The sequence below is a fragment of the Drosophila busckii genome, chromosome 2R (assembly GCF_011750605.1).
Source record: "Drosophila busckii strain San Diego stock center, stock number 13000-0081.31 chromosome 2R, ASM1175060v1, whole genome shotgun sequence".
Lineage (NCBI taxonomy): Eukaryota > Metazoa > Arthropoda > Insecta > Diptera > Drosophilidae > Drosophila > Drosophila busckii.
The window spans coordinates 18,166,619-18,238,707 of NC_046605.1; the positions used below are offsets into that span (position 1 = coordinate 18,166,619).

General features: G+C 37.1%; 3 protein-coding genes and 1 long non-coding RNA gene across 4 annotated transcripts; 2 read left to right on the plus strand and 2 right to left on the minus strand.

Moving 5' to 3' along the window:
- The first annotated feature begins 21,546 nt into the window (after positions 1–21,546).
- On the plus strand, positions 21,547–25,260 carry LOC108595381. The gene is made up of 3 exons (XR_001915008.2): positions 21,547–22,106; positions 23,277–23,396; positions 25,179–25,260. It is a non-coding gene; the product is annotated as an uncharacterized LOC108595381 (long non-coding RNA).
- A 10,825-nt stretch (positions 25,261–36,085) lies between these two features.
- Positions 36,086–36,914, minus strand: LOC108595945 (maker35). The gene is made up of 4 exons (XM_017981231.1): positions 36,792–36,914; positions 36,647–36,735; positions 36,426–36,588; positions 36,086–36,369 (listed from the first exon to the last, which is right to left on the minus strand). Exons 1-4 carry the CDS (start codon positions 36,832–36,834, stop codon positions 36,299–36,301), a joined length of 366 nt encoding a protein of 121 aa, XP_017836720.1. The 5' UTR covers positions 36,835–36,914; the 3' UTR covers positions 36,086–36,298.
- Positions 36,915–40,586: 3,672 nt separating this feature from the next.
- LOC117134656 (kinesin-like protein Klp10A) lies at positions 40,587–42,543 on the plus strand. The gene has a single exon (XM_033293021.1). It carries the CDS (start codon positions 40,756–40,758, stop codon positions 42,478–42,480), a length of 1,725 nt encoding a protein of 574 aa, XP_033148912.1. The 5' UTR covers positions 40,587–40,755; the 3' UTR covers positions 42,481–42,543.
- Positions 42,544–65,771: 23,228 nt separating this feature from the next.
- LOC108595417 (alanine and glycine-rich protein-like) lies at positions 65,772–66,639 on the minus strand. Its single transcript, XM_017980643.2, has 3 exons — positions 66,533–66,639; positions 66,313–66,432; positions 65,772–66,259 (listed from the first exon to the last, which is right to left on the minus strand). Exon 3 carries the CDS (start codon positions 66,239–66,241, stop codon positions 65,954–65,956), a length of 288 nt encoding a protein of 95 aa, XP_017836132.2. The 5' UTR covers positions 66,242–66,259; positions 66,313–66,432; positions 66,533–66,639; the 3' UTR covers positions 65,772–65,953.
- Between the last annotated feature and the right edge of the window lie 5,450 nt (positions 66,640–72,089).

Below are 72,089 nucleotides of genomic sequence, written 5' to 3' on the forward strand. Positions count from 1 at the left end.
GCGGCACAGCGAACAGGCCAGGCCAGGCCGCTAGCAAGACTTTGACTTTTGACTTCACATGCCACCCCAAAGCGAAATTCATTTGTTATGCAAGCAACATTTCCGTTTCCGGTTAAACGCAGCACGACACTGCTCGAAGGCTCGAAGGCTCGAATGCTCTTAAAGCAGCAGCAACGCGCGCTGCGGCGGGGCGGGGGGACATGGCAGCCAAACGTCAAATGCCGCAAGTAATTTGCATTTGTGTACCGCTGATTAATTGGCGAGGCACTCGCAGCTGAATACAACTTAATATTATCATGAAATTTTATTCGTTTAGAAATTTGCATGCGCCGAGTGTATCTCGCGCTTATTGAATTAGCGTGCCACTAATGCAAATGAATGACATAATAGGGTGAGATAATGGCGTCTAAATTATTCTAAATAAAACAAATTAGCAATTGCCTCAAGCAAGTGCAGCGTAGCCGCTTTACAAGCACTGAAATTATTGCCAGCTATTCAGAAATATTATTTGCAAGCCAGAGGAGCACAGGGTGCTTTAAGAAGACTCAGCCTGTCAAAAATTTATCGAGCATAAATGAAGTTGACAGTTTCATAAACATTTAAATTTGTTATGAACAGCGCATTGATTTCAAAAGTAATTGCTTGATCTTAATTTTTGTTTTATTAGAAAACTTTAGATACTCTTTTAAGATTGACAACTACGCAACGCTGTAATTAAATTTCCACTCTCTAGCTATAAAAATACTTTTAATTTTTAGTTTCGCTCGTTGTAATGGGCAATAAGCAATTACAAAACAAAATATATTAATGCATATTTGTGGTTTATTGTTAAATTTAAAACCGAAAGCTGCAGCTACGTTGAAGTGTGGGCCGGTTGGTTCAGCTGAGGGGCGTCACTGTCTCCAGCTGTTGCTTCTTGTTCAGCCATTAATTAATTATGTGCCTTTAATGAATGTAAATAATATAAATTAGTCAATAAATTAAAACTCACTGTAGCTTAAAATTAAAATAAATAAAGTCTGCAGCATTTATTTTTCTCTTATTACTTTAACAGAAAAATATTTGAATTGGTAATTCAAAAAGAAAACTTTTTTTAGAGTCTCCTGAGTCTTAAAAGGTACACAGCTTCTTTATCATGCATGTTTTGCTTTGTTACTTCTTAGCTAAATTAAAAGTTGGTCTTCACCACAGGATAATTTGTCTAAATCTCATCCAATTCCTAAATGATTTGCTGCTTTATGCTGATGTTGATGCTTAAAAAACAGTTGCATTATTAGTTTGAGATAAAACAACTTAAAATTTGTTGCACTTTTTAAATTTAAGCAACATTGTTAAGGGTAACATTGCATTGTTTTGTCAAAATATCGAAAATTTTAAAACTTCACAATTTGAATGAAATTTCATTTAGATTCATCGCACAAGGCCTGAAGTATTGAAATCGGACGATAATATAATAATATTTCACAGAAAGTTCTCTTATTTGCTTACATTTTTTCCTTATACAAAATGACATTGAACATCAACATCGGAGCTGAGTTACAGGCATTGAAAGTTTGCAATTAAAAAGTCACAGCTCGGTCAACAAGCGCTCGATTCATTAATCAACTTATACAAGTTAAAAGCTGTGTAGCTTTTCAAACTGATTGGAAATATATTTGGAATAATAACACATTTATTATCTTTTCATATCTTATATCATTTCCTTTTTTGCTTTTCACCGCGAAATAAACCAAGTGCATCGCAATGGCATTTGGCCATAATAAATATAAGCAAGAAAGATTCAAGCAACGAACTTGGACAATCCTGGATATTCTGGTATAGCAATCGATGGACCTTATAACTTGGAGTGCGAGTGCATCTCAATTGGAAGGACATCATATGATCAGGAGTTTAAAAGCAACTCTTTGTTGAACCACAACAAATGTAAATTTGTTATTAAAATGATTATTTTTTATTGTTATTATAATCTGGTTACTGTTGTAGCTTCAGTGGCCGCAGAACAAGAGCGCATATGCGATTGAGCTCTTATCAGAGCAAAGGGGATTGCTTCGCGGTCAGTAGAGGGGAGAGAATGGCGCAAGTACTTAGAGTGGACTAAGCCAGCTCTGCTAGTTCCTTCAATCGCTTTTGGCAGTTGAGAAAATACGCAGGGCTGAAATAAAACATCTTCTCTCTAACCATTAAAACTCCAAGAAGTTTCAGATTAATCCTTTTTATTCGTATGTGAACGAAATGAATATGAATCCCTTTATATTGTATGCATATCTTTAATTAAATTTAAAAATCAAGGTATTCAACTCATAGGCGTATTTGTCATTAACATCAATTTGTCAATACCCAATCCCTATCTGTGGCCAGCTGTTGCTGCTTAGCCAGACATTCGTGGCCTGCACTATGGTCCCAAAGTCGATTTTTGTTGGCAGTCTACTAATAAGGCTAGGGCCTTGAAATTTGGCATGAACTTTATTTTGAATATTTTAGAATTTGATATTTTTTTTTTCAAATTTCAATTTTTTTATATTTTTTTTGTCGGAAGACGCCAAGTCAGCGCGCACATAATACTAATTTTCAACAATTTTCGAATAAAAATTCACCTGCAACATGTGAGCTTTTCTCGAAAAGGGGAACAAACTATTACTGCGCGGTCAAATACGATACTTGAAAGAACAAACGTAAGTTATTAGTTTTTCTCAGTAAGCCTCAGCTTGTTAGTTACACGCTACGAAAAGTAAAGAACGAATTTTAATTTTTTACACAAATCCACATAAGCAATTCACGCATACACAACCAAAAAACTAGAACTTCACATAAAAGTACTATTCAAAATATATAATACATACCTTTCTCTTCATTTTACATTGTAAAATTATTTTAATTAACGCAAAAATATTTAATTGGAACAAAAATTAAAATCATGTCAAAAAAATTTTTTTTTTGTTTTAAGCATCTGATTGATTGCTGACTTTTAAGAGCTCACAAAAAAATTAACTATAAATTTCTTAAAAATTATACTGTATGTATGCCATGTATTTACTTTAAGATTGCATCAGCGAAAAGGCAAAATTCTTACATTGAAATTTCGACTTTATGCCAAAAAAATCGACATTGGGAATAGTGGCCTGTAAATAAATAAATTGTATAGTCAATTAATTGTGCATACCACGCTTGGAGGATTAAAACAAAATTTAGCGCCTTGTTTGTTATCTAGCTAAAAGCTTAAAAGCATTTTGTTGTGGTTAGCAAATAAACAATGCCTGACGATATAAAATGTCACGTTAATTTTTCAGCGCTGTCGCTTGCGCAAATTCCTTGAACATAAAAATACCAGAAACGCAATTTCTTGCCTGTGATCGCAATCACAGAAACAAGCTCACATATATTTAACTGTTTCGCTGTTTAGCTGTCAAGCGCTAAAGTGTGTCGCATAAAGTGTAGCGAGCGCTCTTCCTGTTGGGCCCAAAAATAAAACATTGCGTATACGTAATGGCATTTAGCGGAGCTAAACAAATAGTTGCTGCATTTATATGCAAATATTTAGTAGAGCGGACTTTTTTGTAAGACTAATTTGCATGTGCCACAGTTAAGCCTGTCGCATTGCAGTTGCCCTGCATGGCCAAACAGTTTCAGCTAATGAAAGCAAAAAGAAAACAGAATGAGCTTGGGAAAAAATTGCATTTTAATAACAGCATTAGCGAGTCGAGAGCGAAGCGCGCACGTAGTTGATACAAATTGCCACAGGTATGAGCCATAAGCTGCTTGAAGCAGTCACTTCATCATTACTCGCATTTGCCAGAGCTTTCAGGGCAATTAATAATTATGGCGCTGGCAAAGAGACAAAGGGCAGCGACTTGTTTGGCATTGTGCGCATAATCAAGTTGCCACAAACTGCAGCATGCAGCAGCAGCAGCCGTCAAGCTGCAAGTGCCGCAACACGTTGCACGTTGCACGTTTGCCTTGGCGCTTTTGATGATTTATCATCACTCATGAGTGCTTGATGATGAGCGTGATGATGTTGATAAACAACTGCCTCATGCCTCAACTGCATCACTTCTCTCTCTCTCTCTCTCTCTCGCTCTTTCTCTCGCTTGCACATCCTTGGAGCTAATGTCTATTGAGCTCTGCTTGGCTTGGCATTCAAGTTTTTACTAATTTATGCAGAGTGTGTTTGCACTTAGACCTTGCCTCTTGATTAACATTAGATGCGCTGCCTTTACACATGTGTGTCTGTGTTCGTGTATGTGTGTGTGTGGATCTGTTGTAGAGGTTGGCATTCAATTAACTGGAAACAACACTTAATGCCTTACAGGTGTCCCATGTTGACTCCAAGGTAAGCAAGCTTAGCGTTCGCCAATAAATACAAACGCCTCCATAGCTAAGCAGTAAAGAGCAATAAATTAAGTTAAGCACTGCTATGTTTTGATTCTAAGTTTTAAAACAATTTATATTTATATGCTCAACAGCCAGCAACAAATTTTTTTTTTTATTATAAATTAATTTATTAATTTGTTGTGCTTGAAGTTTTATTCTATAGAAAGTTAGTGAGCGTAATTTTTGATTTGAATTCCCATACTTTATTTTAAGAAAGCTTAATAGCTTTATATACAGTAAACGATGCTGTGCAATTGTTTTCTTTTACAGAAGTTCATTGATCTTAGTGTAATATAAAATGTTTTAGTGACTTTTTACCTTTTACATTAAATTAATAAATCTGTTGCTTTTCCACCTATTTTATTTAAATGATTTGAATAAATATAAAAAGCAGATTGGATCCAGTCAACATAATTATTTGAAAACGCTAATAATGTAGTCAAGAGACAATTTACATATTGGCTCTCTCGGCTCTGTGTTCCCTGGATGCAACTAGATATTTCTCAGACCTTAGAAAGTAAAAGACAAGTTAGTGTAAGTAAGTGCAAGAAAGTGTACATAACAAAAATAAATATATCTATTAAAATTCACAAAAAATTTTGTATTTATCTATGTTTCTTGTTTGGACTACAATAAAAAATCTTTATTTATATTTATTATGCCGTATCTATCCATTGCATGCAGACTGCGGTTTTGCTAGATTTGAGTAGAGAACAAACAAAAATGTTGACAAAAATTGCAAATATATTACAACTTTAAGCAGCTTTTACTTTATTCAAATTAAGTATATATTGCAAATCATTAAATGTCAAGCCTAAATATTTTTTTAGTTAAGAGCAAATCGTGGCCACACTTCAACATGAAGGAGAGCAGCCCACAGCTCGTAAAATCGTGGCATGAACAAATTCATATTTAACAGTGCCTTCAATATCATTAATATCATTGTGAAAATCTGCCAAGCATCATCCTGTGATCCATCTTTGGGAGCTTCTCCCGTAGAGTCTACAAGGTCCGCAAAGAAGTTCCCAATGTTAACATCCTCGAGAGCTTGAGGCTTTACATCTCAGATCAGATCACATCTAAGGATCTGCAATTCTGATTTTAACACCTAAAGGTAAAATACAAACACTTAATAGATTGTAAAGTGTGTTAACAAGAAAAGCTTTTAAACGAAGTGGGCTTTAGTAAATGTACTCAGGTTGCAGCAGGGAGAAAGAGAAGAGAACGAAGTAAGAAAGTAAATGCTTACTTCTTTTTGCTTAAGGTAGCCAACAGGTAGGTTAGAATATATTAAGCTGGTTTCTTATTCATTCTTATAAATCTATATATGTTATTAGCTTCATTATGTTCTGGTTTAATTAGCCGATTAATCCAGCTGTAGCTGCTGTGTTGAAATAAATTTCAATTTTGTTGCGCTTGCCAAATGAGCAAATCAAATTTACTTTGGTTAAGCAATCTACCTGTAGTCTCGTCGTCTAGTCCTGTTGGCATTTCATCAAACTGAGCAATAGCGAGACAAGCTCTTGCTTGTTTGCTCAAATTAAATACTCGAAAGCGAATGCTGCTGCGTTGTCATTTCGACCATCAGCCAATTACTTGGCGCAGCACTCAGGATATTAGTTAGCTGCAAATGTCTCAAATAAACAGGCAACACTTCAAGGCAACACGGATATACGTATAGAGCCAAATTAAAGCCAATGAGGCAGCAGCCAGCAGCAGCAGCAGCAGCAGCAGCAACAGCAGCAGCGTAATGAAGACATTTTGAATGGCAGAAAAAGAAGTAAACAAGCCAACGTTAGCCAACGCCTGCTGCTGTTGCTGTTGTCTCAGTCTCAGGTAAAAATAAATTGTAAATAATTCCGTTTATGCGGCATGCGACTGCGAAGACAAAACACATAAAACTGCCAAGCAGTTGAGCTCCAAGTCCAAAGCCCAAAGTCCAAAGTCCAAAGCTGAATGCTGAGGCTGGCGTTGGGTCATTTGTGGGGTTGCCGACCCAAGTGCTCTTAGAATTTAGTGCCACAGCCAAAGGGGCTTGCAGATGCTGCAGGTCATTTTCATGGCTGCCGTGGCATACGTAATTGAATAGCAGACAGCATGGCCCGCTCCCCACCAGCCCACTCTCCCCACCACTCTCCTCTGTACAAACACGAATGAGAGTAACATGGCAGCAACGCCAGCATTGGATTAATTTTTAATGAATTCCCACTCTACGCTCTGCCACTCGCTGTGGCACTCGCCTCGCTGTCTCGTTGAGCTGAACTGAGCTGAGCCATCGCCATCGCCATCGTCTTCGTCTTTATTTGTGGCAGCCAAGACAAATACACAATAAAAAGACGTGTGTGCACAAATACGAGCGTAAAAACTTAAGTGATGCCAACAGCAAATGCCAAAGGACAGAGTTGGGGCAACACCAAATGCTCTACTGCGATTTCGGTCACTTTAACTATTTCAGGCATTTGTTGCACTCGCCTCTCAGTTAGCTGCTGGCGCCAGCTTGACCATATGCAAATTGCTTCAAATTATGAGCAAAAATATGCCAGTTCACACTCCACATAGTTTGCTCTCCCTTTCTCGCTCACTCATGAGCAGTTGTGTGAGAGATTGGCCTGCATGCAAGCAGATTAACATTTAAATTAAAAAGCAAAACATATAAAAAAAAAAGAAAATATGCAGTAATTGCAGGCAACTGGAAAATTCTACTGCAGCAGCAAATATGGAAATCTAATTTGCTGGCTTAAAGTCTAATTTAAAGTGTAACTGACTTTGCAATATCTAGTTAACATATAACTGACAACTCAACTCAATTAACTGCCCATGTGCCGTATACGCAATGCCACAAAGCAAAAAGCTCGCTCACACTCTCTCTGCAACTGCAGCTCAACAGCTGTTGCTTATTATTCCTCAACTTATTCTTATTATTTTGTTGTTTTCTTGACAGTCATTCAGCTTTTGTCCGTCGACTTGTCACCCTCACTAAAAGTTATTGTAGTAATATTTTTAAACAATTGCCAATGCATTGAAATCAATACACAATAGCTAAAGTGTTATGTAAACTTTAATACTAGAAGACAATTTTAAGGAATGTTTTCTGTCCTGTATCTTAATAAATTAACTTGTAACATTGAAAGTTTACTACTTAGAATTAAATTTTAAGGAATAGTTTCTGTACTGACTTGCAACAGCTGTGAGGAGGGTAAGTAAAATCTAGTAAACTTTAAATGTCACAAGCAAATTTTTTTTTTTTTAGCATTTTTTAAGATATATAGCTGCGTTAATCTTTTAATATGTTTACAAGTTGAAAGCTTGAGTGAGCTTTTTATATTTCTTTAAGATTTTGTATTTATTGTACTGCTATCTTTTCAATGGTTCTGTATGTAATTTAAATAAATAGTTTATCTATCTGTGCAACTAAGTAAATATATATGTTATTATAATTGGCTGCCTGATACAATTGAATTGAAAACATTCAGAATGCATAATTATTAAACTAGTGCTCATTAATAAATATGAACAAAAGTTCGAAGCGAAAAATATATTGTTATAAATTATAGACAATAATATTTCTTAATAATTTTTTTTATTATTTATTTACAAAGTTAATTATTATAAATAAATGAAATAATATAATAATTAAGGCAAGAAGTTCCAGCTGCTAAGACCATTGACTCGATATTTAACTTATATCTTACTTAATATTTAATTAGCAATTTTGACACAAATAAATTTTTACAAGTTTGTCGCTTGGCGGAAATTTGTGCATTTTGGCAATTATTGTAACGTTTTAATACATGTTTACATTTGAAATAAAAGTTAATACTGCGCAACTGCATTGAAATAAAATTATTTTCTTTACTTTTTCCTTATATGAAATTGTTAAGGCTGTAATAATCCCATAGAAGTGCTGGAGACTTCAATTTGTGTTTATGTTTTTATGGCATTCAATGCAGGTTGGAATAGCTTTTAACGTTGTGTGCAGCAATTCAATGAATGGTGGAGTAAACACGTCTGGGGACGTGCTCATGGTCAATGCACAGTGGCTTAAGCTTAAGCAATAAGCCGAGAGTTGCCGCCAATGATGTTAATTCTATTTTGTTTATACAAATTGCAAAATACTTTTGTTTACGAATTTAAAAACGCAAGTGCCGACGAGTCAACTTTTTGCCATAAATAACTCAAATGGAATGCGAGTACACTGGGCGAAAACTTTGGCGCACTCGCTCATAAATTTGCAGACTATTTGCAATTGCAATATTCAATGCAAAACAGGCAATAGCATTTGAAACAAATTAGCATTTGTTGCTCGCCGATACCAGAGAGCAAACAAATGCATAAAAAAATACAATATATATGCGAATTGAGCGCACACACAAACACACACACACACACAGAGAGAAAATGGCGACTCGGCTCCTTGGTTGGCCGTAAACAAAATGTTGCAGCATTTAGAGTTTGTAGCCAGAGTGAGAAAAAAAAACAGAAACGAGCATTGGACTTCTTGCCTCCTCGCATTCGTTTGCAGATATTGCATAAATAAATTATGTAGTTATTTTTGTCTTTCGCTCTGGCCCAGGACCAAGGCACGGGGCACATTTAAACATGGCTTAAATTTTTTTCTTTTTTTTGGCTGCCTGCAATAGTTTTCAATGCGCCACTGTGGAGAGCTGCGAGTCGAGGCAGTTTTACGACTATTAAAAATTGCATATTTAAATCAAATAAAAGACGAGCAGTCGCAAAATTAAATGCTAAAAAATTTACAGAAAGCCCGAGCAACTTTTGGCTGACTGCAACATTTGGGGAGTCGTTAATTTTTATCACCAGTTGGTGTGTGTGTGTGTGTTGCATGTAAGCGTGTTGCATGCAACGTCATGCAGGTGTTCAGCACGCTGCTCAAGACATTTCTTATTAAAGTTTGTTTTTCGGCTGAGCCGCAGTCTCAAGCCCCCCGAAAGCCACAACACACAGCCAAAGGCAAATGCATTAAATCAGCCGCGAGAGAGACAAGAGATAGAGAGAGAGAGAAATAAAAATGCAAAGAATAATGTGTCTATAAAGGGCAGAGGCTGAGCATAAGCGAAAGATGAGTACAAGTTTTGCATTCAACTGAACTGCACTGAAACTTTAACTGAGCAGCTCACTTGTCGCACTTGGACTCTCTCTCTCTCTCTCTCTCGCTCTCTCTCTGTGCGGGCAGTGTATGGAGACTGCGGCGAGTTGCAACGCGCGTTGCATATCTAATTCGCTTGGCTCGTTGGCTTTCAAAAGTAATAAAGCGTAACCGGCAAGCGGGCAGTCAAAGTGAGTTTCTCGTCAGTCGAAGTAATAGAAAAAGGAATTGAAGTTCCATTGGCCAAAAAGCATCAGGCATTGCCTGCTTTCGGGCGCACGTCCCCTCTCTTTCGCTCTCTCTATCTGTGTGTGTGTGTGTGTGTGTGTGTGTGTGTGTTGGCTGATTATGAATACGCAATGTTGACCGCAGGGCCGCAGTGCAGTCGAGTTCAATGCACGCTCAATGCTCGTGTCGCATACATAAGCAGCAGCTGTAGCTTTAGCTTTAGCGGTGGCGACCCCAATGCCAATGCCACACACCATTTGAACACTTGAAGGCTACACACGTTGCACTTCTTTTGTTGTCAATTGGCAAATATGCAAATGAGCTCTCTGACGCGCTTGCAACGATCAACAGGACAGCGGACAAGGGCAGCATCATCATCAGCTGGCATTCATCTCTCTGTCTCAGCCTCAGCCTTAGCATCAGCCTCAGCTCTGTCTCGCCAACTTATTTTTCGGTCTAGATTTGTGGGCAATTTTTGTGGCGCGTGACCTGCAACAGCAACTTGCAACTTGCGAGTCACAGGCAAAACTTTAATTTAACAACTTTGGGCATTAAGTTGCTACAGCAGCTGAAAGTAAAATCCGCTAATCGCTGCTGCTGGCAGTTCAAGCACTTTATGTAATTCTAATTGTGAGCTTAAGTACGCAAACATCTTAAGTAATCACAAAAATATTTTAAAGCGTAAATTTATGCATCGAGCTGCATTTGAGGCAAGAATTTATCGATTTAAGTTATAGTTAGCATGATATAAAATAAATATACAAATAATTGAATGAAACGTAACAAATCTAAATTGTGTATAATAAAATTGTAATTGATCCATTTTCATTTTTTTTATAACAACAAATAAGAGATACATCAGCATCAGAGATGTAAGAAAGTGAAATCATTTTTGAATTTAATACTTGAATAAAGATATTTTTTAATGCATTAATTTTTTTCCAATCTGAATTTGAATTACGCGCATTCTTAAAATATTATTTTGATATTGCATTAAATGCGTTTTTTAAAATTTAATTTGAATTGTTATGTTGAATACATTAACCTTAATTAATTCAAACTGAATACATTCATTAAACTCAGCTGATACGGCATAAACCAAAGCATGTAGAGTAAGATGGCTGAACAGTTAAAAAAGTCACAATGGTAGAAAATGATAATTCTTAAATAAATAAATTGCTTGATATACTAAGATGACACCATTTTTAGCATTATACATATAAGTTGTTGTAATTGATGAATAAATAAATGAATAATAGTTAATATGCTAACTAATTTACTACATTTTAATTTTCTATATTATTGGAACTATTTTTAGTTCAGCATAATTATTTCTATTAATTTAAAGCTCTAACTAATTTTCGCATTTAACATTTTGGCTTTTTCTTTTCATTGACTTGCATAAGTAATTTTCATTTATGTATAAATTTAAAGCAAATGCTTATAAATATATTTATAGCAAATAAATATAAAAGTTTAAGGCTTTAAGTTAATATTATATAATCTAAAGAGCTTAATCCGATGCTGTTCGCTGATATTTCGCAAGTATTTCTCACCCAAAGACGCTCATTAGGGAAGTGCTGTGTAACTTTACTGCCTACTTAAGCCTTGGCAAGCAATGAGCCAACCAAAAAGAGAGAAAGAGAATGCACAGTCAACAATTTAAATGAAAAGGCTAAATATGCACTAACAAAAAACTCTGCACGTTGTAAAAATATATAAAAATTAAAAACTTTTAGCCCAAAAATGTCAGGGGCTGAGCCACTAGCAAGCAACCAATAAAGCAAAACAAATCCACTTAAATGTGCCAAGTGGCGACAGCTAGCCAGCCAAAGAGCGAGAGAGGTATAGAGCGGGAGAGAGAGAGAGAGAGAGAGAGAGAGAGAGGGGGAGAGTGAGAGAGGTATTAAGCAAGTGAGAAGGGGCAGCAAAAAGTGACAAAGTTAAATTCGAAACTCATAAATTGGCTTATCCACTTAACTGTTAACGGGTTTTTATTTTTACTTTTTTTTTTGGCTGTCCAGGACCAAGTTTTGTGGCACAAAAAAGAGAGAGAAAAAACAACAACAAGCACGTTTTGGGCTAATAATGGCGACGGCCCAAAAAAATGCTGCGGCAGCGGCCACAACTTGCATCGATCAGCGACTTTAGTCCTGGGCCAACAGCCAAGAGCCAACAGCATCCAGCATCGAGGACATGAACGTTGCTGGCCAAGAGTTTGTTCTGCGCTGCCCGCTTCATTTGGCAGCAAAGTTTACAGTTGCTTCTGTTGTTGTTGTTGTTGTTGTTGTTGCCGCTGTTTGTTTGAACTTTTCGCATCATAGCCTCAATCAGCGTTAGTCACTGACTCTCGCCTGTCCTTCAAGTTGGGCTGCAACGCAACGTCCTGTGTATCGCATATCCGTACTATTTGATGACTTTCTTACGCTCGGTCGCCTTTTGAGTCATGTCTGGGGCTCGGGCTCTGGCCTGGTCCGAGCTGCAGCGCGCACGTGGCGTATGCGCAATTTTAATGCATTGCGACACATACACAACGCTTCGTGGGCTGCCACTTTAACATTTCGCAGCAAATTGCAGCTCATTAGTTGCAACAATACAAAAGCAGCAGCAACATAAAAACTTGAGCACAAAAATTTAAAGCACAAGCGACAGACTAAACATTTTTACATTGCAAAGTGCAGTGCACTGTGGTTTGTGATTCGGGATACAAATGATAACTATGACTAAGCTATGCATTAAAAATAACTTACTCCATGCAAAAGAGTGCCAAAGTTGAATGCAACCAACTTTATATAAAGTTAAAGTTAACGCTAGGAGTATTTACATAGCTTTATCTCTTATAATCGCTGATGTCTTGTTGCTCATACAGTCGAACGGACGCATAGACGGACGTTGGGGTCGGCACAGCTTAAAGTTACCGTTTTTCATTGTTTATAAATAAATGCCAAAGTGTATAAAAATAGCTGTTGGATTAAAAAAGTAGCAATTATTTTAAAAAATGAAATATCTTTGACTTACATAATCATTGACTAAATAGTCAAGTCCATAAAAACATTCATTGTATTTGTTGTTAATGTGGGTCTAGAGCGGGAGCGGAAAAATCGCAAATAGCTCGACATTATCCACAATGCTGAGTTGTCGATTATCGCTGGCTATTTCCAATTTTTGAATTTAATAGCCAAATACCCGTTGGTCATCTTGAAAAAAAGAGGCAATAAGTTAGGTCCACGAAAGAAGCCGTTGGGAGTAAGTGTAAGAACCATCACCCAATGAAGATTTTCGTGGCCGCAGCTGATACACAGATTAGTAAAAAAATTATAAGATATTTTGTTTTACAACTGACTAAATATGTCGATAAACAAATGTGTTCAAATGAAAGTAATGATCAAACTCATGGCAAGAAATTACGCGTTGTATGATTCTTGTTTACTGATTGATTTTATTTCGACTCTATCAGAATTTTTTTATCACTGGCTGTTGCTGTGGCACTTTCAGTTGCTTTTCGCTTGATTAATTGTTTGATTTCACTTTCATTTTTACCTATAACATATGTACACATAAAAATTACTTTAATTATCTTGATGGTTAATTTAAATGACAAATATTTAATTATATATGTATTGAAAAATATTTAAAACCTTTTTGTTTTAGAACGTATTAAGTCAAACATAAACCTGCTTCGATTCTTATATAAAAGTTCCACTCTACTCTGACTTAATATTTTTTTGGCAGTTTTGCAAATAATTTGTGTACCACTGTGCATACAGTGACGCCCAAATCTGTTGCCAGCTGCAACTTATGCGATTTTTTTGCAAAAATTTTTAAAACAAAAGAGTTGAGAAAAGTGCGCTCGGCAATAAATATAAATTGCACCTGTCGCCGTTCACAAATGCTCCAGATGCCAGAGAGAGACACACACACACACACACACACACACACGCATATGTAGTAATCTGCTCTTTTATATATACTATGCTTACCTTATGTTTAGCTATAGTAATGAGCGTCTGTGCTGTGACCACAATAAGCGTCATTTGTGGCATAATTAATTAGAAATTACAAGTGTGGAGTATTGGGCAAACGCAATTTGCATAAGCGTCGATTGCCACAGATGTCACTGAATTATATTTACAGACTACAAAGAATACAAACTAGCAACAGTCTTATGAGTGAAATAAGATTGGGTAGAAATAAGTTTGGCTGGCAAAGTAGCAGCAAAGTTAAGTGACTGCTTGAATTTAATAATTAATTTGAGTCAGGGCTGTTAATTTTAAATGCAGGCGGCGATTGAATAAGTTTAATTATCGGTTAGCTTTTAAGACGTTTTAGCATGCATAGCATTAAGTTTAGAGTAGATAATGAAGTTGATGCAATGAAGTAGAGTAGAAGAGTTTAAGTTGTGTTGTTAAATTAATTCATGCGAGTTCGAAGCCTTGTTCTGCTTAAGACCTCACCTAGTGGTGAGTATATTGTATAATATTAATGGTAAATTACATTGCATCCATTTAATTATTTAACTAAATATATAAATAAGTGAAGCTTTTACTTACTGTTAAATTTGTTAAGTATTTTAAATTATCCCAAAAGTTCTGTTCTACCCTTTTAGCAGAGTCTACTTTAATCCTCATGAGCACGCATTTAAAGATTAGAATTCAATTAAATATTTATTTTTACAATATATATATCGGAAACGGCGTTGATTCCACACTTTCTGCTATTAATTGCACTTCATTATTTTTTATTTATAATTACACTTTTTTATTTTCACTATCACTTTATATTATTCTAGGCTTTGATGAGTGCAGCGAGTCTCCGTTGTTGTTTTTAAATTTTTTCGTTTCCTCTCTTGACCAACTTGACGTTGTCCGTCACCAGTTGTCAGTTAACTTACTTACCTACTTAACTTACTTTGGTCTTTCGGAGCACTACGGAGCCATGCTCGGACCCAGTTCACATGAACTGAATCCCACATCACCAAGGGTAACAGTCTAATTAGAATGAAATACCCTCTCAACTCTCTAATACGAGCTCTACAATAAATAAGTTTTTACATATTTTTTTAGTTCATCTTTCTATTTAACCATTAACCATAAGAAAAAATTTAATCGCTTTTAATTGAATTGAATATTTTTTTGAAAAATATATATGACAATTTGCATTTTCTATTTGAAAAGTTGTCAAGCATAAGAGTTAAACATTCCAAGCCGTTCTCATCATTAATTTCAGTCGCTGCCTAACTACAAATGCCTTGAATAAATATTGTATTTTGTCAAATACCTACGCGTAACTATTTCTTATAATATTATTATCTGAGCAATTCTGTTTGACAGATGCAATTTTCCACTTGCGTGCATCGAAGACTTTCATGGAATTTATTTTTTGGCAGCAGCCAGCGTTGCGTTTGATATTTAATGCTATTAAATGTTTGCGCTGATTTGGCAAAAAATAAAAAAGATTTTGCAATTGACAAAATTCGCCAGATGGATTACCCTAGAGTGTATTGTTTTTAAATTGTTTTGTGAGCCCCAAACAACACACACAATGAGGCTTTAAACATCAGGTTAGTGCTGACTGTTAGTCAAGTGCCATTAAAATTGCGCAGAAATTCGTGACGACTTCAAGAACTTTTCAAAAAGCACTTGATTCCGAAATAAAGACAACAACAACAACAACAAGTGCTCAAGGGTTGTAGCTAACGATGCGCAGTTGTCAATTCAAGGATGTTACTGCCACTTGCCCTCGAACCCTTTTTTTTTCTTCGTCAGACAAACTGAATTGTAGCGTAAGTAAACTTTATTTGATGGGCGCGTGCCGTTAGCTGTGTATTGCTCTTAGCCTTTTTTACATTACTTTGCTCGCTCTCTCTTTCTCTCTCTCTCTCTCTCTCTCTCTCTGTTGCGTGGCTTGCTGTGTTTTGCTCTAATTTTAGCCCTTAACACCTTGTCGCCACAGCTCATAAGTTATTTAGGCGTAAAGCACCGCCCCACGGAAATGGAAATGGCATTTGTGCTCGGCATATTCAATGCCTTTAAAATAGATAACAATTGTCAATTCCTGCGGCGTTTTGCTCACAACATTATTGTGGCCGAAAGTTGAGCTGAAAAAAACTTGTTAATGGCTGCTCAAGCCGATAAGACGTTAGTTCATTGAACTGCATGACCTTAAAGAGCGTCTGTCAAAAGTTTCGTGTCAAGCATTTAAGAGCTGGCTGGCGATTTAAGCTCTTTTACGGCACTTTAAAAGTTCTCATTATTAGGGAATTATGAGCGTGCTTGAGCTTACGTGAAGCCTCGAAACCTAAACATATAAGCTTAGGTACTTTAGTTTTGTTTTTGTGCAAATTATATGGTAATTATATAAATCTTAATACTTTATGGCTCTGCAGAATTTTAAGAGTGAATTTATTTAAGATACAAATAACATTGCTTGTGTTAATTCTAAAGCAGCAATTTAAGGGCTCATTATGGTTGTCATAGTTCAACTTGTGGCAAGATTTTCATGTAAGTAAAATATTCTAATTTAATCACACAAAGTTTTTGATTCCAAGTATCGCGTTAAATTTGCAATTAAATTAACATTACTTATGCATGAGATGACTTTGCTTTTACTATTTTTAGCAAGCCATTTAGATAGACTGAGATTTTGTGGTAAGTTGGCACTTTTATCGCTTCTGCGATAGAGAATAATATAAAGCATAAGATATTTTAATATTTTGAGTATTACTGAAGCAGCTGCTACGTAGCTTTTGGTCTAGACTAAACATTAAATCAATCAACAATTTCTTAAAAATTTGCATCTGTGTGGATCAAAACTTATAAAATTATTAATTCCTTATTGTAGCCTAATTAATGTTTTAATTCAAATTGTATATTTAAATCAAATGTCAGTCGAACTTTCAACTTAGCTAAAGCGCGTCAAATCCTTTGCTTTCCTTTTCTTTTTTCAAGCTTTATATGAAAGTTAAAATAATAACATTAATTCCTAACTAATTATACAGCTCTTTCAATTACAAGACTTACTCAATAATCGTTTATTTTCCTGCTGCAGCTAAATTATCACCTACACTAATTGAATGGGAGACAAGAAATTTCAGTGGCCATTAGTCAAATTTATATGCAGCAAAGGTGTTTGGCTTGCACTGAAGCATAAATCCAGCTTGGTCTAATTTCGCTTAGCAAGGATTCAAGCTCATTACGAGTGGCAAGAACTATAAATAATGAAGCGAATGCAACGAAAGTTGGCAAAAAAGACAAATTATACAATTAAATGTAGCGAAAATCTGGAAAATTATTTATGCCACAACAGCAAAGTTGCTTAAGGCGCTGCTCGCGCTGCCGGCTTGGTGGCAAGTCTGGTGTTGGCGCTAATGATGATAAAGTGTGCCAAAATAATTCACCTGACGCAACTAGACAAAGTTGCAACTTATCAAAATACAAAAAACCGAATTTATTAAAGTTTTATGCAAGAAGATAGCGCAAGCGAAGGGTCCAGAGGGCGGAGGAGAGGAGGAGGCAAGCTGGAATGTGTGGTGGCGGCGTCTAGACGCTGCTGCTTGCCTAATAATAATTTGCCAGGCAAACAAACGCGAAACGAAACGAAACGAAACCTAAACTTGTCGCTCATCAGCACCGCGGGCGTATGCGTAATATTTGCTGTAATTTACACCCGACTAAAATCGCATCAAGGTAGAGAAGGAGGGATGTGACTTGCCATGTTCTGCATGCAAATATAAAGAAGTTAATAAAAAAAAATATATATATATGTATATATATAGGAGTATGAGTGTGGGCGAGTTTTCTTCAACTTTGTCACATTTTCCATAAGCCAAGGCAATTTTCATGTGGATTACATTTCATTTGCCTGCAACCCGCACCTGACCTGCTGCGGCTTTAAGCTGCCACAGACACCAGCAGCAGCAGCAACGTCTGGCAAAGTTTTCTTTACTCTCTCTCTCTCTCTCTCTCTATTTCTCTGTGTGTGTGCGTGCTTCAAAAGCAAAACCGGAAAAGATGATTAATTCAAAGTTATTAGAAACATGACTGAAATTTATAATGTCAAGCTAGGAAATATAGCAAAGAAAAAAAAGCAGTAGAGGTGAGACTTCTTGACTGCACTTTAAGCTAAGCTGCTGCTGTTGCCAGCAAGCAGGCAACATGCCACTGGCACTGCCACTGCCACTGCCACATGCAACGCAAGACAAGATACGCGCTAAGTTCGCTTCGCAGTTGCCGCTGGCCATTTAATTGTCTTTAGCTTTAGTTTGCCTCTCTCTCTTTTTATATATAAAGCTGGCAATAACATTTTATAAGGCATTTTTATTTGCCTTTTTATTAATTTATAGGCATATTTATTTTAAATATATTCTTAAACAATTTAATTTAGCTTCTCTTGTTACGTTTGCTTTAACTTTTTACAGGATATCTCTTTGTTATGCCTTGGCTCGCATTCAACATTCAAACTTGTTATTAATATTCTGCATGCGCATTTTGCACTTTTGCCTTAGACAGACTCACACACACACACACATACACACACAAATGAGACACACATACCCACAAGCGAGCGAATTTTTGGTAGCTTATCAAGAACGTCAAGCACCGCAAAATGCGGTTGAGCTGCAAAATCATTAATTTGTTTGTTTTTGTTTGCTGGCTGCGTTTACTCTGGACAGCGAACAGTCAAAGAGGAACTCTGAATGAAGTAATGCGAATAGGTGAGGTTGCTCGGTAGGTTGTTTCTACTTTTCTGATTATTTAGCAGTAATTTGTGTAAGCAATTTAAATGAAAGTGGCTTACATCTATGATAGATGATAAGTTTTTAAACGTTAAACACTTTTAAATGTAGTCTGATAAATAGAAAAATCAGCTCAAGCCCATATATATTATACATCTAATTCTATTGGATCATACCCACTCATTTGTCTGCCTACCTGTCTTTATGAGAAGAACAACTAAAGAGCAATGAATACTTATTCAACTAATGCAGGCTTAGTTTAAGTTTTTAGGACCCTCTCAGACACAATTTGAAATAAAAAGGATACTAGCCAGCAGCTTTTAAGGCATTTGTTTTAAATAAATAAATGAATGTTTGCATTAGAGGTGCGCGCGTGTCGTGTTTTTGATCGTGTCACTAACACCCACGACTCAACACGACGTGTTAGTGTTGAAATATTTCTTTTCGTGCGTGTGTGTGCGTGTTCGTGTTTGGAGCACCAACACGAAAACACGGCATAACTGCCAAAAAATTCAAATGATCTCTAAATTTGATCAATATTTGACCGTAGCTTTTCTATTGAAAATATTTAAGTGCTTAAACAATATATTAGACTTTTGGAAAAATGCAAGTGACCTCAAAATATTGGAAAAGCTGGCTAAAGAAATTTTAAATATCCCTGTAAGTTCTGCTTCAAGCCAACGAGTTTTCTCAACCTCAGGCTTATATACGACTATGGGGGGGGGGTATCAGAGCTGAGTCCCACACGGCAGAGTACTTGGACAAACACTATAAGGTCCTTTACACAGCAGATATTCCAACAAGTTGACAACTAACAACATTCCACCTTTGCTGACGATACAGCTATTCTCACCCGTTCGAGTCCCTAGCACAGCAGCAGCGCAACTTGCTCTCAATATTGGTCGAAGTGAGAAATGGGCTCTCTGACTGGCAATAAAAGTAACGAACAAAAAAGCAAACATGTTACGTTTACCCTAAACAGTCAGAATTGTCCACAGCTCACACTAAACAATTCCGCACTCCCGCAAGCAAACGAAGTGACTATCTTGGAGTACACCTCGACAGAAGACTCACATGGCGTAGGCACATCGAAGCAAAGAGAACGCAACTAAAACTAAAAGCCAAATAGCCTCCAACGGCTTCTTCAACGCTCGTTCCTCGTCTCACCTTGATATAAGGTCTGCTTTACAATCCGCGTACTTAAACCCATCTGGACCTATGGCTCCCACTATGGGGAACGCTAGCAATAGCACCATTGATATTGTCCAGAGAGTCCATAAAAATCCTTAGAACTATCACCGGGGCCCCGTGGTACGTTCGAAAACAAAACATACGAAAGATCTAAATATTCAACCATCCAGAGATGTAATAGCTGAACACGAGGTAAAATACTACAGCAAGCTTTCTTCGCATCCTAATCCCCTCGCGCGACGGCTAACAAGGCTGTGCAGCCGCTCCCGTCTGCGTCGTAACGACCTACCAACCAGCGATAGAATCTAGGAACGTGCAATCCTAAAACAGTTTAGAGAAACTTTTAAATAATGTTTAGTTATAAGATTTGTATACTTATTGTTAGTCTCAATTTAAGAGAAGATTCAATAAAAACAGCAAAGTTTAAAAAAAAAAAAAAAATTTTCTACTATTTCATCCTTTTTGGAAGAGAAAAATACTAATTATATTTTTAAATAAAAATATGAAGTAAAACTTTTTTTTTTTTTATTTATATTTAATGTCGTGCGTGAGTGAGTGCGTGTTGGCTGTTAGCATTTCGTGTTAGTGTTGTGTCGTGTTAGGAAAAGCCGACACGCGCCCATCTCTAGTTTGCATATTAAAAAGTTGATTGCATCCAATATTAGCACGCTTGTTGTTTATTTATTAGTTAATTAGTATAGCTCGGAATTTGCATTTTTTTTATATGTATATCATTTGTATATTACAAATTTTATTACATATAGAAAATATGTAAAATACGCGAAATGTGCAATCAAATTTCATAGCAAATAGACGACAAAATAAATAATTTTTAATATTAAATGAAATATTAAAACCCCAACAATACAATTCAAAATAAGTTATAAGTAGGGATTTATTTGCATATTTATTAAACGTCAACTATAGACAGTCGTTGGAAAAAGAAAATTACTACGAAAAAGTATTTAAAAAATATTCAAGCTAAATATTTTGTTCCTTATAAAAAATATTAGAAATATTTAAATTTTGCTTCAGCTTAAATTTAAGCAACATGCTTGTTTCTATTTCAAAGCGTTCCCCTAGACAGGCATGCCGACTAAAACGGCCAGCACTGTAGAAATAATACTGGGAGCAGTCTGTCGTGTGTGCGCAAGTCCAACTCAAGAGCAAGAGCAAAAATTAAAAGCAGAGCAGAGTAAAGTGCTACGCTCTTGAGTCTAAAGCGGTAAACAAAACATATGGCAGTGATTTGAGCAGCCATAAGTACGCACAAAAGCAAGCCAAATCTTGCGAAACGACAGTCAAGAGTTAGAACAAAGCCAAGCTGCTTAAATAAAAGTTTAATTTGTTCTAACATTAATTGCAACATTTTCACTTTCAATGCGCTCTTAAGTGGCGCAACTGCTCTTGAGCAGAAAAAGCTTGAGCTGGTTGCCACTTGCAGTTGTTGCATGCAACTTAACAGGCGCCTTTTGATTTGTGCGCGCCCACAAAACGTCTTCGGCTTGCATTGTGGCAGCTTAAGCTTCGGCTAGGGCTCTCTTCGTTGCAGTTAACATGCTGCTAAGTAAATTGTTAGTAACAAAGCAAAGCAATGCGTATTAGAAAAAATGTGTTTAAATTTAATAAAATTTTATAAATATTTTATTTAATTTTCAATTTGTTTACTTTTATGCTTTGCATTGAATTTAGCTGCGTCTGTGTCTGTTTAACTGCAGTTAACAGCAACTGTTAGGGCACTGTTAGGCGCTTCGCTCATTGAGTGCAACGAGCAGCAAATGTTGTTGTTCTTAGGTTCTTGCAATAGAGCAGCAAAGTGTGAGAGGCTGGGGTTGGGGCGAAACATTTCGCAGTCCGCAATTCGCATAAGAAGCGCATTTCATTGCAAATGCTGCTGCTGCTGCTGCTACTGACGCCGCCGCCTGCACCTGCTGCGCGTAACGCTGGCTGACTAGTTGACTTGGCTTCCATTCTCCATTCGACATTCTCAACGTGCGGTTGTCGTTCTCGCTTTGCTCTCGCTCTTGTCGCTACCCGTTATCGTTGTAGTAGTTAAGCATTGTCAAAGCTCCAAAGCTTATTTGAGTTTTGCCATTGCCCATTGCCATTGCCATTGCTATTGCGAGCGTTTACCGTTAGAATCGTTATACAACAAGCCATTGGCGCAGGCGTTTAACGTCCACGCGTTTTATTTTGCGCGCTCGCGTTTCGGTTCTTAACTTGCCTTGAGAGCTTTGCCCAAGACTGTCTTCTGCTCTCTGCGCTCCGTGATCTTTGCTCGCCTCGCCGGTTGTTCTCGCTACGCGTTTGTGTTTCATATAAAACAGTTATAAGACCACAGTGCGTATACTTGATATTTGGTAGAACCAAAGCCAAATCGAACCAAACGAAACTAAAGTGCGCACTAACAAGTTACATGTGCAATTTTGAAACAATTACGAGTATAACAATTAAAAGTTCTTAAAGTCCAAGCTTAAGGTATTGCAAGAGTTTCAAAAATTCGTTAAAAAACAAAATAAAAGCAATGATATAATTAAAATATCTTTTTATCAATATTTATTTTGTTACTTCTAAGCAGCAATAAAAACTCAATTGTTTTTTGATTATGTATTGAATTTTTTATAATTTTTACTATTAGTCTTAAATGTGTATGTGTTTATTTTTAAATTCCCCCAAGACTGTTTGGACAGCAATTCGAATTAATAATTGTTTGATAAAAAAACTTATCAAAAAACATTTGTAATTCCAAAGTGTTTGTGATTTTCAAGTGTTCATAGAATATAGTTTCAGTTATGTATATTACATTGTTTCATTTTAATTATTTGCGTTTTCATGGTTTTGTATGCTGGGGTATTCATTTTAATTATGCTGAAGAACAAAGCATATTCAACTTAATTGAAGCTGCACATTTTTAAAGCTTCTCGTAATAAAATGTAACATTTAATTATTTTATTGTTGCACCAAAAATCGTTAATCGAAGCAAATATGTCGCAGCATGCTCTTTCTCTTTCACTCACTCAGTTACTTTATGCTGTCTCTGAGCCAGCTCAACACAAAACTAACTTGGCTGGCAACAAAATTCTAAACTTGTCTGCTGTCCAAATCAACAACAACTGCTGCTGCTGCTGCTGTTGCTGTTGTTGTTGCAATTGCTGGTGCCTGTTGTATTTTGGTGCCCAAATAACGTAACCGAAACCACAACATTCGACGTCAATCAGCAAAGCAGATTTCAATAGCTGCCCCCAAGTTGAGGCAGCAGTCTCGACCAACAGCTGCCGTTGTTGTTGCTGCTGTTGCTGTTGCTGCTGTTGTTGAACAACATTCGCAACGCATTGCCGCTGGCCCTTTTCATTTGCCCTTTGCTGCTGTTGTTGTTTTTGTTATGTTTCTTGCTACTATTGTCGTAACATGTTGCCACTTGAATTTGTAGCCTTTGAAGCAGCAACAGCAGCCACAGCTCGAATGCGACTCCTGCTGTGCGAACTATTTCCGGCCAGCATTGGCCTTAAGATCTGGTGCACTAGTTGTTTCGATTTTGTGAAGTATTTATGTGCAGCATACCTTTAATTTCACTTGTTTTTTGAGCTTTACACAATTTACTGTTTGCTCTCATCTGTAATCACTCAAACTGTATTTTGATTTTTATAGCAGTGGCTCGAGTTGTGAATAGTGCAATAATCAAAAAAAAAAAAAAAAACTATTTGTGAATAGACAAAATAAACTATTGAATGAAAACTATCAATTAAAATATACCTCGCTTTATGACAAGTAAGTTAAATAATTATTTACATTTTTTTGCTTTTTGCATACAACTTTCCTTTAGTTGAGAGTGAAAGACAGGCCTGTGTGGTTTGAAAGACAACTGCTGTGTAAATTATGCAGAGACGGAAATTCAAGTTACGCCTTGACCAAACTGTCGTTAAATGTGTTATATAAATCGTCAAACAATTTAACAACGCTTCACTTGAGCCATTAGCTCATAAATTAAGCGAACTGCAACTTTAACACTGAGCTTGGTAATTAATAGGCGCCGCTTGCCTGTCCGCAAACTCCTTTTTGACCAAAAGCTGTTGACCAGTTTAATCTTGGGCAAAACTACTTTTTTTGTTTTTCGGCCTGCGGCACGTTCATTAGATAAACACATATATCTTATACGCAGATTAAGTCAATAAGCTAACCTAAGCGACATCGGATATCCAACAGTTGATTTAAAATAACACTAGCTTTAGTTCACATTCACGTTTCATATTAATTTCAGTGTCAAAATATGCGTTTCCGAATAATAAATTAACAACTGTGGAAAGCTAAAAATGTTGTAATTTTTAATTGAAAGCGAATGCCAACGTATTTTTTGTTTAAACTGTCTGCCAAATTGTTAACTTGTCAAAATTAAAAACTTAGAGATTTTAGTGTATAATTTATCATTTATATTATTTTAATTTTTAAGTGAAAATATTATTTTATACAAATGTTATTTAGTGCCAATCGCTCTTTCTGTTAATTGAGAGGTAAATAATTTCATTTTAAATAAATATTAATTTCTTAACTAATTTTGCCACTTAGCTGTATAATATTAAGTTTTAAAATTATAAATGCTAAAGATTTATGAATAACAAACACATTGCTTATAAATCTGAACATAAATATTAACATTTCATGGAACTAATAAATTTACAATAATTGCCATTAAGTATTTTATTATTAAGTTGTAAATATTTGTTGTATGCAAAAGGAGTTACGACAAATTTATTGATTAGTGCAATAAATATATTTTAAGAGATTAATGAACAATAAATATATTTAATGCATTAGCATTATAGAGATGTTTAATTAAATTTCTTTTTTAAACTAAATGGCAATTTATATATTTCAATGGCATAGTTTTTCATATTGTTGAGAGTATCAACTTGAGAGCCACGAATTTAAATTTATTTATTATTTATTTAAGTGAAATATGCTAATAATTGTCTGTACTTAGCTAATTATTAAATTGATTTGTTCATATAAACATCAACATTATATTAAATAAAATGTATACTTTAAGTGTTTTATATTTTGTTTGTTTGTTGCGTTTAAATAAATTCGCGTGGCTTTCATATTAATAGCTTTATTATTTATTTAAATTTCACGCTCAAAATGCACAAGTGTCTAAACTAGTTCAATGCTTTTCAATCAAAATTAGCAGGCAGCCGTCACGGAAAAATCATAATAATAAATAAAGGCAAATGAACACATAGCTAATGTCTTCCTGACTTCCAAGTGGCAATATGTCAACGAGCTGACAAGAGCAAGCAGCAACTGCATTTGCATTTGCATTTGCGGCTTAGCCAACTTGTTAAATAGGGAAATAATTAAAAATTGAACACGGGCAGCTAAATGTCTGGTTCCATAATAGCAAACAGGCAGGACAGGCAGCTACTTGGCTATTAAAGCATATTGAATGATTGCCAAGTGGCTGATTTTTTGACACAATTATTAACGAATTTGTGGTCTCATTTGTGCAATTATTTTCTTTTTCTCTATTTCATTATGTTGCTGATTTATGTGCAGCTTGCTGTTGGCCGCTTTATATTTGCTCAGGTAAGTTACAACAGGCTCAACAGAAAATGAAAATGAAAATGAAAAACTGTGAGCTGCACACAAACAACAAAAAGCTGAGAATTTTAAGATAAATGATTTGCCATTTTTGTGTGTACATTCGTTTGAGTTTTATAGACGTTTCATTACCAGCCAACAATATGCCCCAACCCCAAACAAAAAGAACCGAATGAAAACGCATGGAAAATTGCAACAGCTAACTGCAAATAAAAGGGCGTAGGGGCCGGGGCTGGGGCTGGGGCTGGGGCTGGATATTTGCATGGTAGGATTTTATTTTTAGTGCGCATTCGTGGGTTTAATGCATCTACTGACAATGTTGCCCATTGAATTGGCATTGATTACAGTTTGCTGTATGGAAATGTGTAAAGATTGCCAGGCGAGATTAAAGTGCGATTGCCATCTGAGTATAGAGTACAATGTCAGTTAGATATAAAGCAGCTTTAACTCTTCATGCGCCTTTTTTTTTGTGGAATGCTGCTTCACACGTGTCAAGTGTTTATCCTTGAAAGTGTTTGTCTTGCCCACACGAACACAATGGGGGAGTGAAGCGTAGCAACAACCCCCGAATAAAAAATGAAACACACACACAGACACAGTGGAAGACAAAGCGCAAATGTCACGTTATTCTATTGAAAGCACATGAACTGTAAGCAGCGTGGAGGGCAAAAGTGCGCTCAATGTCTTTTCAATTGCGTTTAAAATGCAGCAATTAAACCGCAATCTCTATATAAAAAACACACGTATATATATAAATATATATAAATATATATAAATATATATAAATATATATAAATATATATATATAAAGGAGTGTGTGAGGCTAAGAGCAAGCCATGACAACAATTACGAGATCCATTTAACTTTGGCAGGATGCGAGGCATGCGAATGCGACACATGTCGCAAAACGCAGCAGGAGACGCGGCAACATCAACAAAACTCTAGCGACAGGCCGACTAAGACACACACACACACAAGCACACAAGCACACACACAGGCACATGTTTTATAAAGAAGCATTCTAAAAGATATTCGCATTCATGCGCTGCGCTTAAAAAGTCACCAAAACATAAAGAAATAACTTGAATGTCACCGCGCTAAAAGCGCACAAATCTTACCAAACATACATATATATGCTATATACTATGTATGTGTGCGTGTCTGTCTCTCTGTGTGTGTGTGCGTACGCACGAGGTCCTGCCACTGTGCGCTGACAATCAGCACAGGATGTTTTTGCGCTCATTATGCGCCAGCTGCAGCAACAACAACAACAACAACAACAATCACAACAACTGCAAGCTGCATGTAGCATGTGTGCTTCTTTCTATGTGTGTGTGTGTGTGTGTGTGCGTTTGTTTGTCATTGTGTGCTTTGTTGTGCCTTGGCATAAACATAAAGCCAAAGAAACTTAACAAAACGTAAAGCAAAGAATACATTTTGATACACTCTGCAAAGCGATAAAATTTATTACAAAAAATGTATTTAAAATAAAAACAAATATTATATAAGACCAAGCTAAAAATGTTGTATAGATTTGTATATTTATTTGTGTAACTTTATTATTTCAGCATGTATTAAATATTTTACTTATAATTGTTTCTGCTTTATGTTCATTGTTGCCACGCAAACAATCAGTGATTTTGTTAAAAATATTTAAAATATAAATAATAATTTTCTTATGTATCTAATTATTGCCCAGCAAATACTTTCAAATTTATATTTTTTATTAACTAAATATTAATAACAACAAGCACAAAATGTTGAAAAAATTTGAATGAAATGAATAAATTATTTATAAAACTAAAGCAAGCATATATAAGTTTTGAATATATAATTTAACATTTATATTTTGTATTAAGCATTCAAAGTATATACAAAATATACAAATAAACATATGCAGATACAAAAACTGAACTGAAAATTGTGAATCTATTTTCTAGCAATTACTTTTTACTCTTCAGCCAAATGCACGACAAAAATTACTCAACAAAGAGTAATAAAATAATATATGAAGAATTTGCTGCATTTCGAGACGTTTTCTATTTAGTTTTTTTTTTTTTTATATATTTATTAATTAACACATTATTATGTGAGCTCCTTAGCTCACTGAATTTACAAGCTGAATCTACTGCGAGGGCATTCCGGCTTCGACTCTGGATGTATGTGAATCCTTATGCTTTCTTTTGCTATGCAAATAAATAAAAGTGATGTATGTGTCTGTGCAAGTTTAGTGAATGCCAGTGTCATGTGTACACACGCACACACACACATACATAAATAGGTGTATGTCCGTATGTAATTGAGTTTCAGCTGGAGCCAGAGCCAGGAGCAGGCGGCTCTGCCTGACATTGACTTTATTCGGAGCAACGTTGGCGGAAAGACAAATAGGCACAAAGAGCGAGCGCGACACATGGAAGCGCAAGCGAGAGACTGCGAAAGGCTCTCACATTTTATTTGGCCAAGTGCAAGGGAAAGCACAGAAGTCAGAAAAGGGCTTAATGCACTTAAGAATTATGCGAGGCATAAGATAAAGTAAGGACAAGATCTGTTGTCAACAAGCAGTCTGGATTGCAGTCTAAGCTTATGGGGGGAAGCGTCCTGTGAGTGCAGGAATTACGACAAATTGGATTTGAAATTCTCTTGCAAGTTGCAATAAATTTGAATTTCTAGTTAATCAGTGGCAGCAAACTTCTACACTGTATGAATTGTCAGGAATGTATAAATAAAATTTATTGCAATATATAAAAAATTTTTATTTATTTATGTGTGATTGAAACAGAAAACTTAAAACACAAACTTCAGCTGAAACGAATGAAAAGTATTTTTCTTTTACTTGCTTGTTCCAGTGAAAATTTTAGGTGACTATTCAAGCTAAAAGATTATTTAAATTTAAATCAAAGCCAAAAGTTCTTTTCTAAGAAAAGCCCAAAGTTTGGTAGCTCTAGAGCTTTTAGCTATAAAAATCTTTAATTTCATACAGACAGAAATGTAAACAAATAATAGAATAAATAGACTTACTGCCTTAAAGCATAAATTTCTATGAACTAAAGTGCATTTTTTATGTGCAACTGTTATTATAAATACATAACTTTTGGTCATAACAAATAAGCTTGTGCAACATGCAACAGCAACACACACATATGCCACAGCTTTGGGGCTAGACTATTAGCACAGATTTGTCACATTTGTTGCACAAAAATGTTGCAGTAGTTGCAAACTCTGGGATTAGGAGCATATAGTGAAAAATTTGCTTGCATAATTGTCAAGTTATGTGCATTGAACAACAGCAGCAGCAGCAGCAGGAGTTGCTGTCAAATGCGATTGACGAGCCCACAACACACGCACACACATATGCTGGAGAGTGTGGCAAAAGAGCCACAAAATCCACACAATACAAACACCACCCACAAAATGTTTGGGTGTCAATGGTAATGACTGCAACGGAACGTGCACAGCAGCAACATTGGCATTTTGCAAACTCAAACCGAATGCGAATACGAGTAGCAGCAGCAGCAGCAACTGAATAAGTGAATCAATGAAGTGAATAGTGATTAAATGCGACTCTCTATGCGTTTTGGGTCAGAGTGAAGAGCGTTGCCTGCCTGCCCTCAGTGCTGAGTGTACTCGCATTTGTGTGGACTCAGCTTATAAGCGTTTTTGCCAACAATCTGCGTGCGTGTGTATGAGTGTGTGTGTGTGTGTGTGTGTGTGTGTGTGTGTGTGTGTGTGTGTGTTTGCCTGTGCGATTATGAATGCCTTTTGGCAATAGATTCCATTACTGGATTTACAGCATTCATCAGAAGCATTCAAATGCCCCAGACATAAGAACTTAACTTGAGGTTTTTGCTAACTTCTTGTTTATCAATTGAAAATGAATGTGGCGGAGATATTTTATATTACAGTAAGCATTCTATACAACTGACTTGAAATAAGGTATAAATCGCAATCAGTTTGAAGTCTAATTTATAATTCTAATAATATAAACAACAAATCTAGTTTGTGCGGTTTATTAATTTTTTTTGTTGCTTTGTTGCTTAGTAAACAAAATTCTGCAATACAATTTTGTATTTTTAATTTATATTTCAAAATAGTTTTTGATTTTAATTTCCGCCAGCAAGGGTCTTAGAACCTTCGTTTCTATTAAAGATATATTCAGAATTTTTCATAGATTATGATTTTGTAATAGCAAATTAGACAAAATATTATTAGTTAAGACACTATTAAAAATGCATTTCTCTGAAATTAGATCCATTTTTGGCCCAATTGACAATTTTTACATAGCATAGCAGAAAGTATTGAAATTTTAGAATCAAAAAGTTCATCTAGGTTATAGACATCTAGATAACTAAGTCTGATTGATTTTAATGAAACTATTATCACTTACTAATAGTATGGAAGAAAACTTAATGCAATTGGCGCGCAGTATTATACTTAAGCTCTCTGATTTTTGCTTTTGTTTTAATGTTTAACTTTTGCTTGTCAGATTGTTGCTGCGTACGATTGTCGCTTGGCTAATTTTGCATGCGCTAATGTCAGCAGTTGCAGCATTTTGTAGTCGGTTCAATCGCATCAGTTTGGCTCAATGGTGCAGCAGCCTGGCCAACATGTAGACACAGCAGACGTCAGCATGTTGCCTGTACCCGTCACATCAGAGCCAACCCCACCGGCCACCCCATGCCACCCACTCGACCGCCCACAGGCAACGTAACTGTCTCGTGTCGCTGCACTCATTCGTGCATACATGAAAGTCAATTAAGCGTATTAAGTATAACTGTGGCTGTATGCATGTGTGTGTGTGTGTGTGTGTGTGGTGTGCTTATCATGACATTTCTTGGCAACAAACCAGCGCCACCCGCAAGCTCAAACCGCTGCCCACACACACACATTTCAACTCTCGGGCAACCCTTTTTACCATCGCGACAATTTTACTCAGTCGATTGCTATCTATACATACATATGTGTATTTACATGTGTGTGAGTGAAATGTTTGCGGCTGATTGCGGCTCTTAATTTGCTTTAAGGCATTGTGTGCTTTGGTTTTCATTTATTAAGCGCCAAAAGAATTCTCGTTTGAAATCGCTTAGCTAAATAATTTGTAATTCTCATTAGTTTGTTGTGCTGAGCGCATAGAATAATAGAATTGCTGACAGTTGGCACCCACTGTAGTCTCGTTGTAGTCTTGTGGCTTATTTGCATAGCAGCAGCAGCAGCAGCAGCAGCTTGAGTGTGTGGGTGCGAGTGTGAGTGTGAGGTGTAGGCAATATAAAGCATACGCAGTGTTGTCGAGCAACGCCTAAAACGACTGTTGCATGCCGAATAAGCTGGCGCTGCTGCTGCTGCTGCTGCTGCTGCTGCTGCTGCTGCTGCCGCTGGTGTTGCACCCTTGGCTGACATGTGCAACACCCCCGCGCCTTTTTGGAGTGTTAATTGTCGTATGCAAATTTTTGCGCATCCACAAAATGTAACAAAACACGATTTTGAAAGATGCAAATTGGATGTTGTTGCTCTGAAGTCCAGGCAGATGTCAGTGTGTGCGTGTGTGCGTGTGTGTGTGGTGTGTGTCAAAATAAGCTTTAAATTACGACGTTGCCTGCTCGCTTCTGCTTCTGCAGTCCGGTCCGGTACGTGCGGCGTAATTTGCAACTGACAACAGTGAAAGTTATGCGCTAGAGCTTGCCCAGCCGGCTTGCCAGTCAGACAGCCAGCCAGCCAGCCAGCCTGCCAGCCAGCCAGCCTGCATGGCATGCAAGCTATAACAAAATGTCACTTTTAGCAGCAGCCAGCAGGTTGAGGCAAAGCTAAAGCCTTCTGCTCTCTGTGCTGGACAGCCGCATGCGTGATTGTGACATTTGATTAGGTTGCCTTTGTCGAAATGTTAATTTGTCTATTGAAGGTGCGAGAGACATCAGTAGATGCGGACAAGGGCACGCTTGAACTGTGCCCTTTTACAGCTCTGCCTGTATAATTGCGTAGGACTTACCGACTACTCTTTTGTATATAATTATCGATTTTATGTGCCGAGGCACATTCTTACCGCAGTGTCACTTGCAGCAGCAGCAGCAGCAGCAGCAAACACACAACACAATTTAACACAAGCAACTTAAATTCAATTTCAATTCTCAACAATCTCAAATTGAGACAAATTGGCGGCTCAGCATTTACTTAGAGCAATTTTACTTGTTACCAAATTGACACAAGGCAAACTCATAATTGCCATATAATAATCATAATCCGCAAGAAGCAAACACGTCTCTCTCTCTCTCTCTGTCTCTCTCTCCTCACGGAGTTTCACTTTGTAGTAAAGCAAACACACACACACGCAGACAATTGTTATGGTCGGAGCTTTTGTCTGCTGCTGCTTCCTTAACTTGGCCACTAATTAAGAAGACAAACTCTGAGCTCTGCATATAATTTTCACTACTCAGCATGCTCAGAGTGAACAAAAAAAAATAGCAGCAGGCAGTCGCTTTATGAGCTATAAACTGTAGATATTTAATATGCAGCTGTGTAGACTTAGACCGCAAGTTAGTTTGAATAAAGTTGCGGCGCCCATTGTGTTGCATTTAAAGTGAGTTCGTGTGCTAGCAACATGCAACTTATACAAAGAGCTCAACATGCCTATGTGAGTGTAGAATTTAAGGCACTTAAAGCTGCATACTAAAGTAGCTTGACGATTTTAAGAAAAAGCGCAGCAATTAACTAATGTTTTACTCTATGATTCATAGAAATCAAGTCTTTATACTTCGAATTATTCGTAAGATCAAATATCAAATAGGTTGCATACTTTTTGCAACTATTGTACTTAGCTAATTGCCCATAAATATGCTACAAATTGCATTTGCCATGTGCTGTATCAATTAACGAAGATCACAGCATACAAAGTTAGTGCATTGAGCTCATTTTTTCAAACATGGAAATTATTATTTTAAGCTCCTCACACTTTAGTTCATGTCATCGATAATCTTAACCAGCCCAAAACCTCTAGTGATGTGCTCTTAATTGAGCGCTATCGATCATATGCGAAATTCCATATTCATTTCCATACGCAAATATCCTCAGAGATTCTGCACAAAATGTTTGTAAAATAAAATTAGCCTTTGCTTTTGGTTTCTGCAATGTTGCAATATCATCAGCGGCAGCGATAATCAGAGCAGCAGAGAAAATCAAGAACAACTTCATGTTGAGCAGTGACTGTTTAATTTAATAAAAATTTAATTTAAATACTGTACCAAATTAAGCTGCAGATTAAAGCGTATCCATCAGTCTGCAAGTATGATTAGCAAAATGTTAGCGACTATAAGCGCTACAGACAGCAAATTAAGTATACGATCGAGTTTATTTCAGAATTTAATTCCTCTTTTTCTTCTTCAACTGTTTATTAATTTGCTATATTCTTTATCACCGATCTTTGCTTATGTTTATTGATAATCTTAATTAATTAATTTCAGTTAAAATCATATCTTTCCATAAAACTAATTAAATTTTAATAATCGTTATTAAAGCTACTCAGCTGGCTGATGTTGGCGGATTTTTTTAGAAAAATAAACATATTATACAAATGCTTGCTTAATTTGTTGTCGCCACACGCACCGCCGCAAGCGAAATTTTAGCGCTCTTATTTTTTTTGTTTTTGTTAGCAATTTATTTATTATTTAACCACAGCAAGCGGTTGCAGTCATAAAAACTCACTTACACACGTGCATACACGTATATAAATGGCTATGCCCTGAGGCAGGGCGTGGGGCAACTCCCACAATCGCCATATCATGCAGTCAGTTAGATGGTTTTTATTCTATTTTTTGAACCACCCCTTCCCAGCAGTTATTTGCCCAAAAGTCAAACATGGGAGAATTTATTTATGGCGCTGATATGGCAACGCCAGCAAAGTGCAATGCTGGGCATGGTCGCCGCCTAGCGCTTAGAATATTTCAACTGTTGCGCGAGGCATTTTATGAGCCAACCGAGAGCAGACACAAGTTTTTCCCCGCAAAAAGGAGAAACAAAAATAAAAGAAAATTTAGAAAAAAAGAAAAACGCAGACAACGTCGCTTGCCAAATGAGAAAAACTGTAAGGAGAAACGCATAAATTTTATGACTGACTAAGCAGTCGGCATGGTGGCTGGGTGGTTGCGGGGTTGGGGGGTTGGGCTGGCTGTTGCACTCAAATAAGTGTATAGACCGCATTTTCACACACACAAAAAGTGCGCCGAAATTTTCAACTAAATTATTCATTGAGCGCGCAATTGAGCTGGAAATGTGCACCAAACACATGCATGCATACATACGTATATATATGTGTATGTGTGTGTGCGATTTGATTGCCTACGCTACTCGTTGCCACTGTCTGGGCACGTAGAATTTGTCGGCTGTTTGGCTTCCTGGTCGCGGGAGCATGAGCTTGCAGTACTTGCTGACAAAGTATAACAACAACCACAAAAAATAAAAGAAAAAAAAAAACAGTCAACTGCATGCCACTCAGCTCAGTTTGACACTTGGCTGTAGGCACCAGCAGCTGCAGCAGAAGTGGGAGCGACAATAAACGAAATTGTTTTGCCATCTATCAGATCTGAGGTCCAATTTAAGCACAATATTCAAATGGAGTACACAAAAAAAAAGGAGCAAGATTCCAAAATTTTTTAGAGCTATTTTTATTATATTAAAATATCTAAAGCGTACTAATATGCATAAGTTTGATTTTTGAATCAATTTTTTATGCTAACGTAGTTAACAAAATTGTTTCGCCTAGCAGCACAAATCGAATTATTTAAATAAAAGGCATAGGCATGAGATTCCCTGAACTGTATTAATATTAAATAGCATTGCCAATTGCATTTTGAAATCAAACATTTCCTTTTGTATATGTGACACATTATCTGATTATATCCAAATATAATAACAATTAATATGAAGCTATCATTTATTCTTCATGTATTGATATTAATAAATCAGTTTTGATTATACTAATATAATTTTACGATTTATAAGTCGATGGCAGATGTTGTGCATCTGTCTCATTCTACCGAGATTAGCTTTGCATTTTTAGTGTCTCCAATTCCATCATCGTACAAAATTGCCTTTTAATATAGTTTTTTAATTCAACAACGATCTAATGCATTTCTTTTTTAGAATAATTTTATAATTCCTGCCGAACTTTGAAGAAAAGACTTACTGAATCAATTTTCTACGCTTACGTATTTGGTTTCGCCTAACGCACCTGCCCAGTTCGAATAGACCTTGAACTTTATGTAACTTAACTTAGCGTTGCCAATGTAAAAAAACACTCGTGCTTATATAAGTCGCATTATCCAATTATCAAAACATAATAACAATTAACATGAAGTTGTCACCTATTCTTCTTGCTATAGTTTGCGTTATGGCTACGCCTCAAATTCCGAAACAAGGTTTTACTAAACCAAAATAAACATGTTTTTATATAAATAAAAAATTTTTGAGTTCTTGAGTTAAACTAGACTTTTTTTTATTCACTAGGTATAAATATCTTCTTATTTATCTTTGATTATAGCAGCATAGATGCTTAAGAAATTTCAGCAAGGAAAGGCTTGATATTAAGATTCCACATTTTAATGTAAAGCAAAACAGTCATAAAGATTAAATATTAATTTTGTTCTTCATCAGTAAAAGGAATCTGCTGGAAGTTTAATTGTATATGGTTCGGTAAAAAATATAAATAGTCTAAATTTTTGTTTAAAAGTGTTTAGTGTTGAAAAAACATAATAACATTAACATTATTCATTCATTTATTCTCTTGAAACTAATGGAGATTAAGGCTTATGGCAACCGAAACGAAGAAAGGGTTAAAATGATTTAATAAAGATATAAAGATATAGGGAAATTATTCAAATGAAAAATACGTTTTAAAAAGTTTTTATAAAACTTTTCGGAAAATAAATCAGGTATTGCAATGTTACGTACTTTTTATATTTCTCATCAATTATTAGAAAGGTATAAATAAGTTGAATTTTGTAAACATGAAGCTGCTCATTAGTCTAATTGGCATAATTATATTTACACCCTTTACACATAAACTAAATAATAATTTATTTCCTCCTAAGGCATTGTTGAAGTCATGGGGTATAGATATATTACATGCGTATTTCTTATCACATTTTATATAAAATTCTTCAGATAGTAGCCAGGCTGATTTCTAATGAAGTAATACAGGTTTTGGTTTGTGCGTTAAACAAATATTAAATTTACTTTTCAATTAATTTATTAATCATCTTTACATATGAATCGATCTAATATAATTGGTTTTTCTCGCCTTTATTTAGTTTCATCAAAGTTCATCGAAAATTTCTACATAGCGAAAATAAAATATCATCATAGCAATAGTTCTAACGTATAAATATATTCAAGGTCAAGTTAACAAACTCAAAAACAATTACATGAAGATACGGAAGCCTAGAATAATTAAAGCGTAGATAATATTATTAGCAATGTGCAAGGAATTTCAAGCTACCGGGTTCAATATTTCTTACTAGAACTGTATTTGTTCCGTCTGAAGTTTAGAAGCTATAAATTATTTAAAAGGTATAAATATGCTGAATTTGTAAACAAGTGTTCAGTGTTTAACATGAAGCTGCTCGTCATTCTTATTGCTTTACTGAACTACTTTACGGATCCCGGTCCAACAAGAACCCGATTGACCCCACCTAATATTGGGTTTGGGTATGGCTAACTATGATAAAATAAGGACACCAATGATATTGCATATCATTTAAAATTATTGGACAAAAGGATATATCATATGAGAAATAAAAAAATAAAATAAAAATTTAAAATAAAGTTTATACTTAGCAGTTTTATATACAATTACTATTTAGGCAAGGTACATCGAACTCTTTCGGTTTGAGGGTTTTACTCTACAGCTCGCAGGAGAAGCAGCAACAGAATCGCTGAAGATGCGAATTTCTTGATAAAGCGATGATAATCAACAATCTAGGTCATATATTTCTTTAAACTAGTGTTCAGGCTTACAAAAAAAAAAAAACAAATTGTCTGCATTGCTTACATTACAGATTACAGATTTCAGATATTATGAAATGTTAAGGTTTTTACAATTCAACATCTGTCTTTTCAAACGATCGATACAAACACAATATAGCCAAGGCGAATGAATAAGTACCTGTTGAATAATAATATGTACTGATGTTTCAGAAACAAACAAAAACTGCAGCTTACCTGCGTATATGGTAACGAGCAGAGGGGCATACCACTGCGGCTCCTCATGTTTGCAGTTGGGCCAATTGATCCAGTGATAGGCATTGACTGTTAAATACGCAACAAGAAACAATCCGAATACTGCGTAAATAATGTTGTATATACCCAGTAGCTTTAGACTTTTCTGCAAACAAATGCTCATATATAAAGATGTTCTTTTAATTATTATTATATGGAAACACCTTAACGAGTATGTAGATTAGAAAAGACGAGAGCACAACCAATACAAAGCCAATAAAACACGCAACTAGATTAGCAATCAAGCCTTCGCCTGCAATTTTATTAAATCATCCATCAAATCGAATTTGAAATCATTGCAATACCTACCTTGACTTATAAGGAAATAGACTATAAGAGCTGCCACGATCATTTGCGCGAATGCGATATACCAAGCTAATACGCGAAAGATCGTTCGAGTTTCAAACACATTCGCCCAAGAGCAGGTACACATTTTTCTTGACATATAAATATAAGCAAATGTACAGATTATATTTTATTTGGGCTGAAAGCATTTTCAATGCATTAATGTGAGGCTTTGTGGATTGGAAAACCTGAAGAATGGTTAAATGATTCATGCATCAAGTCTTAAGACTGAGTAATTTATACTAACTTTTTGCACTGCTCTTGGCTGACATTAAATAGACAATTAAAGAAGGTCTATGGCAGCTCAAATTTTGTGTTAAATTCGATTTAATAAGAGCAATCACAAATATGTTTGAATTATTATAATTAGGCTGTTTGACAAATTTCTTAAATGGCAGCTTGCTGCAAAATAAATGTTTGTAGCTGAACAGAAATTAACTTTACTTCAAGCAAGCTGATCAACAGCTTAGCTGAGCAAGCCTTTCACGTCAATTATCAGGGCTGATCTGGCTTAATTTATTAATGATCTTCACATATTTAGCAATCTTCTTTTTCTCGCCCCCATTTAATTTTATCGATAAAATGTTATCATATCAATAGCTCTAATTTATAAATATTTATATATTGACCATTTAAGGTCAAGGTGAAAGATTTTATTCGGAACGTTAACTTAAAAACAATAACATTGAGACACACAAGTGAAAGGAATTTCAAGCATCCGAGGTCATATATTTCTTACTAGGAACGATTATTTATTTGTTCCGCTTGCAACTAAGTATAAATTATTTAAAAGGTAAAAATAAGTTGGATTTGTAAAAAGTGCTCAGTGCGTAAGTGTTTAACATGAAGCTGATCGTTGTTCTAATTGCCCCGATGCTCACTTCTCAACAAACTAGGCCATATATTTTTAACTATAAAGCCAAAGGTGAACATAAACGTCTGTTGTTGGCTGACATTAAATATAGAATTAAAGAAGGTCTTCTGCAGTTCAACATTTGAGTTTCTTTATAAATTACGTATACGTTATAACGTATACGCCACTGTAACTGAAAATTTGATATTTGAATTTTCTAATCAAATTCATGTTTGCATGTTGACTCTCACCATAAATAAAGACCTCGTTGTCCATGCATCAGTGTTGTCGTTTTAGCTTTTTTCCCGATAGATGCCTTTTAATAATATTTCGACAAAACAAAACAGTAGAGCTTTTTTTCTGATTTGTTTTTGAACAAACTGAACATACTCAAAGATGTAAATTATTATATCTTCAACTATAGCGAATATTATTACGATATTTAACCAGATGATGAGAGAGCGACTTTAGAAAAATGATTTTTTTGGGAAATGCGTCGATATATTAATTTTATCTATTAGGAGTTTTGTATCCCTTTATCAATCTTATCTAATTTAAATCACATTTTGTAATATTAACAAGCGAATGTACCATAAACATGTATTAAAAATTTTTCGTTTATTATTTTTTGTAATTACCTAAAAAAAATATGTTGAGCTCAAATAATAATTTTTTAATTTCCATTAGTAGCTCACTATTAAGGGAAATTTTTGGTTTTTATTAAGTAAAATTCAAAATACGTGTTTCGTACTTCTCTTAACAAAAAATTCTTTAAGCATAAATATTTGAATTAAAGAAGTCGTAAAAATGTTTATTAATTTATAATAAATTTTATTTATATATTATGATATTTTGTGCTGCTGACTGTTGATTGTTGTTGGTTTCAAACGTACCACCGTGCCCCGGTGATAGTTCTAAGGATTTTTGACTGAACTCTCTGGAGAATATCAATATTGCTACTGCTAACGTTCCCCCATAGTGGAGGCTATTGGCTTTTAGTTTTAGTTGCATTCTCTTGGCTTCGATGTGCCTACCCCATGTAAGTCTTCTGTCGATATTGACCTGAAGACGGAAGGTACTAAAAATATCCCTCTTCAGCCCAAAGTCGAATCTAAGCTACAGAAGTCTTCTCAAGAAACCCCCAAAGTGGACTTGAACCCCTCTTCAGTAGCCACGAAAGTCGAAATACAGAAACCAACTCAAGTAGTCAACAAAGTGGTAGCCAATTCGTCAGTCCAAGAAAATGGCAAAGTGGATTCTCACCAAAGAGACAGTTAATTCTCTTCACGTTTGCCCAGTGCACCGAAGGCGCCAAGCGTGTTGACGGTCGCTGTCGCCAAAAGGCCTTAGAAGCTTCCCAATAAAAAGTGTATACACTAAATGCTTGAGTTTAATTTACTCAGTCGCTACTAACTATTCATATTGTAAGTGTATTTTGTTACTTGAGTGATGTTTTGATCATTAATCATTATGCATGGAAATTAGACACATTTAATTTTTTATACCAAGAGCCGGAAAGATCTTTACAAATATGACAGTATCCAAAGCTCTTTTGGAATAGTTGAACGTCTTTGATCTAAACATGGAATTAAAATTTCCCTGGCCACTGCAATTGCTTTTGATGTTGGTTTGTTTGCTCTGCCAGGCAACTGACGTGGACTCCAATCCGCAAGGAACACTGGTGGCTCCCAGGTCAATTTTACGCAGTGATCAGGTGTGCCCCGAAGGCTCGGGCCTGCATGCCGGTCGTTGTCGCCAAGAGGCATGAAAGGCTTGACCAATAAACAAAGAGCTAGAGTTTAATTTTCTCAGCCACTATTATTCATATTGTGAGAGCAACGTGGTAATTTTTTTATTTAAACTTTGCTGTTTTTATTGAATCTTCTCTTAAATTAAGACTAACAATAAGTATACAATCTTGTAACATAGTTTCTATCGCTGGTTGGTAGGTCGTTACAGAAATTAACTTTACTTCAAGCAAGCTGATCAACAGCTTAGCTGAGCAAGCCTTTCACGTCAATTATCAGGGCTGATCTGGCTTAATTTATTAATGATCTTCACATATTTAGCAATCTTCTTTTTCTCGCCCCCATTTAATTTTATCGATAAAATGTTATCATATCAATAGCTCTAATTTATAAATATTTATATATTGACCATTTAAGGTCAAGGTGAAAGATTTTATTCGGAACGTTAACTTAAAAACAATAACATTGAGACACACAAGTGAAAGGAATTTCAAGCATCCGAGGTCATATATTTCTTACTAGGAACGATTATTTATTTGTTCCGCTTGCAACTAAGTATAAATTATTTAAAAGGTAAAAATAAGTTGGATTTGTAAAAAGTGCTCAGTGCGTAAGTGTTTAACATGAAGCTGATCGTTGTTCTAATTGCCCCGATGCTCACTTCTCAACAAACTAGGCCATATATTTTTAACTATAAAGCCAAAGGTGAACATAAACGTCTGTTGTTGGCTGACATTAAATATAGAATTAAAGAAGGTCTTCTGCAGTTCAACATTTGAGTTTCTTTATAAATTACGTATACGTTATAACGTATACGCCACTGTAACTGAAAATTTGATATTTGAATTTGAGCAGTTGATATTTGAATTTGAGCAGTTTGAGTTGAATTCATGTGCGATTTAATAAAATCATATAGAGCAATCACAACTGTGATAATTAATAATTAGTTAATATAAAGGTATAAAAAAAAAAATAGTTAATTATAAAAATACTACAGATACAAATTACTTGCTTAAAAAAAAATACTTCCGCTAGCTGCAGTGAAGTGTATGATAATGCTGATGGCATCAATTTTATCTTTATAATTTTTTCTTTATGAAAATCAAATCTATATAACTGGAGAGCAATGAACTTTACTTCAAGCAAGTTGATCCACAGCTTGACTGAGCAAGCCTCTCACTTCAATTCTCAGTGCTTTTTCCCTATAAGAAAAGAGAAAACTTTATGGAAAGCACACGACTTAGTACAAACGGGCTTTAAATATTTATAAAATCTACGCAACTGCTACAGCTAATTATTCTTATATTATTGATATATTATTAAACAAATGGACTCGATCAAAAATGGGCAATATGTGATGATCAAACGCAGCGATGGACGCATACATGGCGCGCTGGTGGCAAAATGCAATCAAGCGGATCGATATATATCGGTTGAGTGGTATGAACGTGGCGAGACCAAGGGCAAGGAGGTTGATTTGGCAACTGTGCTGCTGTTGAATCCAGAATTGCTGGAGGCGCAGCCAGCCGAAGCAGCAGCAGCGCCAGCATCGGCGCCGCTGCGAGCTCGAATTGCTGGTGGAGCTGATGTTGCTGCTGCTGCTGCTTCGCCAGCTGCTGCTTCCGCTGCTGCCGTTGCACTAAATGTAAGCGACAGTGGCAGCTCAACGGCACGCAGAACTATGAACAGCAACCTGGCCAAGCTGGAGGCGGAGGCGGAGGCTGCAGCAGTAGCAGCAGCAGCAAAGGCACAAGAGGAGAAGCGTGCAGCAACTTCAAATAAATCGCGAATACCGGAACGACGCTCGATAACATTAAAGGAGGTGGAGCGCTTGAAGGAGCAGCGCGAGCAGCGACGCGCACGTCAGGCGGAACTGAAGCTGGAGGAGCAAGCGCTAATGAAACAAGATCCAGGCAATCCACACTGGCGCACCTTGCAAATGATACGTGAATACCAGAGCACGCTCGAGTTCGATCCGCTGCTGGACGGGCAGCCCATGGAGCAGCATCGCATCACAGTCTGTGTGCGCAAGCGTCCGCTTAGCCGCAAGGAGCGCTCACGCAAAGAGCTCGACGTGATCTCAGTGCCACGCAAGGACATACTCATGGTGCATGAGCCGCGCACCAAAGTGGACTTGACCAAGTTTCTGGAGCATCACAAGTTTCGGTTCGACTATGCCTTCAATGCGGACTGCGACAATGCGCTCGTCTACAAATATACGGCCAAGCCCTTGGTGCAGACAATCTTCGAGGGCGGCATGGCCACCTGCTTTGCCTATGGCCAGACGGGCGCAGGCAAGACGCATACCATGGGCGGCGTCTTCGATGGCAAGGTGCAGGACAGCAAGAACGGCATCTACGCTCTGGCGGCACAGGATGTGTTTGTCACCTTGAACGGCACGCAGTATCGCCATTTGAAGTTGTGCGTCTTTGCCAGCTTCTTTGAGATCTACAGCGGCAAGGTGTTCGATCTGCTGGCGGACAAGCAAAAGCTGCGCGTGCTCGAGGACGGACGACAGCAGGTGCAGGTGGTGGGCTTGACTGAGCAGCTGGTGGAGAGCGTCGAGGATGTGCTCAAGCTCATTCAGCATGGCAATGCAGTGCGCACCTCTGGCCAGACCTCGGCCAATGCCAACTCGTCGCGCTCACATGCGGTCTTCCAGCTCGTGCTGCGCACCGTGGGCAAGTCCAAGATACACGGCAAGTTCTCATTCATTGATCTGGCGGGCAATGAGCGCGGCATGGACACCTCCTCAGCCGACAGAGAGACACGCATGGAGGGCGCTGAGATCAACAAGTCGCTGCTTGCTTTGAAGGAATGCATTCGTGCCTTGGGCAGACAATCGGCTCATCTACCATTTAGAGTCTCCAAGCTGACGCAAGTGCTGCGCGATTCCTTCATTGGCGCCAAGAGCAAGACCTGCATGATAGCCATGATCTCGCCGGGGTTGAGCTGCTGCGAGCACACGCTTAACACGCTGCGCTATGCGGATCGCGTCAAGGAGCTGCTGGTTAAGGAAGAGACAAACGACAATGGCAATTCCACCAATTAATTCATTTCTAATCAAATTCATGTTTGCATGTTGACTCTCACCATAAATAAAGACCTCGTTGTCCATGCATCAGTGTTGTCGTTTTAGCTTTTTTCCCGATAGATGCCTTTTAATAATATTTCGACAAAACAAAACAGTAGAGCTTTTTTTCTGATTTGTTTTTGAACAAACTGAACATACTCAAAGATGTAAATTATTATATCTTCAACTATAGCGAATATTATTACGATATTTAACCAGATGATGAGAGAGCGACTTTAGAAAAATGATTTTTTTGGGAAATGCGTCGATATATTAATTTTATCTATTAGGAGTTTTGTATCCCTTTATCAATCTTATCTAATTTAAATCACATTTTGTAATATTAACAAGCGAATGTACCATAAACATGTATTAAAAATTTTTCGTTTATTATTTTTTTGTAATTACTAAAAAAAATATGTTGAGCTCAAATAATAATTTTTTAATTTCCATTAGTAGCTCACTATTAAGGGAAATTTTTGGTTTTTATTAAGTAAAATTCAAAATACGTGGTCTTCAACTTTCTTTTAACAAAAAATCTTTAAGCATATAAACTATTAAAAAAAAAAGTGTTTTGTTAGTTTATTATTTATAATAAATATTTATTTATATATATATATATATAATTAGATCTTTCTGTATGTTGTCGTTTCAAACGTACCACCGTGCCCCGGTGATAGTTCTAAGGATTTTTGACTGAACTCTCTGGAGAATATCAATATTGCTACTGCTAACGTTCCCCCATAGTGGAGGCTATTGGCTTTTAGTTTTAGTTGCATTCTCTTGGCTTCGATGTGCCTACCCCATGTAAGTCTTCTGTCGATATTGACCTGAAGACGGAAGGTACTAAAAATATCCCTCTTCAGCCCAAAGTCGAATCTAAGCTACAGAAGTCTTCTCAAGAAACCCCCAAAGTGGACTTGAACCCCTCTTCAGTAGCCACGAAAGTCGAAATACAGAAACCAACTCAAGTAGTCAACAAAGTGGTAGCCAATTCGTCAGTCCAAGAAAATGGCAAAGTGGATTCTCACCAAAGAGACAGTTAATTCTCTTCACGTTTGCCCAGTGCACCGAAGGCGCCAAGCGTGTTGACGGTCGCTGTCGCCAAAAGGCCTTAGAAGCTTCCCAATAAAAAGTGTATACACTAAATGCTTGAGTTTAATTTACTCAGTCGCTACTAACTATTCATATTGTAAGTGTATTTTGTTACTTGAGTGATGTTTTGATCATTAATCATTATGCATGGAAATTAGACACATTTAATTTTTTATACCAAGAGCCGGAAAGATCTTTACAAATATGACAGTATCCAAAGCTCTTTTGGAATAGTTGAACGTCTTTGATCTAAACATGGAATTAAAATTTCCCTGGCCACTGCAATTGCTTTTGATGTTGGTTTGTTTGCTCTGCCAGGCAACTGACGTGGACTCCAATCCGCAAGGAACACTGGTGGCTCCCAGGTCAATTTTACGCAGTGATCAGGTGTGCCCCGAAGGCTCGGGCCTGCATGCCGGTCGTTGTCGCCAAGAGGCATGAAAGGCTTGACCAATAAACAAAGAGCTAGAGTTTAATTTTCTCAGCCACTATTATTCATATTGTGAGAGCAACGTGGTAATTTTTTTATTTAAACTTTGCTGTTTTTATTGAATCTTCTCTTAAATTAAGACTAACAATAAGTATGCAAATCTTGTAACATAGTTTCTATCGCTGGTTGGTAGGTCGTTACGACGCAGACGGGAGCGGGATCGGCTGCACAGCTTTGTTAGCCCTTGCGTAAGGGGATTAGGATGCGAAAAAAGCTTGCTGTAGTATTTTTCCTTCTGTTCAGATATTACATCTCTGACTGGTTGTATAATTAGGTCTTTCTGTATGTTTTCGCTTAAAACGTACCACCGTGCCCCGGTGATAGTTCTAAGGATTTTTGACTGGACTCTCTGGAGAAAATCAATATTGCTTCTGCTAACGTTCCCCCATAGTTGGTAGCCAAAGGTCCAGATGGGCTTAAGTACGGAATTGTAGAGCAGGACCTTATATCGAAGACTGAGAGAGGACCGATCGTTGATAAGCCAGTGAAGGCTATTGCAGCGGGGTGCACGTGCTGACGCGTCATACAAACGTCGCTGCCGACGCAGGCGGCGGCGTCGCTGCTGACGCCACAGCGAAAACGAGCTGTGACGCGTTGGCTGTTTGTGTGTATGTGCTTGTGAGTGCGTGCGTGTGTCAAAGTGTATGTAAAAGTTGGTTGCGCCAAACTTCAAAATGTCCACTTGTTTTTGATTAGTATCTGTCCTTTTTCTTTCATTTATTTTGAGCCTGATCATTGCATAAATTGGGCTTTACCCTTGCTTCCAAATATGTATACCTAATTACATTACGCTTTGTGGGCGGACCATACGTTCAACAGTTCAATTTGTTGCGCTCTGACAGATTGCAGTTGATATTGCCGTCGCCGTCGTCGTTGCAGTTGAAGATGTTGTCGTTCCAGGCGCTCGTCATCGTTCATAACTCTTGACCATGTGCAAAACTCATTTATCAAATGGCCTGGCATGCTGCTGGTGCTGAAAATAAAAAAACCTGAGACACTTCGTAGTTCGATTCAATGGGGCAATGCCACACACACACACAAAAAACAGTGCAACAATTTCTGTGGCGCCACAAAAAGAAAGAAAATAAATAAACAAGTGGACAGGTTAAAGTTGGGCGCCACCAACAATTTCCAAATCACTTTGACTAGGGTATCGCATGCAAACACACGCATGCCTCACAAACACGTACACACAAACAGCTAACGCGTCACAGCTCGTTTGCGCTGTAGCGTCAGCCAGCCGACGCCCGCCGCTGCGTCGGCAGCGGACGTTTCTATGGCGCGTCAGCACGTGTGCACCCGCTGTCTATATTGAAAATTGAATTATTAATCCATTGTTATTTATCCGATCGTTTTGAAATTTTCACAATCGGTCGAAAACATGACTAGGCCATTTTGTGACTTATTTCAGATTTTTAAAGATTTTTGTACTGCCTTATATACCGTTTTTTTCGATTTGCGGTGGAGGGGGGAGGAAATAAAAAAAAATAAAATAAAAGCGTTCGGGTTTGGATAAAGGAGCACCTATATACCAAATTTGGTTGCTCTAGCTCTTATAGTTGCTGAGAAACAGTTGCTCAAACATTCAGACGGACAGACGGACAGACGGACAGACGGACATGGCTATATCGACTCAGCACGTTGCATCGACAGCAGATAAGGTCCTTGCACCTTTACAAATTTTACAATCAGCTGCAGCACCACAGCGCGCTGCTGATAACATAAACATGCAACAAGAGGCAACAACCAACAGACACAGCCACAAGAGCTTGCAACTAAAAGTGAGCGCACACTTGAACATAATTTTAGCATTTTGCTATTTCTCTCTCTCTCTCTCTCTCTCTCTCTCTTTAGTAGCTGCTGGCAATTCCCAGAACGCACTCATAAATCATAAAATTCCATGGCGCCGTCGTCATCTTTATAATCTGGCAAGGCGGCTTCCTGCCAGTAAAGGATACAACACTGCAGTGTATGTATGTATGTGTGGCTGCAAGCGTTGGACTATGATGTTTGCAATTTGTAGCTGGTAAAGTGTGAAATTGCGTTGGTAACGCGAATTGTTTTTCCAAAGATTTTCAACAGCGTCTCAAGCGCATCCAGAGAGAGAGAGAGAGAGAGAGAGAGAGAGAGAGAGCAACGTGGCTAACCTGTTGGGGCTAAGGCTCTTTAGGCAAGCATACGTGCTACTTGCGGCTCATTTAATTGAAAACTATAAACATTGATAAAAACAATAAACAACAACATTTAACATTAATATTCTGTCATTTTGCCACACATAATTTTTCTATGAATTTTTCAGTGCTAAGCTCAACAATAAATTTCAGTACAATCCGTATGTCTATCAATATTTTTGAGCATAAATTGAAAACACAGTTAACGTTTTGAGCCAAAGTGGACCATCAATAATAACAATAATAATTTATATTTATTTATTTATTTATAATAATAAGGCTATACTCCTAGAATCTGTTACATCAATTTAATTGCGAGCAATCAAAACTATTGCAATTGTCTTTTTCATAAATTTAAGACTCATACTTAAATATTTATTATTATTTATTATTTTACAAACGACTTGTATTAAAAACACATGAAGATGTGTTTAGATGTATTTAAGTAATTGTTTTATTGTAAATTTGTACAGTATAATAAAATATTGCTGAGCTGAAAAATAAATAAATTTAACTCGAATTTTTTAATATTTTTTTTTATGCCACACTTCTCTTTATAAACGAAGGCAGATAGTAATTTAACATTTATTTTAAAATTCTGAATTCTGAAAGACTTATTTCCTTACAAAAATTTTTTTTTTGAAGCAATTTTATAAATTATATAAAATTATATTGACAGATATAAAACAAATTGTATTGCTTTAATTACTGAGTGACAGTTAAGTTATTTATTTATTTATTATTTTTTCAAAAATAAATTAATTATCATATTATTTTTTTTTTTAAATATCTGCATTTACTTTAAGAATCCTCATTAAACTGAATCGAAAGCAAAAATATTCTGCTTAATGTTTTGGATGTTGGTTCACAACTAATTTGTAAAATTTAATTTACACATTTGGTGCATGAATAAATCAATTAATGCCTTACACAAACTTCACCGCCATGTGCTAACCTTTTCACCTGAGCAAGGACTAAGGACTATCCTTTGACTGTTCGCTTGTTGGCTAATTGATATAAACGACTGTGTCTCCTACGGTTCGGGTAATGCTAGCGCTGCTTCCAACGTATTTTTGTTTATGAAAATTTATGTAACGTTGCATTTTGTTGTGGCTGAATTTATTTTTTACAAGCCATCAAGCTAAAGTTTGTGTTTTTTTTTTTGTGTTTTTGGTTGTCGCTGTACTAAAGGATCTTCAAGTGTTGAGTGATTTAATGCAATTCGGGGCATTTATTACACCTGCCACAAGCTGTCTGGCGGCGGCTGCTGCACACACACACATACAGACACACAAACTATGAAAACCACTGACATGCAACAGAATTTATAATCGCTCACAGCAGATGCTTCGCAGCTACGAAAAATTTACAAATTTTGCGTGTGCTATGGGGGCGATATAACGCCAAAGTGTGCATGCCACGCCCACAGACATAGAGAGGGGGGCAACGAAAGCAGCCAGCGTTAACGTTGCCTGCTAAAGTGCGTGTCTCGATTTCTACATAATTAAACTACATCAGCCATGCCACTTGCCATGCTCTCTCTCTCTCTCTCTCTCTTTTTCTCGTTCTGTATCTCTCACTCTCTGCGCTTCTACACTTTGTTTAGGTGTGCGTAGCACACGCCGCCATCACCACTTCCGGTTTGCGTACTGTGTCCGTACAACGGGCGCCAACAACTTTGGCGCTAAACTTTTAATGCACGTGCAGCCAACAGCGAGCGGAAGAGAGTGCGGGGGGTCCTGTTGGAAAGAAAGCCTGACTTTGGACCAACAGCAACGGATTGTGGTAACATTTGGGTGGCATTCCTTGGCTGCAATTGCATGACATGGCCACAAGGCCAGGCGACAAATGTGCACATTACGATTTTGTAGCAAAAACAAAATAATTAGCAAACAAAATTAAATCAGTGAAAGTGTAGACAGAATTAATTTAAATTTTGAATTGCAATAGAAGGGGAGAAGCGTGAAAAAAGTGAAACAGAGTAGACAAATGAATTATTAATTCTAATTGAAAGCTAAATTAATTTAATTTTAAGGCGTGGCAAGCAATCAAAGCCCTGATTTCGTTAATTTCTTTTTTTAATTATTTATTTTTACAGAAAGCTCTAAAAGTTCAGTTGATTAAGATTTGTTCGAAACAATTGGAAGCTATATTAACAATAATTTACTTTCTATAACTTTCTTTTTATAATTATTATAAACTTATATATATATATTTATATATATATTTAGCTTTCTTATGAGCTTTTGCTTAAAACTAAAAAATATTTTGTGAATGCAGAAGAAATTCGCATAATATTTTTTAATTTTTTGTATTTATGAACTTTGCTATTAACATAAAAAATATGTATTTAATTAATTTAAATGCAACATATCGCAACTGAAATTTTTGCTGATGGCTCTCATTTGGCATGCGGTGTTTACATATACGTGTGTGTGTGTGTGTGTGTGCGTTTTGAACGCTTGTGCGTTAGTTTGGTTAGGTTGTAGGCTTGTTGTTGTTGTAACTGCGTCTGCCTCGTTTGCACGAAAATTTGTTGGAATTATTTCGAGCAGTTCTAAATTTCGCAATAACGAGCCGCATTTGACGGGCATACAAATTGCATTCATACTCTCTCGGTGGCTCCTTCAGGCCTTCAGTGCGCCAGGACCACGACCACAGCCAAAGCGGAAGCTATAAGTGAAGCTGGGCCTCAACGCTTATGGCCATGTCAAGCGTGTGCATGTGTTTCTGTGTGTGTGTGTGTGTGTTGCTTTAAACTTCTTGGCCTGGCTTAGTTTGGCTTGCTGGCTGACTGGCGGGCAGGCCAAGTTTTTGTTCGGGATTTGTTGTTCGAATTTCGGGGCTAGTTGCAGCTACAGTAACAACAACAATAAGCTGCACATAATTAAATAGCTTAAGCATGCCCGCACGCAAGCCGGGCAAAGAGCATTACAACAATTTAACTTACGTCAGCTTTGGCCAAACGATTTTCGCAACTTAAGTGGCAAAATATTTGTGCAAAGTTTTCCATTTTGCGTTTTCTCTATTTTTTTTTGCGTCTATTGCGCTCTGCAGATTCTTTTTTTCTTTCTATTAGTTGGCCTTTTCCTTTTGATTATCTTTCAAATGCCGCCGCTCAATTTTCCCTTTGCACGCTTTTTGATTTAGCAGCGGAGCCATTAACACGGATTGATTGCCCCCAAGGACGAAAGACAGCTAGTGGCTTAAAGGACAGGCGTTGCCAGGACATTGCCAGTATTGAGTCTTGTCTATTGGGCTTAAACCCGGTCATGGGCATGGGGGCGTGGGCGGCAAAATCCTTTGTGTGCGTGCTAAGAAATTGAAAAGTCGCCTGCGCTCCACTTTCGCTTCACAAACAATCAACGCAATGTGCGTCATGCTATGAGCGTATTGTATTAATTCTAACTGTTGTTCTAACAGGCTATTTTTAGACCTTTGAATAGCATATAAGCCTGCACTGATTGACCAACAATTGACTTAATCTTTTAAATTCAAATTAGACATTCGATAGCTCCAAGCTGAATTAAAAATTTTTTTATGTTTCCAAATTCTGTCTAATCTTATTGATTATCTTATTGCATTCGAAGTATTAATTTATCTTGTGAGCTAAGCAACTTCTATGCTGCATTGCTGCGCATAAAATATTACAAAATATTCAAATGATTTAATTTTACAATATTAACTTTTAATAAATTGATTGCAATTTAACTGTCGAACTAGAACAAATATATAAGAAAACTACTGTACTGACTACTTTACTTACTTGTTATTATTTTATTTTTTTGTTTAAAATAAACTGTGCAACTATTCATAGGCATAATTATAATATTATATTTTTATTTTAATTAAAAAATTCATTTATATATTAATTATTTGTATATTATCATTTATGGCTACAAATTACATTAATAAAATTCCATTAAAGCTTCAACTTTAAGGCCAAAATATGATGGAGATACGTTTGAAAAATAAAACCACAATTGCTGCAGGATTAATGTTCGCACCTTTGTGTATAAATGTGCATGTTTTGATAAGCTGCTATTAAATTAGCAAACATGAAGCGTAAATCATAAAAATAAATACAAACATCGTATAGCGTTTTTTATGCATCTACGATGGGCGCATAAATTTTATATTAATGGTGCATGCTTTGGTCAATTAGCTACGTTGGCAGTAGTTTCAGTTTCAGCTAAATTTATATTTATATTTATTGTTGCCAAAACGTTGTGTGTGTTGGCCATAAAAGGCGCACAAGCAAAACGGCAACATTAAAAACTTATCGATTAAACAGTTCTAGTCATAAAACAAAAACGCTACCTGTGTGTGTCTGTCTGTGTGTGTGTGTGTGCTGTCATGCTAATAAGAAACGCTTTGTTATGCATTTCCTTCCGCTTACGTGGCCTGGCTTAAGGCGCATTTGCAAAATTGAAGACGAAGTGCAAGTGCTAGCAAATTGTTTAGGTCCTGCGTGTGGCCCACGCCTCAGCCCAGGAACAAGCCTTAAAAACGTAAATTGAAAACTTTGCCAACGGCTTTAGCTTGCCGTCTTCTTTTTGGGCGTGTGCGTGCCTTGTCAACATAATTCAGCAGTTGATTGAATAGTGAGTGCAACTAGACCCAACTGACTACTGACTGCTACTCGCTGGCGCTGGCGACATAAAAACGCTACAGCGGCAATGTCCCGTTATCCGTTTTGTTAGCAACTTTTGCTGCGCCAGTTTTAAAATCAAATGCCTCATTTGTACGGCTTACGTATTTCGGGCCGTAGTCAGACTCAGACTGAGAGTGAGTTAGCGGCTCCGTTTGCGCAAGCCGCAAAGATTAATTTGTTATTGCTGCATGTCATTTGTTGCTGCTGCTGCTATTGTTGTTGTTGTTGTTGTTGTAGTTGTTGTTGCTACTATTGTAGTTATAGGTCTTTGCTTGGGTCTGGGCCTGCTGGCGCTGGAATTTTTAGCGCAGCACTAAAGGTGCAAAGGAATTTAATTAAATGTTCTTCTCACTGCCACAGCAAAAGTTTTACAGCATTGCAACCAGCACACTTAGCTGCCGCCCCGTGTGGCAGTGGCAAGGCCAACTCTACAACACCCAAAGCCAAAGCCAAAGCATTTGTTGCTTGTGCTTAGGCTTGGGCGGCCTTCTTTAATTTAAACAATGACTGCATGGCCTACACCGTCGGGTTCTCCTCAGCTAGACGCTGCTCAATAAACTTGACAAATTTGCATAGCCCAGAAGTCCTGCTATTGTGACGACCACTCTGCTCTTGCTCTTGGTCTTGGGCTAAGCAATTGTGGGCACTAATAAGACATGATAGCCGCTTTAATAGCGTAAGAGCCAACAAAACGCGCTTCTGCTTGAGCCAATGTCAAAACACTTGAGCACAGTGGAATTAAACCACAAATGTTATGATAGAAATGAGGTATCGATAGGGCAGAGTTATCGATTATCAATTCAAATGTATATTATGTTTTGTTAATTATTGAATAAATAAATATTGCTCGACACATTGGAGTCTATCGATTTGCGCATTATTGCATGCTACCGATAACTTTGCAGATATATAGTTCATTGTGGAAAGACTATGATATTGACTTAAATTTATCGATTTGCAAATTTTTGTTTGCTTTCGATATACGATAACTTCACAGATACATTGCCCATTATCGAAAGTACATTATATTGATTAGCATTTATCGATTGTTACATTATTGCTATTGCTATAGCTAATAATAAAATTGACTAGCATTTATTTAAAAATAATTTTAAGTAATATCAATATCGATATACATATATCGATTAGTTTTCAATGCATATTATTGCATACTGCCGATAACCGATAACTTTGCTGATATATAGTTCATTGCTCATTATAAAATTGACTAACATATATATTCAAAATATCGACATCGCGTTTAAATTACGATATATATCGATGAGTTTTCAATGCCTCACTTCAGCATTAGCTAATACACTCCACTTTGTCATCCACAAAGCGAACACTTTAAAGAGTTCATAATCCTTAATGTACACAAAGGCAGACGCAAAGGCGAAGCCGTCGCTAGACCCAGAGCCATAGTGCTAGTAAAACAAACTGATCAATGGGCTATAATGCGAAAGTGGAGCCAGAGCGGCGGACAGATAGAGCGGGAGCAAACGAATGATGGAAGACGGCAGACATAACAGGACAGCTGGCATGAAAAATTATTTACTGCAAGAAAAATCGCATGCAACATTTTTACATAGGCGAAACTCACCCCAAAGGCAAAAGGCGCAAGGCACACACGAGTCCGAGGCAAAGGATAGCGCAATGGGATCGGGTTATGCTGACCAGTGGGGCAGTTAGCTCAATGGGTGGAGAAGGAGGGGGGAGGGGTTTGCAGAATGCATGATGAAGTTGCCAATGATGATGATGATGATGGGACTGGGAGCCAAAGCTTTGACTCTGGCACATACAGGCCTCTGATGCCAGCGATGACTATGCAGGCGACACAATAATGCTGCCATTAATCTTCTGGCACGACTGATTTGTTTGACTTACGGCTCACGGCGACAGCCAACAGCAGCAGCAGCAGCAGCAGTTGCAGATAGGAGCTTGCCTAGATACACAGATTTATACATAGATAGATAGCTAAATGGTTAGCTGGAGCAGCAGCAGCTTAAAGTCTCGCCAAAAGCAGCAACAACTTGCCAAACGCACATTACAAAATAATACGTGTAAATCATGTCTGTGCATTATATAAGCTGCTGCTGCTGAACAGGCACCCCGTCGATTTGGCCGATTTGGCCAGCTAAGTCAACGCCATCAACACCAATCAGCCAATAGAGCTTGACACTTGTCAACAGACCCAATCGCATTCATAATTTTAGGCCTGTTAATGAAAGGTTTTCCATGATATCAAAATAAATATGTACATAGCCCCAGCTACCTGATGGGAAAGCTGTCTAATTACACTAGACAACATAAATGCAACGAATTCCTTGAATACAATATTTAGTCCATAGAGCGAACATTTAATAGTCTGCAAATGTTAATAAATTATTTTGAAGTTGAGAAAATACGAAAAATAAAAGTACAAAATAAACAAAAATTATTAGTTCTATAAATTTATAAGCCAATTGATATAGCTCAGTGCAAATTTATAATTAAAATTATAATAATTAATTCTAATGTCAGCTTAACTTATCATAGAGTCGACCAAAGTTTTTTTTTTGTATTTATATATAACTATCTTGTTATGGTTACAAATAATTATTTTGTTAGCTTTCTCACTTACAATTCGATTAAAGCTGCATTGCTTTTAATTGAAATTAATACATTTACTCATAAAATGTTAATTAAAATTTTATAGCAAATTATATCAAATTGAAAACAATATAAAAGCATTTTACAAAATATTATATACTCGATTTCAAAGTCTAATCATGTAAAATTTATTAATTCATTAAATCTTATACTAAAGTTTCATAAATAATAAATATATGTAGTATGCATTAGCTATTCCCTTTGCAACTCAAACTAAACTTTTGCTTTGCTATTTTGCTGTGCAGTGTTACTTAGTCAGTTGTTGTTGCTTCGGTATTGTAGCAAATGTTATAACAAATGTTTGCCGCATTTACAGCAATCATTATGTCATATATGTCTGCGTACCCCAAGCCCCAAACCACGATTAACAATCACTCAGCTCGCTCGTTTCTGAAGTTAAATCTCAGTTGCAGTTTCAGCAGCAGCTCACAATTGGCGTCCGATACCGCCTCGAAATGGACTTGTTCAACTTTCGATTGAACGCTCCATCAAAAGCGAAAAGCGTAGCCAAAGCGCAGAGAGTGCATGAATGCATGTGAATGGCGGGGGGCGGGGGGCGAGAGGTGTTAGTTAGCTTGCGAGTGAGTGAGTGAGGAAGCCAATTCAAACGACGACCGCAAATTACTCCAGTTGAGTGCGAAAATTGCATGTAGCCCCAGCAAAGTCAGTCAAGTGAAAACATTTTTGCAGCGCCGCGTCTTGACTGACTGCTCAATGGGCCAATGTTTGGGTTTTGGGCAATGCTTTTGGCCATTATGGCGACTTGACAATTGCGTGTGTGAAGATGAGAGCAGCGATAGAAAAGGCGATGCAGTCAGCAGCTTTGCTTGACGAGGTGATTCAACTATGAGTTGTGTCACTGACTGACTGACAGCTGGCTAAAATGTTAGATGGGACAGCGTGTGGTCGCTAACTATAATTGAATATAAACATTAGCAACAATTTATATTCAAGCAGCAGCAGCAGCAGATGCTCACAACATGTTTCCTTAACTTTTGAATGAATGCAGATTCAATTGTTGACGCATCGTAAATCAATTTTGGAGTGTGAAAACGCTTGTTGTGTACCAGAGAGTCAGTTATCTGAGCAACCTGTCCAGCTGATGACTGGCAATTTACGAGCATTGCTGCCTGGCAGTAAAGGTCGTTAAAAGTTTAATGCTTTTATGTTTGAACACTTGAGCATTTTCGGACTCAAATACACACACACACACACACACACACACATACACATATAGGTGTTACTATGGCAGTTACTGCAGCTGAATTGATATTAAAGTGCTATCAATGGTTGCAGCTAAATTAATGAGGAAACGTGTATAACGCAAGCTCTAAAAACAGGGCACAGAAAATAACAAATTTGGCAATACTTTGTTTACTCCTTTTCTCTTTCGTTTGTTTACTACATACGGCATGCAAATCATCATTAAATAAATTACTCATAATTATCGCCAAACCAAAGCTTAGCTCGCAACTTGTTTGCGCTGGCCATTTGTCTAAACCGCAAGCGTAGTTTGACTAATCTGCTGCGTTGCGTATACGCCCCCCAAAATGACCACAACACACAGTCTTAGACTACATTAAGCAAGTGGCTTAAGCTATGATTATCAATCAAATAAAACATAGTATAAGCGCAATTAAAATATATATTGAATATTTTATTAAATACAAATTGTAATGAAACAAAAATTATTGTATACCAAACACACTTACTTATTTTTACAGCGTAACTTTAAGTTCATCAGCTTACAGTTATTTGTGGCTTTTCGCCAAAGTGGGCGGCATTTCGTCGTGCAATTTTCTGTCAAATTTTGCATGATTTTCATTTGATAAATGCATAATAACGCCAAAGCCGAACCGAACCGAACCGAACCGCTCTGTAGTGTGTTTTGCGTTTTTTTCTTTTGGCGTTTGCTTCCTGGTTTTGCTGTTGGCCAATTAGACGGACTGGCCGGCAGCTGTTCGTCAAGGGAGTGGCCGTCTGATGAGCTAATGTTGTATGTTGTATGTTGTATGTTGATTGTTCGATTGTCTTATGTCTGTTTACAAAGAAATTGCTGCAAAAGTGGCGCTTATGAAGTGCCCAACAACAAGCAGAATAAAAAGCTTTACATTGGCAACTCTCACAAATGAAAAATGACGTGGGCGTTTTGCTAATAAAAAAAACTGCCAGAAATTTAAAACATAAAAAATTTAAAGATAAAAATCCAAATATTTTTATAACCAGGAAATTGTGCTGCTCCAAGCGATTTGTAAAAATTACGCTAAATTTAAAAACTCATTTAATGAAAATCGAATGTGTTCAATAATTAACTATAAACTACAAAATATTTAATGCGCATTTGAAATAATTAAACCACATCTAAAAAAAAAACTCACAAACAAATAAATACAAAATTTATTGACAGAAACATAATTCATTTATAGATATTTTTTAAAATTAGGTAAATGTCAAATTTGCCTGTGGATTGTTTTTTATAATGCTTGATAGCTACCTTCCAATGCTTAATATTTATATTAATTTGTTTTTTTATTTTTTACTTTTGAATTATGCTGTATAGACTAACAGAAGTGCATTACAATTTATTTAAATGGTTTGATTAGCGACTAAAAATTATATGTGGACCATAAGTAAATATAAAATTTGTTTTATACACTTTGACATTTTTGTAAAAAAAATGGGTATGTAGGTGCTCTTATATCCAGGACACTACGCTTTTATTTTATTATTTTTTATTTCCTTCATCCCTCCCCCGCAAATCGAAAAAAAAAACGATATAATAAGGCAGTATAAAAATCTGTAAAAATCTGAAATAAATCACAAAATTACATAGTTTTGCTTTCGACCGCTGCCGACGCAGCGGCGGCGTCACTGCTGACGCTTCAGGACCAGGTGTGACGCGTCCGCTGTTTTGTGTGTATGTGTTCATGAGTGCATAAGTGTATCTAAAAGTTCGTGGCGCCCAACTTTAATATGTCCACTTGATGAATTTCTAATATGAAGAAACGATTCAGAAATCCATTAGCAATATATAGACAATTTAACGCATCGGTTAGCGTTAATCTAAGAAAATAAAAGAGCTTCTATAATCTACACTAACTCTAACCTAATCGCTAATGCGAGTATTAAAAAATATTTATTTATTTATTTACAAGATTAATTATTATACAAATTAATAAATTAACTAAAAGATGTGAGTACTAGCTACTAAGGCCAGCGACTCGACAGTTAACTAGATGCCGCTTAGTATGTTATTATACCTAAGAACTTAATTAATAAATTAACGTTATTGTGGGTAGGTGCGGTGGGACGCGAGGTTGGTTGGATCTGGCCAAAATGCTGGATCCTCAAGGTGCTAAGTTGTGGGCAGGTATCCAAAATTTATTTAGTTGGGTCTGGCATTTAATATAAATATAATAATGACAAAAATTCAAAACTAATTTTGGAATTTTAATTCTTTTTTCCATAATCAAGTTATTACAATATAAAATGAAACTTCAACAATTCACATATTCTAATAATAAGCTCCTTCATTTCATATAATTTGTAACAAAAACTTTAGCAGCAATGCAATTTGCATACATTTTGGCAAAGCCCACACATAATGCATTAAAAAAAATCTATACATATATATATATTTTTTTTGAGCTGAGAAAGTTGGCAAATTTGTTGTGCTTGAACCAACGCAAATGGACAAAAGTTCCAATCAGCCAAGTGCAGTCAGTTGGCCAACAGAAGCAACAACAACAACAACAACAACAAAAACAAAAACAATAAGAAGAACAATTGTTTGTGTGCGCCTGAACATGGAGCTTTTTAGAAATTTTTTTCAACCATTTTGTGTTTGCTTGCAACAAATTGAACATTTTCATTAGATTTGCTATTGCTGGTTGGAAAGCACGCACACACAGATAAACAAAAACAAAGAAAATGTTTTTCTAGTGCAGACGACGCGACGCCAACAAATCTCGCACGATAGAGAAAGAGAGAGAGAGAGAGAGAGAGAGAGAGCCAAGTTCTCTATGGAGAGTTTTTGGTCGCTGGTCGCACATTCAATTGTAAATGCCCAGGAGAGTGATTCAATTGAATTTGTTTGTTTTAGTATACGGTTCATTTATTTGCAAAAACGAATGAATAACAGGCCACATACGCACAACACACACGCACACACACACACACACACACACACACACACACACACACACACACACAAACACACACACACACACACGCACGCACACATGCAGACTGAGCTTTGGCCCGTTTGTGTGTGCGCATATAATTTGAACTTTGTCGAACTTCCGGTCAAATAGTGAGCAAAGTACCATAGCATATGTACACACATGCGAGTGTATGTGTGTGTGTGTGTGTGTGTGGTATATAGATGTGGCATTGTTCAAGTGCTGAAGTCAACTATATATACATTCACCTCAAGGTGTGTGCACCAAAAACTTTTGCATTTGCCTTGACTCGGCCTCGAGTCTTGGCCCTTACCTCAGTTAAAGCGGTTAAAGGTGGGAGTGGTAGCTCCCACGGGAGCGCTTAAGATTTCATTGTGTAAATTTAGTGAAGCTCAGTGGCGCGCTCATGAGTTTCAGTTTGGGGCTTCTGCTCAGCTCATAAAGCTGCATATAAATGCATAAGAAAATTCAAATCGCGGGCTGCTTAAAAATGAGCACAACAAATGAAATTCCCATAGGTAGGCGAAAGGCGAAGAAACCTTTTCAACACACACATACACACACACATGGCGTATGCGCAACTTGTCTTGCATTCTTAAAAGGCCCCACTGTCTGCCTTTCTATCTGTCTGTCCGTTCGTCTGCTCTCGTCTATATTGCCGCACAAAAAAGTTGAGCTTAGCTGCAGTGCGTCGTTTACCTGTTTTGTCTTGATTTCAGTCTGCCTTTGCTTTTGCCTTTCGTCTGCTGCTGCAGTCTGGAGGCTTGAGCAACATTTAATGTCATGTTTGTAAGTTTCTAGACGATACCTACCAACATGTCGACTCGTTGTCTCAACTTGATTCCTTCCGCTTGACACCCAACAACCCAACACTTTTACCATTTTCACACTTTTGGCTGCCTTCATCTTTGTTCTGGCAGCTTTTTGGACCAGGGCATAATCTAATACAGCTTTAAGTTCAAGCTTAAGCAGCTTAATGCACATTCAGTTGAATGAAAACGTAATTTTATATAATATGCGTACTGCTTAACTTAATCTGATTTTTAATTTAGGACTATCTTACATTCAATAGTGAATGTTTCGACTAACAGTTATTGGCCTGAGCTTAGCAATTTTTCAATGCTTTCATTTTTTTCAATCTAAATTTTAATTACGCTCAATTGCATTACTAATGAAATATTTATTATTTGATTTTAATTCAAATTGATTACCATGCATACTCAAAATAGAAAGCATAATCGAATGAAATGTTTGGTTAAAGTTTCGCTATTAGGCTTAGAAAATAAGACGAGTAGGCAAGTCTGAAGTCCTTTTAATCTTCTCCTTGCTAGATCAGCTCCCAGTCTGTCTGCAAACTTTTGGATCTTGTCAGTCAGGCTCGGCACTCTGAGCTTCCATTCAATGCATCTTGTTCCTATATACCAAGGGGGATCAACTATCTTTCTTCGCGTCTTGAGTCGCAGCACATGCAGCAACTTTCTATCAATAGTTACAAACAAAACTGAAATATCCTAATGCTTATGCATTAACTCAAAGTCCACATGTTTTTGCTAATGATTCTTAAGCGTTGACAGACACAACAGCAGTAGAGCAAAAGATTATAGCAATAGCAATCCGATTAATAGAAAATAACAACAACAAGGCTAATAGCTATGGGGTGTGGGTTGCAGTAAAAAGGATTGCCAGGGTGGGGTGCGGGTGGGTCTGGCACGTGCTTTATGGCTTATGGGGAAAAAGGACTGCTATTGTTATTGTTGATGTTCATAATGTTGATCTGATTAAAGACGGGCGACAATGAGCTTGCGGAGCTGAGGGGAGAGCATGAAGTACTTAAGCGCCTACAAGCAAACTTAATATATTTGCCTTTTGTTTCAGTCATAACACATACTTATAAGTATAAGTATGTATGTGTGTGTGTGTGTGGCAGACAACGCGCATAAATTATGCTAAGTACAATTAAATCATAATGTAACACTGACTGCTCTTGGCACTGACTCAGCGACTGACAGTTGACAGCTTCAGCCGGAGCAGCAGCAGCTTATTGACAACGTCTTGGCAGACAACACAGACTCTCTGGCTCATTAGCCTCAAAAAGCAAAAAAAAAAAAAAGTATGAAAAATGCAACCTCCGGGCGCCCAATCTGTGTCAAAAGTTGGCATTCGAAGTAATTAAATTTTAATTCAATTCAAGAGCGGGCCAACAACTTCAAAACAAAGCAAAAAATTAAGTATACAACAAGATGACAGAGCGACAAACTTTTTTAATCTTTGCTCATTTGGTATTACTGCTGTGCGTGAACCAAAATGCGTATAGGGCTGACGGCTAGGTTTGAGGGCTACGTCTGCGTCTGCATGCATTTCCGTGTTATTAAAACTTTAAGCGAAAAACTTTTGCACACACACTGGATTTTAATAATATCAAATATGTTCAAAAGTTCTTCTGTTCACTTATGTGCGTTTCCAGCAGAAATTCAATTAGACTTGAATGCAGTCCCAAAATTTACACAAGTATGACACAATCGTTTTTGAAAAATATGCTCATGCAATTAAATTACAATAGATGCTCAGATACAGACATCGAATAATGAAATCAGTCTATTAAAGAATTTACCATATATCAATTTTATATATAAGAAAAGTAACAAAACTTAACTTAGATTAACAATAAATATATATGGGCAACTAAACAACTTAAAAAGTGCAAAAACTCCACAAGTATTAAGAAGTGTGTTGTTTTTATTTCATACTAAGGATTAATATGTATAAATATATTAATTTAGTAATAGGTTCTTATTCAATATTACCTCGTAGATCCTGTTGGGCAGTGAATCATACAGACTTTTTATATAATTAAGGCATATTGTAGCCCAGGCCCTCTGAATGGCGTTAATTAATTCGACTTGGGTTGAAAATTGTTTGCCAAGACATAAAATGATTAGAAAATGGGTAATATTTTTTGCACATTTTCAAATAAATTAACCCAGCTTAGAAACTTCACTCAGTTTTATTTTACCAAATATAAACTTATTTTATGGCAAACTTTAGCTTAAGCATAGATAAATAGCTAGAACAATAAAAAAGCGCTTTGAATTGGTTGAATTTATTTTTATTATTACTTAAGCGCTCAAACAATTGTAAGTGTAATTTAACAATTGAATCGAATTAATTTCAATTAGTTAGTTAATCATTGTCATAAGCTTTAAACAATAATAATGATAATGAAACGCAAAAAGGCAATGAAGCCATAGGATGACGCATTTAACGACTGAGACACTTTCGGAAAATGCAAAAATGCTAAAAATGCCGATAGACAATTTGTTTTGCAGCTTTGCAGCAAACCAGATCGACATTTGAATGCTCTTTTATATGCCCATAGTCATAGACATTTTATGCGAATTGCATCCGTTGTTGTGGCCGTTGTTATTGTTATTGCTCCAAATGAGTCACAATTAAATTGCGAACCGCATGAAGAAAAGCAAAGCAAAGACTAACTGGCTTAGCGCTGGCTGCCGCTGAAAGCGAAAGTGAAAACGAAATTGTTATTTTGCAACATGCAACCGCAACAACAGCAAGTGGCGTCTCGCAATAATTTACGGGTAAATATTACATGAGAGCAGCAAAGTCGCGTTGCTCAGGTACATGGCTCAGCTAACTGCATATTATAGTCGAAAGTCGATGGCGATAATAACAACAAAAACAAAAGCAGTAAAAAGCAAGTAAAAACAACAAGCTGACATCATAATTATCGATTGTGCTGCGGCTGCCCGTAGGCTTCAGTAATTATGCCAAAAAGCGCGTTTATTATGTGCTGAAAAACTTAAGGAAAAGACGTCAAGGAAATCGATCGCTATAAATAATGGCAGCGACCAGCCAAAAGATACGCTTACCAAAACAAATTTAATGAAACAATTTACTCATTTGAATCAAAAATGTTATGCGCTTATTTATAAATTTAATAATTAGTTATTTATTGTAGTTTAAAGTGTATGAGTTGCTTCGCTTTCGGCATAGACATGTTTGTGTCTCGTTATGAAATGTTCGCTAGTTGCAACAGCAAAAGTAACAAATAAATAGCAACAAAAAAATAAGACATAATTATAGAAAAAATTTGTAGATGCAATTAATGAAATTGCAATTGTGAAAATGATTTAAGCTAGCAGCACAAACTTGTTGTTGCGTGTTTTAATTTAATTTAAAGCACTTTTAATTTTAAAGCAAAATATAATGCAGTAATTTCAATTTATTTGCTTACAGGTATGTTGCAACATTAAACTGATTAATCCAAACGTGCGTGTAAAATTTTTACTTATTTCTAAATGTACCTTTGAATTTATTTGAACTTTATGTCAATTTATTTATTACGCAACTTTTATTTGGCATTGCTTGCAGCTTACATTGACCAATGCCTCTTGCTAATTGACAGTTGCGCTCATTATCTTTGCACAGCCGCTCTGGCCCTGTTGACTAGACTGACTGACTGACACGCAAACAGCATCAGCTCAGCTCCAATGTTGCATGTGGGCAGCTCCAATGCTTGCAGCGGAAGGCGGCCAAATGTTGCATGAGATCGCTCCAGTTTGCCATTATCCATTGACCATTGGCGCTGTGGTTTTCTTTTTCTTTTTGATGACATAATGACGCGCTCAGTGCGTTTTTGCGTTTTTGATTGATGTCTGCAGTTGGAAGCGAAACATTGATGAGCTGTCAACCGGTTGCCAAATGTGTTACAAATCAATGAAAATTCAATGAAAAATAATATTAATGTATTGGGTTGCCGTTGCCCCAGGCCCAGAGACAAATGCGTTGCGTGTTTACTTGTATTTGCAGATTTGCAACGGAGCCCAACCGGGTCGCAAACTCTCATGCCGCGTATTTGCTTTGTCATCATCGCCAACAAAAACAACAACAAGCACTCAGTCTGTCTGCCTAGCATCATCAACTCGTTAACAGTCAGCAGTCAACATGAGAGGCAGGCAAACCTTTGGGGCCGAAAGATGAATGCGAGTCGCTTTGTCCCGCCATTTGACGCGTTTCAGCGTTTGCTTTACTCTTTGGCGGCTTTACAGCTGTAAACAAGACTCTGCGAATAGCAAATATATTAAACGCAGATTATGCAAAGATTTATTAAAAAACAAGCGTTATACAAATTGAAAATATTACAAGTAGAGTAAAAGATCCTTATGCATAGTTATCCAAAGTTTAATTTGCAATTAATACACATTCCGTAATTCGGCAATGAAAATTAAATCATTGAAAATTAATGAGACTGATAATTTGTGTGCCATATAATTTTATTATTAATTAATTAATCCAAATAAGATTTGATTTGTACATTGAACAATTTTAAAGCAGCTGATGCCAAAGCACAAAAGCTCAACCCCTACCCCAGCGATATATTTATATAATCCTCATTTAAATAGACGTGGCACATATCTTCTCCCCATTGCACGAAGGTCAGATCATGACTGTCGCGAGTTTCGCATCTGCAACCAGAGAGCGCGTATGAAGTAGACAGCCACTGCAGCTGCGGTCAACCAAGAATTGGCTTCCAAAAATTCAGCTCCAGACTTCTTGGTAGTAGTAGTGGTCATTGCCGCTGCCGCTGCCCTCCGCTCCGCTCCGTCGCAGCACCCCTCCGCTCCAGCACCAGCACCGCTTCCGCTCCAGCACCCGCTCCGCTCACACACTCGCTCCCCCAGCAACCGCTGCAGGTGGAGCCGGTGTAGGATCTCCCATTGTGAATAATATATATTTCTAGGAGAGAATCAAAATAAACATTATAAATAAAAATAATAGGTTTTACTTACAATTTATTTAAGTATTAGTTAATTAAATTCGTTTATGTTGCTAGCTGCTTAAAATTCCAGCCTAATACAACTCCAGCACCGACCTACTATGATGTGTATTAACAATACTGTATTATATTGTGCTGAATTAACGTTGAAAAAACAATAAATAAAATAGCAATAAGAATTCGTGCTGATTTCAAGTTTACCTACAATTTAAATAATAATAAAAGAAAAATACTTACATGCTAGCGCAAATAAAAATGTAAACGTAAATGTAAATGTGATTTTTAGTTTGTTAACGTGCTGCGAGCTTCATCAATTGTTTACGAAATAAAGAAATCTTTTTTTTTTGAAATAGACGTGTTGCCAGTCCAAGCAATTGCTACAGAATACTGAAAAATGTATGCTAAAGACGATAGCACAACTAAAACTAAGATACACGCTTGCTATGTTTTGTTAAACAAAAAATAAATAACCAAATAGTATATTTCTGAGAATGAGTCTAATTGCAAAGCCCTTATAGAACAAGAGAGATACGGACGGCAAGCGTGACTCTTGGAAGACGACAGAAAAATTATATCTGCTGTATCTCTGATATAAATAAAAGATTTATCGGTGAATACGACAAAAAGCATACCGCTGATTGTTTGAATATGAGTAATAACTCGCTTAGGATAATCACCGGTTTCCTAGCGCGAATGCGTAGACATCTTCACAAACTAAAAATTGTGGATGGCGAAAAATGTAGACTCTGCCTGCTGGCGCCTTGAGGCTGTACCTTATTCTTGGATGGCGTAGGTCCAAGTTGGCGTTATTATTTGTTTTGCTTTGATGAGTGCTCGGTCTAAGTGAAGTAGTTGCTGTTGATAGCAATATTCCATTTGGCAGTCCAACGTTCTATTTCATGTAGCAAGTCCTGTTCAGGTCACCGAGGCGAACATAGCTGTATCATCTGCATATGTAGCCAGTAGTACGTTAGCATGGGTATCATCTTCCGCATGTGTCAGACTTGACGAGGAATCTGCACCATCTGCACCATCTGCACCAAGCTGGAACGAGAGTCCCTGACTGCTACCTCGAAAGTTCGATTACTAATGAATGATTTTAGAATGGCATGGTGGGTTGCAGATAGGAGATTCTTCATATTATACAACAGTCCCTCGTGCCACACCTTGTCAACAGCTGAGCTTATGCTCGAAACTGTGGGTGGCATGGTTGACAGACGATTTATTTGCTCAGGGTAGCCGTAAAACTTCTTGAACCAATTTAGCTGAATGCGCTCGAAGGTCTTGGAGAATGTTGTTAGCAGCCTAATTGGGTGGTATGAAACGATCTGCATTGGTGATTTGCCGGCTTTGGGGATCATGACAATCCGAAGCGTGCAGCCTTAGAGAATGCCCTAACTTAAGAATGGCTTTAAATATTTTACCACTGCTAAGATTCCTTTGCTAATTCTCCAACACCTCCTCTGCGAATGCCCGGCACTTCACAGTGAGGGCCTAAGCAACCTTACAGAGGTAAGGTTGGAAAATCTGGCAAAGCTTCTGGACTACACCGGATGATTCCAAGGGCACACCAGCCCACAGGAAACCCACCTCTCCATACATCCCATCAACTACCACATGCCTCATTTATTCCGACAGGCAAACTGGCATCATAATGGGTCATATGGCCTCTGGGTGTTCCCGTTTAAGAAAACCTGTATAACCAAGCCTAACCTAAGATTCCTTTGCGTGAAATAGTTTTTGTCGCTCTATTGTCAATACAGTCAGGTCCAGGGGTCTTTTTTTACTTGCAACGCATTTAACTATCTCATTTGTATATCTCATGCGGCGGGGAAGTTGAAAAGGAGAATCTAGAATTCTTAACTAAAAATTGAGAAATTGGAACAGAAAATATTAACAGTCCTCTGATATTAAAATAAATTTTAAGTCGAGCATAACTTATTTTTCGATTGTAAAATTTAATTCAACAATGTTTTCACTATCTCAATATCAAGAGATGTTTATCACCCTAGAGAGACTGCCCATAGAACAAAGCATCTGTATAGCCGGAAACAAAATTTAATACTGTTGCACAAAAGTATGGCATATAACTTCATTATTCTGAACTGTAGCACAATAGAATTTGCTCCAAATTATATACATTATTAAATTTTACTAGTACACCTCACAGGTGTATTATGGCACGAACATTAATTTAACAAGTTCACGTATAAGTATAATATATATATAATTATATATATATATATATATTCAACGTTCAAGCTACTAGCGACCCCCCCTAAAATCGCAATAGCTACAAGCAACGATGTTGATGTTGCATGTCTAATCATCTAACGCATAACTAATGTGCTTTAACCAAAATTTTAGAACTTGAAATAGTCGCGTGTGCCCCAAAAGCTTCTTTTGTAACTCCGATTACGTCTGTCGCGAGTTTCGCATCTGCAACCAGAGAGCGCGTATGAAGTAGACAGCCACTGCAGCTGCGGTCAACCAAGAATTGGCTTCCAAAAATTCAGCTCCAGACTTCTTGGTAGTAGTAGTGGTCATTGCCGCTGCCGCTGCCCCTCCCGCTCCCGCTCCCGCTCCAGCACCCTCTCCCGCTCCAGCACCAGCACCCGCTCCCGCTCCAGCACCCGCTCCCGCTCCAGCACCCGCTCCCGCTCCAGCACCCGCTGCAGGTGGAGCCGGTGTAGGATCTCCCATTGTGAATAATATATATTTCTAGGAGAGAATCAAAATAAACATTATAAATAAAAATAATAGGTTTTACTTACAATTTATTTAAGTATTAGTTAATTAAATTCGTTTATGTTGCTAGCTGCTTAAAATTCCAGCCTAATACAACTCCAGCACCGACCTACTATGATGTGTATTAACAATACTGTATTATATATCTAGGAGAGAATAAATAAAACAATAAATAAAATACGCACATAATGTAAAATGTATTACATTTTACCTACAATTTAAATAATAATAAAAGAAAATACTTACATGCTAGCGCAAATAAAAATGTAAACGTAAATGTAACTGTAATAGATTTTACTTACAATTTATTGAAATATTAGTTTATTTATTAAATTCGTTTTGTAGCTTTGCTTGTGAGCATCAAGAACCGAATGATGAATTTTGTAATTTTTTTACTAGCTGCTTAAAATTCCAGCAACCGGCCTACTATAATGTTTCAAAATGTTTCAATGCAGTGTGTGTGTGTCAAAACAGTTAAATAGCAATTGGAATTACAAATCAATAACATTATTTTTGCAAAATAATCATAGTGACTATATAGTTCGCTTGTAAAAGATGTACGATTACAAAAAATCACAGCAAATCTAAAATTACAACAAATTTGTAAAAATAATCAGAAATAATATTTTTTCACAGTTAGATTGTTGTTGATTTTTTTTTTTTATTTCTTTTGTTTTTTTTTTTTTTTTTATATCACTTGCTCTATTATTGGAGTTTATATTTTACACACTATATTTTGCATTACCTTTCATTAAAACTAGATTTTCAAACGAAAAGTCAACGGGAGCCGAAGATGTTTATGGCGTATTGGTACGCAAGGGATACTTTCTTTAAAATGCCATACTTATTCCAAATGTCCCCAGAGCTTACATTTTCATGAAAATAACTGAAGGTGAATAACTTTCGTCAATTTCGAACAAACAGACAAATTTACTCACCATTGCTGAATAATATCAGGTGAAGTGTTATTACTCTCAGTTTCAAAATTCAATGTAAATTCTTTGAATGACAATTGCGAATTTCATCCCAGACTATGTTCCGAATTTTGTCTTTAGTACATTTTGGGTTTATTTTCTCAAAAACCTTAACCCATTTAAATGTTATGCGTGGGATTAGCATAGCACTGAAACTAGCATCTGGTGTCTGTTGGGCCAAGGCCTTGTATTAATTTGACTTTTTTAATTTTAAGAATTTTGAAGATTATTATGTCACCCTAACAACAACAGTTATATTATCTAATGCATTTGCGCTTCACACACTCATTCTTAGGCAAGCTGTGCTTGCATTTATCATTGTCATACATTTTAGTGCTGTAAGAGAACTCAATTAAATCAGTCACGTAAACTGAATATACTCGTGTTGTTCATATCACCGCCCCATCCTCTAAGTAATCTCATGCTAGGCAGGAAAACGCTCCTGATCCTACATTTTTGGCGCCAAACGTGGGGCAATGATATTTACATCTGCAACATAGTTTTTACGTGACACCTAGATATATGATATATTCTTATGGTACATCTACATACATATGTACATAAGCTCTATACCTAATCTACGCACCGCCGAGACACCGGAATCTACGCAAAAGAAAAAACCCAGAAGCATTTTGGTTACTTCGCTGTATACGGATAATTCCACATGCATATGCATACATAAGTGTACATACATACATATATGCACCTACAATTCGTTTGACTGTACCTCACAGAGGTACAGTACCACATCAATCAAGTCCACGTTTGCTTTCTCGTGCTGGGTTATTGGACGGCCCACTGTGCTTGAATATTCGCTTACGGTTCTAGCAAGCTCTCACGCTCACTATATCCTCTTTGGCTCATCATTCGCGTTCTCAGCAGCTAACATCTCTTGATCACGCTCACAAGTACTTCTTTCGTCTATCGTTCGTGCTCTCAGCAGCTTTAACTCTCTCGCTCAAGTTGAGCTTAACCACAGACAGACAACTCTGACGCTCATTCGCTTTTGGAAATATTTTCGCACAACGCATCCGTGTGTTCGTAACTAATTGTTTGCTCGTATTGAAACAACTAAGAAAAATGAGTTTAGATAAACTCAAGTTACAGCGCACTAATATTCGACACAACATTAGTCGCATTAAAGGTGTTGTTGGCCCCAGGCAAACAGAAGACAAACACCCGCCATCAGCTGCAGAATTAAATTGCAGACTAGGAATACTTGAAGCTTGTAAACAAATAATGTCTGTGCAAACTGAAATTGAAAAGGAAAACCCAACCGATATGGCACGTGCAGATTTGGAGGAGCTCTACATTGCCAACAAGGTCTGCATAAAAGAACAATTAGCTGATGATCTCCAAGAGACTTCATTCTCGGGCCCATCGCCTCAGTTATCGTCATCGATTAAGCTACCAAGAATCACATTGCCAACATTCGACGGCAATTACGTGGATTACAACAATTTTATAACTTTGTTCATCCAAGTTATAGATCAACAAGGCTATTTATCAGGCATTGAAAAGTTCAATCAACTAATTAGCTGTTTAAGAGGAGCCGCCCTAGAAACTGTTAAAGCGTTTCAGGTGACTGCAGAAAATTATCCCAAGGCACTAGAACGCTTGCGTCAACGCTACGAAAATCCGACATTCGTTTTCTTGGATAATATATCATCTTTAGTATCATTGCCATGCATCGCAAAAACAAGCAGCATACAACTACGCAGCTTGATAGACAGCTCGACAGCTTTATACAGCTCTTTAAAATCGTTGGGCTTCGCTCCAAATTGCACAGGCAATGCTCATTGCTCAGTTATGGAAAAAATGGATATGGAACCTAGGCGCAAGTGGAACGAGTCATTGGACTTTTCGACAATACCTTCGTGGGATCAATGTGTACACTGTCAATATCTTGAGTCACTTGGCAAAAGTGAGTTGACAGATCACCGCCTCACAATTGCTGCAACCCAACATAACCAGCCAACACCTCGATCAAAAGTATCATTTAATTGTTCAACCCAAACATGTACAATTTGTTTCAGTGTTGATCATCGTGCAACCCGTCGCAATTAATTTAAGGACATGCAAGTTACACAGCTACGACACAGTTAAAAGACTTGCTCTCTGCCTTAATTGCCTAGGCAAGAGCCATCAGGCAAGCAAATGCCCATCTACTCTCGCAATCATCATTCGTTACTACACAGGGATACAACTGACTACACGCCATTGCCATCACCAGTAACTTCACTAAACCAAAGAGCCCCTAAGGAAGCGATCACACTTACACACATTAACAGCTCACCTCATCAAGTAATCTTGGCTACGGCCATAGTCTATGTAAAAGACTCGTGTGGTAACTACAGCATTGGTCGAGCGCTGCTTGATTCATGTTCGCAGGTTAATTTCATGTCCGAACAGTTCGCGCATTCACTTCGCCTGCCTAGGGCAACCAACAACATAAGCATTGGAGAGTCGCAAGTACGCATTAAGTTTAATACTAAAGCATATATTAAATCACGACTGGATAATTTTGAGATGCCGCTATACTTTTATGTGCCGTCACATATTGCACATCAAACGGATGCTGATATTGATATAACTTCTTCTACCTGACAATACGCCACTGGCAGATGCGAAATTCAACAAAACACGTCACATTGACATTCTCATATGTACTGAGATATTTATTGAAATACTTACACTTCAAAAAACGTGGGTTGGCTGGATTGTATCTGGACGATATGAAAATACAGAAGGTAGAGCTCACTGCTATTCATGGTCAGTGGAAGAATCAATTAATCACAGCCTGGAAAAACTTCGGCATCTTGAGGAGGTTCAAAAACCAGCAGACTCTCTTACTCCTGGCACAACTTCTTTGTGAGCAATTGTTTATGCAAACAGTGCGACAGCAACCCGATGGTAGAATTATTGTACGATTACTATTTAAAGAAGATCCAAAAAACTTGGGCAACTCCTATGCAGTCGCTAAGCAAAGACTTGAGGCTTTAAAACGCAGCTTGACTCGTCAACCAGCAACAAGGGCCGACTACATTAAATTCATGAAGGAATATGAAGACTTGCAACATATGAGACGGCATGAAGAAACACGGCTACATCGATCATAACGATCAACTCAACACAATGATCACTCAACGATTTGTTAATGACTGGTCCTACAATACAACCAGATTTATACATGATTTTATTACGCTTTCAAACTTACAGGTATGCCATAACCGCTGATGTTGTTAAAATGTTTAGACAAGTACTGATTGCTAAGGAAAATCGAAAATTTCAATACATCCTCTGGAGAGCTACCCCACATGACACTTTGCGTACATATGAGCTAAACACACAGCATGACGCACTTGGCTGAGCTCTATGCACACCTGGGCAACCTTGGAGCACAGGCCATAAAATCATCCTTTTACGTAGTCGACTTTCTCAGTGGACATAAAGACTTATGACTGAAGTCATTGCAATTCTCGGCACGGGGAAATTTGAGTTAGCAAAGTGGCATGCAATTCATCCAAACATCGTCTGCGATAGCACCCTTAAGAACATAAATCTGAAGGACTACGCGGTTACCAGCACACTTGGATTAAATTGGAATCAGCGTCAAGATGTTTTTCTGTTTGCTTTTAAACCCAAAAGTACGTTCAACGTTATCACCAAGAGGACAATGTTATCATTGGCTACATCATTGTTTGGGACTGGTAACGCCTGTTATTATAACCTCCAAGATAATCCTACAATTGAAACTCCAATGGAACGAAACTATACTGCAAGTGCTTTGCCAGATCAGTCGGTCAAGAATTTGTGTGTGTCTGCGTGTTGCTTTTAACAGCAAAGATGCGCATCTCAACGTGTTATCTGATCTCAACACATAGTAAAGCAAGGAGCTAGGACATTGATAGTTTGCATGCATTGGCATACTCATTTCTTGACTTATTTAGGCACAATATCTGTGTGTTATGACTGTGTGGAGTGTGTGCATATGTCACCTCGCCGCAATTGCGATAAACTAACTGTTAATACTCGAAATTGAAGATCTCTCGAATGTATATACTGAACGACCGGGCATGGCTCTACCTAGTCTAGATTGGACATGCTGTTCTGTCGCAAGCGAACTTGGTGGGACAGAGAATTTCCTAGACAATTCTGATCCGAGGGCCCCTAGCTAGATATGGAACTTTTATAATTTACTACCACGCATTGTGACGTCTGCCTGTACAGCCCGCGACGCCACACTAGACCGTTTTACACTGATTGACCTCTCGCGCGAATTGATGTAGTATGTGGGCTGCATCGCTCGCTTTGTCAGTGTACAGGGCAAGGGGTTGCTGCATTTACTGCAAGTAGGCAAAAGTCACATCGGGGAATCCACGTGTGGCGGACCACAAGATATATTCTAAGTACTACAACTTCGCTCGCAGACAAGTAGCTATCTTAACTCACACAATTAGCTCGTCATCCCATTTGCCATATGTCGTAGATTTCCAGGGCTGCGAGGGCGGCGCGGCTCGCACGACAACACGCCGCGCGATTGCCGGATGCTCATCTGGCATTTGGTCATATCGTGCGAACGTGTACGCACAAAACGTTCAGAGATATGATGGTGAGACGCACAGGACACATGTCACTCATTTTAATGGAGTGACATTCGAGATATGTATAAGCGTGACATTGGATGTGAAGCATTCAAGTCAATATATGAGAACTATGTCATTTCATCTATACTATTATCTCGTTCTTTAGTCGAGTGTCTTTAGACAATATATGGCAGTATACAGGCAAAATGGCGCATTGCGACAAGTGAGACCAATGCCCAACGC

Excerpts from the sequence above, each read along its gene's own strand:
- LOC117134656 (XM_033293021.1), top strand. The coding sequence starts at position 40,756 with ATGGACTCGATCAAAAATGGGCAATATGTGATGATCAAACGCAGCGAT.
- LOC108595417 (XM_017980643.2), bottom strand. The coding sequence starts at position 66,241 with ATGGGAGATCCTACACCGGCTCCACCTGCAGCGGGTGCTGGAGCGGGA.
- LOC108595945 (XM_017981231.1), bottom strand. The coding sequence starts at position 36,834 with ATGATCGTGGCAGCTCTTATAGTCTATTTCCTTATAAGTCAAG. Across the intron at positions 36,589-36,646 it reads TAATCTACATACTCGTTAAG|AAAAGTCTAAAGCTACTGGG; the intron begins GTGTTTCCATAT and ends ATTTGTTTGCAG. Across the intron at positions 36,370-36,425 it reads GCTCGTTACCATATACGCAG|GTACTTATTCATTCGCCTTG; the intron begins GTAAGCTGCAGT and ends ATTATTCAACAG.